Source organism: Balaenoptera borealis, assembly GCF_965194805.1.
Source record: "Balaenoptera borealis genome assembly, chromosome: 21".
In the NCBI taxonomy this organism is placed as follows: domain Eukaryota; kingdom Metazoa; phylum Chordata; class Mammalia; order Artiodactyla; family Balaenopteridae; genus Balaenoptera; species Balaenoptera borealis.
The window spans coordinates 21,704,933-21,777,021 of NC_138880.1; the positions used below are offsets into that span (position 1 = coordinate 21,704,933).

A 72,089-nucleotide genomic window follows, 5' to 3' on the forward strand; every position below is an offset into this window, starting at 1 on the left:
GAGTCATTCTTATAATATTGGCGATTGACCAAAATCTCACTGTAATTTTCACCAATCTATGGAGTTACATTCATTCTAATATTGTTTCCATAGCTGTTATTCAAAGCCAGACACCCCCAAGGCAACATTAGTATTATTTGAGAAGCACAAATAAAGATTTCCCAGCTGAAAAATTTCCTTCCCACTAAGCTGCCACTAGGGAAAGAAAGAAATTAACATTTATTGAGTTTCTTCTAAATGTGAAGCACTCTCATAAAAATTTATCTCATTTAATCCTCACAACATGCTGCAAGATGGGTACTATTATCCAAATTTTGACACTTGGGGAAACTAAAGGCTGCTGGTTTTCTCTGCAGGTAGGGACTCTGCCCTTTATCTGTTATTCCTTCAGGACAGCTCAGTGATGGACTCAAAAGAGGTACTCAATAAAAGGTCAGTTGAATAAACAAAACTTGAAAAGGCTAAAAAAAATTTTCTGAGGTCAAAAACTTTCTAAGAAGTGTCGGAGTCCAGCTCCAACAGGATCCAGGATACCCCAAAAGGATGGACAGCGTCAGCGATGAACAACAGGAAGGAGACTGAGACTCGTGGACTCAGCCAAGTAAAAATAGCACCATCTCGTGCTTTCTTTATTTCATATACTCATATATAGATTACAGTAGAATTACATAAATCATTAACATACATTGTAATACTATTGTTTTGAGTCGAAAGAATGAATCATTTTGAACCCACAAAGATTTCCTTAAAAGATTACGTAAACCATACCTTTTAGTTTCTAGATTTTCTCATAAGATAAATTCCAAGGTTACCATTACGTACAGTACACATGTTCTAAGAATTATTCTTGGTGGTTAACCAACCTTAACACCTAAGTCTAAATATATCCTTATATTCTATATATCCCCAGCCCCCACATAGCTTTTCCTACATGGACATTCCTTTTTTATAATGCCATTAAAATATCTAAAATATATTTTACAATTTCTATTTTGAATATTGCTACTCAAAGGCAATTTAATATAGCAACAAACAATATTAGGATCCCAATAATCATTAAAGAATAACTTTCCAAATCATTTCTATTTGTCCCTAATCTAGAACATATCTGTTCACCAGTTTATTGATCAAATATCATTAAACTACCATTAATATTGAACCACAAATTATTATTATCATCATAAACACCCTCATATGGCCATATCTCTAGGGAGGATGGTGTTTTCCAAAGAAACATTTCCCTATGTCCAGATCTAGTCACTGTTTCCCAATGTCCCTCTTTAGGCACCGGGCCTTGCCATACAGTACTCAAAGGGGGAGTCAGGGTAGTTTTTCTTCATCTAGGAAATCTAAGATTTTTCCTTGGGGCAAATCCTGCCACACTTAAATTTACATATATAGAAATTATAAGTATTGCTTTTATCGGGAGTGTAGTCCACCTTCCACGTGCAGTTCCGCCTTGCAGTTCCGCACTGGAGCGCCCCATGACCTTGTCATGGCGTTGCAGCATCTGGATGGCTTCCAACAAAGAAGCCAAGAAAAGATTCAAACCCTATGCTGACTCCAAATTTCTAACCTTTATTAAGAGCCTAAATTACACCAGGTGCTAAGATTGTGCTGACAATTAAGTTTACATCATGGTATAATTTAAACATCGTTAAGTTGGACTTCCCTGGTGGCGCAGTGGTTAAGAATCCGCCTGCCAATGCAGGAGACATGGGTTCAAGCCCTGGTCCAGGAAGATCCCACATGCCGCGGAGCAACTAAGTCCATGCGCCACAACTACTGAGCCTGCACTGTAGAGCCTGCAAGCCACAACTACTGAAACCTGCGTGCCTAGAGCCCATGCTCCGCAACAAGAGAAGGCACCACAACGAGAAGCCCCGCTCGCCGCAACTAGAGAAAGTCCGTGCACAGCAACAAAGACCCAATGCAGCCAAAAAAAAAAAAAAAAATCATAAGGAAGTGAAATATCTGTAAGTACTCTGCACTTTAATCAGTACCTGGGACATAGCTGGGATACAGTAATATTATTTCCCTTTCCCCATTTGAATAGAGCTACATTAGATTTTTCTGGAGCCAATTCTCTCTTGGATCATCCAGACCACAGACATCACTGATATCTCACATGTGGGACTAATTGATATCCATGTATCTTCTTGGCTTGAACCAATAGCAGAATTTTCTGAGACTCTATTCTGTTCTTCTAATGTGTGCCCATCACTATGATATGTATTATGAAAGAAGAACCAGACAAAAAGCAACATTTGTTTTATAGTCAGTATGTGCCAGACCCTGGACCTAGTCACACAGCTAAAAAGTGAAGGACTTGGAATCCAGTCTAACTCTCCCAGGTTTCCATACTGTGTCTCATAAAAAGTTAAAAAGTAAAGAAAGGTGAAGAGGTAGGGAGTAAAACCGATCAGTGTGCAAAAGAAGATAAACCATATTTGTTAAATCAGTGAAATCTAAATGCAAAGTCAGCTGGGAAAAAGAAAGAAAGAGAGAAGAAAAAGGAGGAGACAGAGGAGAAGACAATCTTTTCTAACTTTTCACTTACTGACTCAGAGCACAGAGATGCAGGAGCCCACTGAGCGCTCCAAGCCCGTCCTTCCACTCCACTTGGACAATTCTAACATCTTTTTACACGCAAATTATTCCTGGCACAATGGGCTGCTTGGAATTCACCTTCGAATCATAGAAGGATCTACCCAATCCATAAAATTGATCCCAATTCTAATGAGCCCTAAGGAGTTTATTGAAAATCTTTTATGCTTTCAACTTTGCTTGTAAACACATCATCTTATTCACAAAAAGAAAGATATTTTGTCAATAGCAACCAGAATATGTCAACAACAGAGTCAGTATGGTGTGCCTGTCTGGACTGAGTCACCTGTGCCATTGGCTGTGGCTCTACCAGACGGTCTTAGCACTTCAAGGTGCCTCTGCCCTGGTCCCGAGCGAGGTCTGCCTCAGTCCCTGGAGATAAATTGGCACTCAGTGGAAAAACATGATTGTAATCCTTACTTTCAGTTAAGAAGTGAAGGTCTTTCCTTCACTTCCTCCTTCCCCGCCTCCTATACCCTTAATGTGTATTTGTTTTCTATCTCTGCTGTAACCAATAACCACAAATTCAGTGGCTTAAAATAACACAAGTTTATTATCTCACAGTTGCAGAGAAACAAAAGTCTGAAATCATTTTTCCTAGGTTAAAATCAAGGTGTAGGCGAGCCTGCATTCCTTCTGGAAGATCTAGGGGAAAATCTGTTTCTTTGTCTTTTCCCACCTCTAGAAGCCATATACAGTCCTTGGCTTGTAGCCCTTTCCTTCATCTTTAAGGCCAAGAGAGTAGTATCATTTCTCCCGTCCGACCTCTGCTTAATCCTTACATCTTGCCCACAATTCCCCTGGCTATCATCTCCATTTCTTCTCATGGCCAGTGACACCCCACTAAATGGTTATTTCAAGCAGCTGTTGCAGGGTATACAAAAGTGAGTGCCGATCAGTGTAGTTCAGGCCACTTCAGCCAGGCCGTAGGCTTTTTTCAGGCATGAGGCTGACACCACCCCATGTGCAATCACAAGCTTTGTAGATGCACAGTCATCTCAGTGCCTGAAATCACTCTTACCAGGCATGAGATGAGGGGAAAGGAAGCTCTATCCTTCTCCCATAAAAGCGGGATCCAGGGTCCCAAGTGCGCAAGTTACTCTCTCCAAAGAAAGCCTCCAGTTTCCCAATAAACATCCAGCTGCATCAACTTTAACACTGGCCCACTTAAAGCAACAGTAAATGAAAAAGCTATTTATTTCCAACTCCTTTTTTTAACATAAGGAAAAATGAGGAGATTGTCACATAGATGATCTTGATCCTCTGTGGAAGCCTGAGGAAAAGGAGTTCCATTTTAACATCCTGTCACATATGGTCAGTTGTGCTAGAATACTACATACATGTTCTTAAAAATCACCACATTATTGTGGTGATAAAAACCACAGGGCTTATGGGTGTATGGGCATAACACTTTAAAACTTTTTCAGTGACACATTAAGAAAACAGGACCCTAATAAATACAGAAGCACAGTTCTACACTTGTTAAATGGTTAGGAAATACATAAATGGGTTGCAATAAATACGACACTTTACCTTGAAAAGACTTGGAGTGTTCTCGTGGACACAGGCATCAGAAAGATGGCAACTTGTGGGTTATTGTGAGGTGGTGAAAAGAGGGTCATCAGGAGGGAGAGGAAAGGAGGGAAATCACATGGATTTAACGCCAAAGGTTAATGGCGCAGCTTGTAACATGCAGTGAATCGAGGTAGCTGGCAGGTGTTTAAGATGGGTGTGTGCGCGCACGTGCACGTGCTTTGTGCTTTCCTGGGTGGCTAGGTTCAGCTGAATGCAGTTTTCTATGTTCGCCTAGTGTTTCTTGTGGATGAAATCATGCATAAGCAAACATGAGATTCCTGTTATGCTTGAATTATTCTGATACACCCATTGTGTTGGAACAAATTTGCATTGTCAAAACAAGCATTATAGCAAAATTGAATGTATTTGTGTATGAGTGTTCTGATCAGATCCTCCTGAGGGAGAGATACCAAAGGACAGTAGCTTATCAAACTATTAAACATAAGTTGTTTCCACTTGTCAGGCATCTTTGGGTATTACTGGACAGATGGTGAGAAGTAAGAATCATTCCCCTACAGTAAAGGCAAAACGGAGAAGAGAGTGTAAAGATGTCTCACAGGGACACAAGAGAAAATGTAGGTAAGGAGGCAGTCTATCATAGCAGGAAGGAAACTTCCACCAAATTCTTGGTCCAAAACATTCTAGCTACATACTGTATGATTCCAACTATATGCCATTCCAGAAAAGGCAAAACTATGGAGACAGTAAAAAGGTTAGTGGTTGCCAGGGTTTAGGAAAGGAGAGATGAGTAATCAGAGCACAGAGAATTCTTAGGGCAGTGAAACTATTCTGTATGACACTACAATGGTAGATACTTGTCATCACACATTTGTCAAAACCCATAGAATGTACAACAACAAGAGTGAGCCCTAACGTAAACTATGAGCTTTGGGTAACAATAATGTGTCAATGTAGGCTCATCAGTCATAGGAAACGTACCACTCTGGTGGAGGATGGGAAATCTTATTTGGAGGCAAACCTGCCCTGTACTACCAGGAGAATAGTTTTAGCCTTTATTTATCTCACTCATTATGAATAATCTTACATTTCACTACTACATTAATAATACTATAATCAAATATTAATTTATCTGCTTAAAAGGTACTGCCTCAAATCCCACTGGGATGTTACACAACATGGAGTACGTATAACACTACTTTTCTACAAACCAAAAATCTTGACTTCCAAAACATATTTAGCCTAAGGGTAATAAGGAATTGAAAACCTGTATGATTTTCAAAGTATTCCTGTCAACCAGGAAACATAAAGCTAGGTTTTAGTACAGCTGCTGAAGAAACTGCTAGGTGACCCCAGATGTGTTCTTTCTGGACACGTGGCTACACATAATTCCCAACACCCCTTGCAGATACGTGTGAGCAGATGACTAGAGGAATCTGAGATGAAGAGATATGTGATGCTGCTGTATCACGTGGTTAAAGGCCACATCTCTTGCTCTGGACTTCAACTTTTCCTAACCCCCCTTGCTCCTACTAGCTTGAAATGGTCATGACTGAAACTGACTTGGAAGCCATATGCTGGGGGGGGCAGACACACTTTGCTAGCCTCGGTTCCTGCATGACTGTGGAGCAGAGACCACTTAATCACCAAGCACTGTTACATGAGAAAAAGGTGTTCTCTATTTAAACCATGGTATTTGGTGGGTATCTTTGTTATAGCACTTTAACTGCTACAACAGCCTAAGCCTATGAGATCACCAACTTGAATGTAGCATGTTGGTTTCATTGTTTCTATTAAAAATGTGTCCATAAATTTTTGAGTAGGTTTCTTAGTTTAAATAAGATGCCCTTTCAGCTCTTGATTTTTTTTTCCTCTTATTGAATCTTAATTAGCATGCAAAACAATTAGCTGGTCAGCATAGGCCCAAATTGACTAAATTGTTTTCCTTTCCTTTGTTTCCAGTCATTTAATAGTAAGTTTCTTAACTACCAACTTTCTCAAACACTTTGTTTTTTCTCTCAGATAAAGTACAGAAGTAGCAGCCCTCAAGGCTGTCCCTGTGTAGAGCTGAGTAGAAAAAGCTCAGTAGAAATGAGTCTCTTTCTAAAAAGACCTTTTTAAAGGGCACTAAAAGGATAAGCATAAACAAAATGCATTCTTATAAACTCTGGGGATTATTCTTTTTATTGACTGATTTTTTATGATGCCTGAATTCCTAATCAGTTTGTCCTTGATCCACCACCTTTTTATTAATAGTCTAAAGATAAAGATTCTAACCAAGATGTTGACACTCTATCCAATCATACCAGATTTTCAGGAACATACTGACGGACCTCTACATCTGCCAGTCAGCAAACCCTCAGCCATACTGAGAAAACTATTGTTTGTTTGAGGATCCAAAGTATTACTACTTGGTTTGAAATACTAGTGGTATCCTCTAGTTACTTAACAACCAAGAACATGAGATTTTATTATAATGATGCTCTATTTTATGACTACATTTTGCTATCATTTTAAGATCTCACATTTTGTGCCCCAAAAAAGTAAAGTTTTTTTCTACTTACTTGGTCAACTAAATGCAGAATGGAGAAAGAGAAGGAGGAAACTCAAACATGGGAAGGAAAAAAAAATTGAGTCTATTATAGTACCTTATTCCTTCCCACCTGTAATTTTTTTTCTCATAGAAATTCTTTATGAATGAATTTGGTGCATTAAAATAGTACAGCAGTTCCCAGTATTTCAATGACCTCTCTCTTAATTCAAATATTGTTTCAACAGACCTTTATTTGATATTCTTCTACCCTCCTGGTCTGCTGCTTCTTTAAGCTGAGGATTTCTTCTAAAGCTCAATACTTGGTCCTATGTTCTTCTTGATCTCCAGTCTTTACTAGAATAAAGCGATGTCATCTTACAACTTCAGTTATTATGTATATGACAATCACTGTAAAAATCCTTCCTGCAGCCCAAACCTGTCAAAAGAACTGATTTTCTATCTCTAAAAGCCAAGGGATTCACTGTTCTTTCCCCATTATGTGCCACAATCTCCCTCAAACTCAAATGCTTTATCAAACAAACTGGATCCTTCACCTAATTTCTATTAAAGAATAATACAGCCCAGTGGTTAAAAAATAGGCCCTGGAGTCAGTAGACCTGGGTGGATATCTAGTTCTTCCACTTGACAAACGTGTGGCATTGGGCAACTTCTTTAACCTGTTCATAGTAGTGTAAATATTATACACAATACTTAACCTACAATAGATGTTTAATAAATGTGAGAAATTATTTTCCACCTGGGATACATTATCCAACAGAATATAATCTTATTAGAGAGAAAATACATACGCATAGAAAATACTTTAAGTCACAAGTGTTCTCTTTGCCTCGATTTCATAAACACACTGAAGAAGTTTACAAAGCAGCTCGATTACCTAAGCTACTAAAGTGCGATGATCAGCCATCGGGGTGGAAAGCCAGGGTACAGTCCCCAGAGGGCCAAGTTTCCAGGGAAAGGATCTGAACCCAAACACAGAGCCAAAATATTGTCCATAATGAAAGATAGAGGTGGTAGAGCTGAGAAGAGGTGAATAAAACAGAATCTGATTTCTAGCTGAGATGACTGAGTAGATCATGTGTCTTCCACAGCTTGCTCTTTTTAAAGACTTATTCTTAGCCTCTTCCCTATCGGAGCTAATAAGAAAAAAATATCAAATTATTTGCTCATCTCCTGAAGAGTTAGTTAATAGAACGTTGTTGTACATTTAGTATGTGAAGGATATATTTTATTCTGCAACTATAATAGTAAAAAATTACAGATTTCGAGCCAGACCACTGGGGTTCAAATTCTACTTCTACTCCTTGTTGGCTCTGTGAACATGGTCAAAGTTAATCAACCTCTCTGTGCTTCATTTTCCCACCTGGAAACTGGACATAATAATGGTAACTATATCTCTGGATTGTTGTGAGAATAAAATGAGTAAATGTATTTAAGTACTTAGAATAGTCCCATGCAAAGAATAAGTGCTATAAGCATTTGCTTTCATCATTATTACTATTATCATTATATTTCAACACGTTTATTTTCTCAAAGGAATTGTCCTGCTAATGACAGCAGAAAACAATTTAAGTATCAATGATGGAGTCAAAAGCAATCCCCTGCTTGTTGGGATTCTTTATCAGAGGGGGAAGCTTGTTCTTTTCAGCTATATGTATATCAGCTGTACATATGCATGTGTGTACAGAAGATGAGGCTGAAGGGCAGCCAAATTTAGGCCATAAAAGGTGACATTCATAACCAAAGTCCACTGCATCTATCTTCGCTCTAAATTAACTTATGAAGCATGTGCTATAAAGCACTTTAAACCACATTAACTAATAATGTGCAGCACCTGAGTCACGGCACTTCTCACTACTGATGTATAGGCAGAAATCCCGTTGCAAAGAGTAGGATGGAATAACCTAAGAGTTCACCATTGTTCCAACAATGCAAAGGTACAAAAATTTCATCGGCTTCGTGTTTTATCACCCTTTCCTTTGTATGTGTAATGCGCGTACTGTTCTACAGACAAAGCCACACGATACCAAAGGAGGTTGTTAATCAGGCCTTAAAACAGAACTCGAAATGGTATTCTTAGCTTGGAACCTGGCATAGAGAGAGTATATATGCATCTGTATCTGTCGTTACTCTCTGACAGAAAATGAATTTTTGTTTGTTGGTCAATAAACTTTTTTTTTTTTTTTAATTGAAGGTATAACACGGCCAGGGCTGCTTTCGCTACATCCTCAGTGCCTACCCCAATGCATGATGGGTAGAAGCTCAATAAATATTCGTTGAACAAATAAACGAATGTAGAAATATCCCTCACGTGGGCAGGGGCGTCATAAAATTCATTTCAGGGAGGCAAAGTCTGGACTTTGGGGTCCACATCCCCAAAATAGCCCAACATATTGGGCTACTACGTATTGGGCAGACTTAGGTGCTAGATCTTATGCCACGTCCTTTACGCGAATTATTGGCTCACTAACTCTTCACCGAAACCGAAAAGGTAGATTAATTTTCCTGCCAGGTGAGGAAACCGAGGCGCAATTAGAAACTGAGATTCCCGAGGTCGGACAGCGAGACCAGCGTCGCCGCCACTCCGGAGCCCAGACGGCGCTGGACCCTCGAGGCTCGGGGGGATCCGGGAAGGAGCTTACAGAGGCGCCAGGCCTCCAGGGATGGAGACCCGCCCGGGCTGCCCCGGGAGGAGGGGACTCGGCGGGGGGCGCGGGGGCGGTTGAGGGAGCAGGACCCTGAGGCCCCGCAGCCGTCGCGGGTTCCTCGCCTCACTTCCTACCTCATCTGGTGGTGCCTGGCGATGCGCTCCCGGTGCTGAAAGTCGTGCCATCTGTGAAGCCGCTCGCGGGCCTGCGCGAGACGCCCGCCATTGTTCCCGCCGAGAGCCCCAGGGGCCCCTCAGAGCGACCAGCTGCCGCGCCTCCCGCGCCCCCCGCGCGGAGCCGTCCGCCCGTCAGCCCGCGCAATTCCCGCCGCCTCCGCTCCGCCCCGCCCCGCCCACCCAGCAGCCCCGCGATTCTGAGAGGACGACTTCCGGCCTCTTTCAGAACCGGAATTCGAATGAGCAGGTAGCCATGTTTGAACATTTTCAGGGGGGCTTATTGAATGTCATAAGAAAAACAGTGCAGGGCCTTCCCTGGCGGTGCAGTGGTTAGAACTCTGCGTTGTCATTGCGGAGGGCCGGGGTTCAATCCCTAGTCGGGGAACCAAGATCCCGCAAGCCCTGGAGCGGCGCCGAAAGAAAAAAAAAAAGAAAGAGAATGCAGGTCCTTTTAATTTATTTTCCAAAAGCTAGAAGGACTTTTTATTCCCTTTTAATTCCCGCGGACGGTGATTTAAGAGTCCGTACCATACGCCCCAAGAAACACAAGTCTGAGAAGGTGCATGGAGATAAGGAAGCCACTGCTGCCTTCGGTTAACAATGTCGTACTGAACACTAAATAATCTGTTAAGACAGTAGATCTCATGTGTTCGTACCACAATAAAATAAAAAGGGAAAGAAAAAAAAGATCGTTTTTACAAGGGATCTTTTTATAAGATAATGCATGGAAACTTTTAACCACTTAGAAAATATAAAGCATGGTTTTACTACAAAAAAAAGGGGGGGGGAAATATAAAAAGAAAGAAGACAGAGAAAGAAAGGAGGGAGTGAAGGAAGGCAGGCAAGAAGGAAGACAGGAAGGGAGGGAGGCAGGCCTTTGTTTCCAGGGCATTCCCTAAAACACAGAGGACCTACTTGCCAAACTCCCACTCAGCATCTGCTCCTGCTCCTGGGAACCCAGCCTGCAATAAGAGGCAGCCACTTTTTCGAAAGTTTTTATTGAAGTACAATTTACATACAGAAATTGAATATATAAATTTCCAGCTCGATGTATTTTCACAACCTGAATATGAGGTGTAATCAGATAGGCACAGAACATTTCCAGCACCACCAAAGAGGCAATACTTCTAACACTTCTAGACAATACTTCTAACTAATACTTTTTTAAATGTCTAATAAAATGTTCACTGAGTGTAACAGTCCTTTAGGTGTATGCCAAGGGAAGAAAGAAAGGAGCGATCTGACATTATTTCCTAAGATGGTGCGCAGAGCTCAAACAAACAACAAAAGATTTAGACTTTAAATACAAAATCTAGAATATTGTATAGCATGGTTTTCAATATGTATATTGCGTAAAACTCATTTTGAAAGATGCTCATTAATACAAAAAGACTAGTTGTAAAATAACTACAATGTATATAAAAGTGGCATGACTCCTTCCAGATTAGCCTTGAGAGGGTCTCCTGGCTTCTTCTGTAGGAAAATGATGTGTGTTGGGACAGTATCACTGCACATTAGTCTGGTCCTGCTTTGTGTGTTTTCCAAGCTCTTCTCTCTCATCCTTTACCTCAGGCCCATTTCCCTCCCTGGCAGAAACAGAGTCCAATAGACCCCCGGTGAGATTCTCTTCTCAAAGCAGGTTTACAGAGCCCGCTTTTCATTTCTGAGAAGCTAGATAATTGGAAGACAAGGAGAATTGAGAGAAGGTAGAGCTACTTGAAAGGGAGGGCACGATGTGAAGGGTCAAGAAGAGACTCTGAAGACAAACTAAGCTCCTTCCAGGGCTCTTCCTATGCCACACCCTCCTCACCACACATCACGCACATACACACACATGCACATTCCACCACACATACCACATGCCACACGCACATCACACAAAACACATACCACGTATCACATGTCACACACACTACCACAACACACCGCATACACACACACACCCCACACACATTCATACTCCTCACCTAGTGGATAATGTGCCTTGGCCCGACACCCTGGACATTTGTTTCCCATCTGGATGGAGGGCAGGAGACCCAGATGCTGTGTGAAGAGAGGCTGTCTCCCACCAAAATGAAATCTGATTAAATTAGTGGAGGAAAAATTTCCTTTTGAACCAAGAAGTTGTGGATCCATGATCACTGTTAAAAACACAGCCCAGAAAAAAAATATCAGTTTTGAATGTTGCTACTTATAATTTATAAGAGTTTACTATTTGAATCATGAACTGGAAGAAAAAGAATCAAGGAGGCTAATAAAAGGCAATATATAAAATACTCAAGACTTAAAAAAAAAAATCTTCCTAACGGATAAAGAATGAGGATTAGAATTAGGAACTCAAAAGGATGAGCATTAATGCTTTGAGGCCATCACAAAACTAGATGTAGAGGTTCCATCACGGATGGAAACCAGGACCGTGAAGGCGGAAATGAGAGTAGGAGAAGGCATATTCTGAACTCAGATATAAGTTCATGGTCAGAACTGTGAGAAACAGAACCACAGGTCGCAGTATTCAAACATGCAAAGAGTCCGGCTAACACAGATGCCAAAGCTTAGTAAGGAACTGTTGGTAATTCACATGGATTGAGTAGTTATACCTTAAAGTAGGTAGTGTTCTAAGTAGGTAGTAAGGCACCAGAATACTGATTATCTTGCCATGAGCAGTGCAGTTAGTAAGTAGTAGAGCCAGGATTTGAACCCAGGAGATCTGGCTTTACTGCCTTTGCACTTCATCTTGCATCTGGCTAACCCAGAGGCAGATGTACTATGAAACTAGTTAAAACTTAGGTTTCAAGATCCTTATTTGTTTGAGACCCTCTAAGATCCTGGACCTAATGTTTTACTTTGTAATTTTTTATTCTTTTTCTTGAAAAGGACTCTCCTCATTTGTATAAGCTTCAGGCCTCACAAAACCTGGTTCCTTCCTGCTGGCTGTCAATAAGAAAGCTATCACAGGACATCCCGGATAAGTAATATGTCTCCTTATATGTATGATCTCCTACGGTGGGGGGAGGGGGGCAGTGCTTTCCTACCTTTCTCACGCCGGGGCACACATCTAACATGTTTTTATAAGGCAGTAGAAGGAGGAAGAGGTTAACGAAAATTTCAGAAGCGGAGACCAATTAAAATAAAGAGGTTTATTTGGGGTATGTTCAAGAAGCACTTGAATTGTGTTCCACCTGACTACAAAATGGCGGGAGCTTATAAAGGCAAAAAACTGCAAGGTTACATATTGTTTGTCAAGAATTAAGATTGGAGCTGGGGGGCTTCCCTGGTGGCGCAGTGGTTGAGAATCTGCCTGCCAGTGCAGGGGACACGGGTTCGAGCCCTGGTTGGGGAAGATCCCACATGCCGCGGAGCAACTAGGCCCGTGAGCCACAACTACTGAGCCTGCGCGTCTGGAGCCTGTGCTCCGCAACAAGAGAGGCCACGATAGTGAGAGGCCCGCGCACCGCGATGAAGAGCGGCCCCCGCTTGCCGCAACTGGAGAAAGCCCTCGCACAGAAACGAAGACCCAACACGGCCAAAACTAAAGAAATAAAGAAATAAATTAAAAAAAAAAAAAAGATTGGAGCTGGCAAGAAGTAAGGGTGCTTGTTTAGCAGTATTGGTTGAGGTTCCAAATGATTAGTTGGGAGCGGGGGACTTTGAAACTACAAGGTTGCAGCTGGCAGCTGCTAGCAGATTTTGTTTTAAAAATGGCTGGTGGTGTTCTTTGATACAGTTGAGAAAATTCAAGTTCTCAGCGATGCAGGAAAGTGTGTGAACCACATCCACGTGGCCACCTGGCTCCATTTTGGATGCCTAAACCGAGGTTGCTACAATTTGATTTTTAAATGATCTTAAATATGTCATCAGGTTCACAGCTGGTGGTGACCACCCTAAGTCCCAGCCAGAGGCTAATAGCATCAAGATTTTAGGGGACCTCTAAGCCCTTGAGTACCACTGAATGAGGCGCCGTGGTTGAATAAGGCTACATTGCTCATTCCTCTAGGTTCAGTACTTCAAGTGCTAGCAGAGCTAATGATAGGAATGTTCATACCATGTCCTAGGAGCCCAGAGCAAAGGTGTGAGATTGTCAGGTTTGGAGGAATGAGAGTGAGATTACCACTTTATAATAGTTTTTATTTTTATTTATCTCCTATTTATTATAGTAATTTTTTAACTGGGTAATGAGATGCTCACAAGTGTGAAGAGCAAAAGGACTTCCATGAATGATAACAAAATGATCCATAGGGGTTTGTTTGTTTTTTCTCCAATTGAATTTTGTGTTAATACGTTTCCCCCGTAAACAGTAACACCTACTTTGGAAGGTATTTCAGAGATTTCGGCGCCAATGTTTTCCATATTGCACACAAGCATGCTATGGCTTTTCTGTCCCCTTTCTGACAAATTGCAAAATGGAGTCTCTAAAGGGACAGGGGTGAGGCTGACAAAAATTCATCATGCACCGTGGATTATTTGTTTCTCGGTGTTCTCACCTAATTATCACAATGAGTGGTATTTCCCAAATTTTTGAGAAGAGGAGAAGTAAGGCTATGAGAGTTAAAACATCTTGCAGAAGTTGAAACATTACTTCGTGGTGAAGTTAAGTGCTCCAGCCCAGGGCTGCCTGATTTCAAAGCCCAAGCACTGTTCCCCAGTTCCTCCCAGGATTGGGTTTTTTTGGCATACATGCAGTGCTTCTAGCAAGACCATAGGGCAGAGGAAAACATGTTCACTTGTCTTAAAGCTGTGTGTCTGCAACTTCAGTGTGGAAATGCCAGTGAGTAAGACATCCCGGACTCCCTGTAGTACACATTAAACTTTTGTGGCGGGATGTATGACCTTCAGATATGTGCCCGCAGGATCCACAGGCAGCTTTCCCACCTGCAGAGAGATACTTGGGGAATAATTAGAAATGTACCCAAAGGTTTATGTACATGTACGTTCATCACAGTGTCGTTTATAATAGCTACAAATGGAAAACAATCTAAAATGTCCCACAGTAGGGGAATGATTAAGTAAATTAGGGACACTCATATGATAAAATATTACTCCCATTAGGAATTATATTTTCCAAAACAATTACTTTTAATACATGATCCTATATTATTTCTGGATGCTGGAAGATGGAAAAACAGCTGTAAAGAACATTACAAGACTAATTGGGAAATTTTTACTTAGACTATTTATTAGATATCATTAAATAATATTTATTGAATGTATATTTTTTATATAATAAATGTAATTTAACAAAATGTACTAATTCTTAGAAGATACCTATATATTTAAAGATAAAAAAGCTGTATTTTCAAGAAATATCTAATGATGAGAAGGAAGCTCACAATATATATAATTTAAGGTAATTAATTTTCATTTTGCTTAAAATATACATAGAAAAAAAATTAGAAAGATATACACCAAAACATAACATTGATTATCTGTGTAGTGAGATTACATCAACTTTTATTTTTTGTGCATTTCCACATTTTTCTTTTTTCCTATTGTGACCTATTTTATTTTGTTCCCACTCCTCCAACGTATAAGCACAGGGAGAAATCCAAGACTAGGGAGAGGATGATTGGGCACATCATTGAGTTAAATTAGTATAGGAGGGCCTTGTAGAGTAATCCAAAGTAAGGTAAGGTACCAATAAGCTCAGAGAATAACAGGTCAAAATTATGTCATGGTGGGGAGGGATAACTAGAGCAGGAGGGTCGTTAAAGACCTGATTTGAAGAATGGAGTTTTATTGGTAAATCAGATTTCAGGGCAAGATATGTATAATATTTTTTTTTAATAAAGATCATTTTTTAAAAATTAATTAATTATTTATTTATTTATTTTTGGCTGTGTTGGGTCTTCGTTTCTGTGCGAGGGCTCTCTCTAGTTGCGGCAAGCAGGGGCCACTCTTCATCGCCGTGCGCGGGCCTCTCACTATCGTGGCCTCTTTTGTTGCAGAGCACAGGCTCCAGACGCGCAGGCTCAGTAGTTGTGGCTCACAGGCCTAGTTGCTCCACGGCATGTGGGATCTTCCCAGACCAGGGCTCGAACCCATGTCCCCTGCACTGGCAGGCAGATTCTCAACCACTGCGCCACCAGGGAAGCCCCAAGATATGTATAATATTTTATTTTTAAGGTACTCTAAGGCAAAGAAAAAATTTTTAAAGGTAGTCAAACTGCAGTCCTGCGTGGAATCCTATGTGATGTCCTCCAACCTCAAGACCAGACTGTCCCCTCTCCTCCAGCCAGTTGTGGAGAGGTTGGGAAGGAAATGGCAATGATTCTGGATTCCATTTGGTAACGTTCACTGCAAGAGGCTACCAGTGACTTGCTATCTCCTGGGGAAATTGTCCATTCAGGAAAGGGTGGAAGAGAGTGATTTGGGAAAGAGAGGGGGAGTTAATGGGGGGATAAAAGGGATAGCTTGAGTGATGGTAGCAGGTTCCTTGTGAGACGCCATTCATGTTGAAGGAAATGTCTTTGTCAAATGTTCTGTCTGAGGCAGTGAGACCCACACCCTTGAACAGTGCAAGGGGATGCATTTGCCAAACAAGGGAGCACTTTTTTAAATTTTTCATTCTGGCCACTCTTGCTCCCATCCTAACCACCACGTCTGCTTGGCTTGGAATTTAAATCTAGGAACCCTGGGTGAAAATTTTCTTGCACCTTTTACATAGTTATTTATGCAAACCCAGAAGAGTAAGAATATTATAGATTTAATCTTCCCCCCACACTCAATAAGTGGCAGTCCCAGTGTAGATAATCATGCAGCCAAGATCCACTCAGGATGACTTTCCCAGAGGGAGAAAAATATGCTGGTTTCCTCGTCCAACCCCTCTGGGACAAAGAGAATAAATAAATAAATAAATATAAGGGCTATCACCAGGATTATACTACAATTAAATGTAATGTACAGGGCTTCCCTGGTGGCGCAGTGGTTGAGAATCTGCATGCCAGTTCAGTGAACACGGGTTCGAGCCCTGGTCTGGGAAGATCCCACATGCCGCGGAGCAACTAGGCCCTTGAGCCAGAATTACTGAGCCCGCGCGTCTGGAGCCTGTGCGCCGCAACAAGAGAGGCCGTGATAGTGAGAGGCCCGCGCACCGCGATGAACAGTGGCCCCTGCTTGCCGCAACTGGAGAAAGGCCTCGCACAGAAATGAAGACCCAACACAGCCAAAAATAAATAAATAAATAAATAAAATTTGAAAAAAAAAAAAAAGCAAGGAACATGACTTTAAAAAAAAAATGTAATGTACACTAAATTAAAATGTATTACTTTTATATTCATTTATCAAAATTTTTAAAAATTCATTTTTTTTATAATTGACGACAGTATATTCAAATATGCTTGGTGTTTGCTATTTATAATTTACTTCTTAGTTTTTTGAGATGATAAATCAAGAAATAAAATTAAAAAAAAAAAAAAAAAAGAAATAAAATTTAGTAAAATGAAAAATGAGAAGCAGCCACAAATTATCTAAAAAGGATGTGATTGGCTCACCTCCTCCACAATTCTCTGAGTATATGTGATGTCAGGGTGAAAATGCAAGTAGGGAGCTCAAAAAACACAAAAGGGCATTATCTGGGATTCAAAGTCTAGTTCATGTCTGCTCCCCACCTTTGAGGGCACAAGATTAAAATGTATAAGGTTGAAAGACAAAGCAGATCTAGATTAATGAGAAGGGTGAACAGAGACCCTAAAGTAAATCCAGTTACTGACCTCCTTCTATGATTTTCTATGCTGATTAAGAGGTTCAGTTATCAACTTTTCCTCACTTATTCTCTAATTTACAAACTGAAACCTGTGATCCATTTTTTCTTAATAATTTTGCAGTCACGCATGGGTTAAATCCATCAGTTTTCTTGTCAGAGACTGAAAATACTGACACTAACTTATCTGAGTAGGAAGAGGAGGGGAAGGGGTGCCCTCTGTGATTGTGACATCCTGAAAATGAGAGCAAGAAGGAAGAAATTTAAAACAAAAAAACAAACAAAAAAAACCCTGTAAGGACAGAGCACTAAGAATGGGGAGCCTGAGTGAGACCAGCCAAAAGAAGCATCCTCACTCCGTCACTACCCCCTTCCTAAACCCTGGCATGCTGGGATAAAGAGTAGGCTTGATTTGGTCTTGCAGAGATGAAAAGCCTTCTGCTCATAGCAAATAGCAAAAGCTCAGAAAACAACCTTATATAAAACTCAAAAAGTCACTCGGCATCCACAGCCTTGATACATTTATTGGCTAGGGACTTTGCTCTGTCATCTTTGAACATATTAACAAACAACAAAAGGTTCCATCCTCTTGTGAATACGGTAACACGAATGCCACGATGATATTCACACATATCTTTGTAGTGTCTGAACACATAAGTCTTCCTGAATACAAATACTCCAGGCCCCGTGGGATGGGAAGAAAATCGACTTTTCAGAGGAGGCTGAGTCATGAGTGAAAAGGAGAACCCATACCTCCAGCCCCCTGGAGGAGTTGGGATTGCCCCGGCACACAGAGCTTTGCACGTAGGACAAAGACACATGCAAATAGTAAAGCTTTTTAGAGTCAAATAAAGAAATACACTTGAAAAAAAAATGACATATATTTATAAAACTGGCCTATGACAATGGGATTCTGGTCAATAGGAACTAGTTCCGTCTCTCCATTTTCAGTGATCCGCACATACAGGGGGCAGTCTAGATAATGAATTTGGTTAAAGACACAGGATATGATCAGCTTTCTCCCGTTGGTATTAGAAGTTGATTGTCCAATTTGGCTGTTCATTGGGGGCTCAAGTTAATGGAAACTCTTGGGGGTTGGGGGTGGGCTTTCCTTTCAGATCACCTGATGTTAATACTGTCAACGCATTAATCATCCTAATTAATAGTCACCTGTTGGTCTTAGACCTCATTCTCAGAGAAGGCTGAGGGAGCCTCCCTCAGACATGCTTATTCAGGGAGCAGATGGAAAGAGGGCCTGTGTTTGTCCCTTCATTTGGGAGACAAGGGGAGAAGATGGGCCTGAGAGCCTCTTGGAAAGAGGTTGGAGGGAAACTGTAGATAAGGGACTCGTCTGTCACATTGTAGAATGCTATGTGTCCGGACTCATAGTCTAAGAAAACACCAACCTTATGCACTGGCACTCTAACATGTTGGCCTTTCAAAGGTGATGAGACCCAAAGACTATAATCATCTCCAATTTTCAAGCCTATAAGTGAGAAGAGGTCCCCCGGAGGTTTGGGGAGATTCCCCTTTCTGCTCACTGAGTCCTTGCAGATGCCCACCTCCCACTCAGTCTTGTTGCCCACTTCCACCTCCCAGTAGTGTCTCCCGCAGGTGAAGATCTGAGCGCCCAGCACCGTTGCAGATTGGTCAAATCTTTCGGGGTTGTCAGGCAACTGCTGCCGGATTCCTCCATGTCTCACACTTTTCAGATCCTCAGACAAGACAAGATAGGCGTTGGCCGTGGCTGGATCTAGAGTTATATCCGCTGCAAGAGGGAAAAAGAATGAATCCTCATTTGCATTCTAGAAAACGCTCTTATGTATGTGGAATTGAAATTAAGGTCTTAGTATCTAGTCCTATTTTTTAAAACTTAATTTAGGTGAATGTGGTGGGCACTATCTCTGAGCCCCTTCTTTTAGTGTTTTGCAAAACACAAGAGAGTGAATCTCTAAAAGGAAACCAAAGAGAGTCATGTCAAGAGTGATATTGGATCTCTGATAATGGAATGGAGGTAGTTCTGTTTATAAGACAGTTTTAGAACAAGGAGCTATTTATCCACACAGGTCATATCTTTTGTCATGTGTATTTGCTTTAGCCAAGGTTGGTTATGGTTCTTCAGTTGGGGTGGGAGAGAAATATAGTTATCACTTACTGAACTCCTACTTAGGTGCCAGGCATTTTCTGTACATTATCCCATTTAATTATGGCAAGTATTATTATTGTTTTTCCATTTTTATAAAAGAAAAAACTGAGGTTCATAAAGGTTAGGAAACTGGGCCAAGATTACAAAGTTACTGAGTGTTTGAATAGCAGCTCCTAATGAGCATTTTTCATTACGTCATGCTTAAGTGCAACCTCGTATGAGTTAGTGCAACCACCAGTGACCACTTGATGAAACACATTTTGAACCACTGAGAGACCTCCTCCTCCCAGACTCCTGGGAGGAACTTTCATTGATTATCCAGACAAGATTAGGCACCCCATCATGCCATTTCATACTTTTATTTATAGATCAAATCCCAATCACTAATTATCTGTTTAATATCATTCTCCTCAATCTCACTGTAAGTTCTACAGAAGCAAAGGCAAGTCTGTCTTATTCATCATTGTAAGTACATTCAGAGACTGATAGCACAGTACCTACTATAGCACATAGTAGGCACTTTTCAAGTATCTGTTGAGTCCAAAGTCCATTAGGCCTTCTTCTGAAGGTCAGATTGTCAACAAGATAAAAGGTGAAAACTAATGCTGACCTCTCTAGATGTTAGCCAGTCTAAATATTTAGAGCATTTTAAAAGAACATTCTTTGAATGTTCCCTCACTGAGATTTAAGAGTTTAAATCAGCTTTTATCCTGACAAGAACAAAGGTAGAAATGCAGAAACCCCTGAGGAGGTATGTGTATGTGTGCATGTGCAAGGCAATGGGATGAACAAAACAACAATGAAAACGAAGGAAGGAGCAGAACTCAGAAAACAAAACCAGATCAAACATCAGTCAAGTCCCAGTGCTTCTGTCTGTTCCAGCAGGGATGGTCTGTGGCCCCCGTTAACTCTGAAAACCCCTGGAGGTTCAAAAAATCAGGCTGACTTACTGCTAAATTTTCTTAGCATATCCCTCATTCCAGTGATGTGGCACAGAGTCAGTTCCGTGGTGATGGCCTCTGGACACTGAAGCAAGAGTGGCTCACTCCTACAGGAGGGCAGAGACAGTCACTCAGTCTCCTCCGCGCAGACCGCATGACCTGCTCCAACTTGAGAATCCAGCTCCTTTTGCCCCAAGAGCATGGACACTCTCATCCCCACTCTGATAACCTATTGCATCAACACCACCCCAGTAACTGAACACAGAATTGAAACCTACCTTTCCAGTATTCCTCTCACGTCCTAAGGGTATAAAAGAAAGAAGGTTAGTATTTGTGCACTTTGATCACTAGCAAAGACTGAATCCGTTTTGGATACAGTCCTTTGCAAATTTCACAGAATCCCCTTCCCGTGGCTCTAGAACACCTTGAGTGGGAGAGCATATGGTAGAAAAAACCCCAAACTTCTTCTAGGGGTGAGTTCTTTTGAACGTGAGATGGTTCTCCCAATGACTAGAGATCTCTTTTTCTCATATTGTCACTTTGTTTAGAGAATCTATTGCTGAGAAAGGAGCCAAACTATTGGCCTCATTATCTAATGCCTCCAGGAGGTAGAGATGAGAAAGGAAAGTAGCCCAGTGAGAGCTGAAACTACGCCTGTGTGCAGTTGGACTGGGTTGTTGGGAAGGCACCAAATTAAATAGCATTCTGGGGAGCCAGTCTGGGAAAGAGACACGAAGCTGGAACATAGCTTATGTTTAAGAAGGTCCCATAGAATGCAGTAGTAGCCTAGGAAGGCAGTAGAGCAAAGTTGGTGAGGATTTGGGGCTCAGTACACAGAATACCTGGGTTCTATCACCTACTAGCTATTTGACAGGCAAACTATCTAACTGCCATAGGTCTGAATTATTAAATAATTGCTACTATTAACCCATTTTGTAGATAACAATCACCTGTTGTAAATATCATACTAGTATTTAACTTCATCAGGTCTCTTTGAGGATGTAATTTAATGTGCCCAACACCTAGTAAATGTTCATTAAACTTAAATTTTTTATTTGGCAAAGCTGAGGTTGCAGCAAGGCAGGCACAAAAAAAAATTGGAGTCATCATTTGACTTGGTTCGGATGTATATTCCTTTGTGTTTTTCCTCCTCTTCAAGACTTTATTTATACTATATAGAACACTCATTCTTTAGGAAAACTTTTTTGGGGGCCAGAACTTAATTTTTCAGGTAAATAAGGAAAAGTTTATTTTGTATGACTTGAAATATGATAGGGGACTACATGTGTTTTTTTCCATGAATTTCTCCAATATTCTTACCTCAAATGACTCTATGATCGAGTTCTGACACATAGGCTCTATCTGTCCAATCGTTTTGCTCAGGCTTCGTATTTGCTGGGTCAGCTTGATCTCATTGTCCCTCAGTTTCTTCAGGTTCTCTCTTTCCTCCATTTCCAGTAACTGGAGCTGCAGCTGCTCCTCCTCCTTCAGGAACTGGTGCATTTTTGCATATTCTGACACAACAACCTGTTTACAGGTCTTTGTCTCTTCCTGCCATCACGCGTGTGTGTACACACACACACACACACAAACAATATAATAAAGTTAGTAACAGAAACACTTATGTAGATTTTTAATCCTTACAAAGTTCAAGAGTTCCATTGTGACAATTCTTGAAACCTGACACATAACACATACAGTCTATTGACTAGCTGGGTGGATAGTTTGATATTTTAGAAGATGTGTGTACTGTAGCTATAGTAGCAAAGAAAACCAAAATTTCTACTCCTAGGAGGCTGTCATTCTATTGGGAACAATGAAAAGTAAACAGTCAAGTAAAAATATGATAGATGGTGATCAGTACCATTATTTTTAAAAAGTAAAGCAAAATAAAGTAAGGTAAAAAATTAGGGGAGGGACTTCCCTGGTGGCACAGCAGTTAAGACTTCGTGCTCCCAATGCAGGGGGCCCAGGTTCGATCCCTCATCAGGGAACTAGATCTCACATGCATGCCGCAGCTAAAAGTTTGCATGCCACAACTAAGGAGCCTGAGAGCTGCAACTAAGGAGCCTGCTGGCTGCAACTAAGGAGCACACGTGCCTCAATTAAGACCCAGTGCAACCAAAGAAATAAAACTTTTTAAAATAAATAAATAAAAAATAAATAAATAGATAAATAAATAGGGTAACTGCTTAGTTCTTTAAAAAAAAATTAGGGGAAAAACATGCATTCATTTATTCAACAAACATTTATTCAATGAAGTAGGCAATGGATCACATACTAGGACTAGAAATGATCATCACAAATACTCCCATGTAAGAACTCAAGGATTATTGGAATAATCAGATACACGCTTATTTTTTAAATATTTAATAAAACATTTAATTCTGTGCTTTACTAGACAGCTCATTCTGATCTGTGACTGACCTCAAGCTTTTGTTCAGATGTACTAATCCACACTACTATTTTGCTTTAATTACCCTTTCTGTTTATTTCTTTTTTATCTGCCCTTTTTCCCCCAAAGGATTTGAGATGTTCCTTTTTCTGTCAACTTCCATTCTATGTTATATGTCTATAACTTGTATATTTAATAATTATAATCCGAGCAGAAATAAAGGTAGCCACCATGTGGTATAGGTACACCAAGAAGGGAGAAATAAGCCAGCCTGGGGATGGGAGAATTGAGATGAGTCTTGAGATTCCCAGATGGACAAGCAGAGGTGGGCAGCCCAAAGCAAGGATACTGCATGTTATAGGACTGGGACTGGAAAATTTTGCCATTTTCCCCTTGGTATTTCACAACATGTCCCTTTAGTCCTCCTCATAGAATCACATACAAGATGCAAAAGTGAACCAGATACTGACCTTACACAATATCACTCTCTCCTTCTCATGGGTTAATATAACCTGAGTTTCGTTTTTCTTTTTACGCAAAATATTTAGGATTTCCTGGAGTTTCTCCTGCAATAGAAACAAACTCTGTGACAAATGAGCAGAGCACCAGGTCATGAAGGGGTCTTGAGGACCAGTAACAAGATGACTGAGACTCTAGATCAAAGGGTGAAGCAGAACTCACACCAAATTTGTGGTCTGGTGCCTGGAGATTAGCACCCATGAATGTCACCCATAGAAAATATTATGGGAATTAAGTGATGGAACCTGATTTGTGTTCTAAAATTTATATCAAGCAGCCAATCTTACTTTATGATGCTCCTCAGCCTCATTCGAGAGATTCATTCTGTTTATTCCATGACCTTGGGTTGAGAAATCGTTTACACCCTGCACATCATCAGACAACAACTTAGTGGCAGCTAGCATTCTCTCATAGCTGCCTTGGTTGCCCTCACTCTGCAGCACCTGGGATCTGAGCTGCTTGCCGATGCCAGCCAGCCTCCCCAGACGCTCATTGGGCTGGAAATGTGGGATCTCCAAGGTCCTCCAGCACTCAGGACAAGATAAAGGAGTGTTATGTTCCTCCCAGCTTCTCAGGAGACACGCCAGACAAAAGCTGTGCCCACACTCGGTGGTCACTGGGCTGGTGAAATAGTCCAAGCAGATGAAACAGGTCAGTTCCTCCCTGAGATTCTCCATCAAATCTGCTGTAGACATTTTCTCAAAGGACATCAGAGGAAGGTCACGCCTTTATTCTGGGATTAGAAAATCCTCCCTGAGAGTCTATTGTTTTGAGTAACAAGTGGGTAATCAGTTGCTATGTTGTTGTTACATGAAATTCTTATTCTCCTCTGTGACTGATTTCACCAGTTGACACAAAGCCAATTATGACTTAATGTGGAACCTCTGTACACTGGGTTCATCATCAACCCCCAACTTTTAAGGAATCTCATCGTACAAGCAAGCCACATGCTGGATACTGAGGATACTTGCTGCTAACAGTTGTCACTTCAAGAATCGGTTACTCTATATGAATAACACCATGAAACCGTTGAAACACATTGGTTTTATGCTGGAGGTTTGGGTAATTTGGTGTAAGCCAGTACAGAGATTTAAATTATGATGATCTCTGATAATATCTGAATTGGAATCTCCTCCAAATCTTTTAGAAAACTCCACTAATGGAATCTAGTTGAGAAACTGAAGGAAGAAAACTATAATATATATTTCTTCACTCATTAGGCCCTTTTCTTTCTTTGACCAAAGCCTACAAATTTTTTGCTCCTTTATCAGGTACTGTGTCCTTTGATTTAATTTTATTCATCCCCCAAAATGAGAATAATTCCAATGAAGTATTGCCTGACTTTCAATGTACAATGGATTACTAGAGTTATATTTATTGCTCTGCCCTGCAGACCGTGATACTCACCTCTCTGCCACCATAGAAAGCATCAAAAACATCATTGTTGTTGGAAGTTGCCTCAAGGAGCCATTACACTATGGAGTGGATGGAAAAATTGTATTTATCCTATTTTAGGATAAATACAATTTTTAAAAAAATTTTATTTATTTATTTCATTTTTGGCTGCGTTGGGTCTTAATTGACAGTGGCTTCTCTTGTTGCCGAGCACGGGCTCTAGGCACACGGGCTTCAGTAGTTGTGGCTCGCGGGCTCTAGAGCACAGGCTCAGTAGCTGTGGCGCACGGGCTTAGTTTCTCCATGGCATGTGGGATCTTCCCAGACCAGGGCTGGAACCAGTGTCCCCTGCATTGGCAGGCGGATTCTTAACCACTGTGCCACCAGGGAAGCCTAGGATAAATATAATTTTGCTCACTTATTTTCATTCTTTGAAAATGTTTAAACTAGGCCTTCTTAAACCTCTTATCACTTCTTACTGGACAGAAATTAAATGTGTAAACATTATTTTTAGACTGACGAAAAAATAAATATATAGTATGCAAACTGTGTGCAATGACCTCTGAGATTAGTGCCAAATCCTATAAATTTGCTGTCTTATGCTCATGAGTCCTTTCTTGCCATGGCCCATCCTCCACTCACTGCATGCCAGGAAGTGGAATCTTAAAAACTTCCTCAGAGTCTAACCAGTTCTGTCCTCCCATTAAGTTCATACCTTATTTCTATTTTTCTCCTGTCACTCTCCAGCTTGGCAACCTTCCACGGTTCTCCATTACCTGTGTTATTCCATTAATTCCTTTCTGACTTTCATGGTTCCAACTGATTCTTCTTTCCCACTCATCTCCAGCAGGATGTTGAGTGTTTCTTTATCTTGAACTTTTGTCAAAAGGAGTTTTCTAGCCCGAAATAGTTCTTCCTCCACCTTCCTTCCTCCTAGTCAAAACTCATTTTTCTGAAGTCATTAATGTTTTAATCATACATCCTTTGTGAATGAGTGGGATGAGAATTTTTGCTAGGAAAAGGAAGAACTAGAGCAAAGAGTTATACTAGCTTAAATAGGAAGAGTGGTAGCATCAGTTTGGGGTCATGAAATCTCTACTGTTCAGATTGCTTCTACGCTAGTAACTGGGGGCTTCAAAATATAGTTAGGAGTTAGTCTCAAGTAAGGGTCTTGCAAAACACACACAGCACACACACACACACACACACACACACACAACCAAAAAACTACACTAACATGAATTGCCATCTCTGGAAAAAGCATTTATGAATTACCACCTACATTCAGTGTGTTATTCCCACACAAACTCAGGAATCTTTAACATTGATCAGAATCATTAGAATAAGCCCTACCATAGAGTTATGGTACATCACAGAGCCTGTATTCCAATTTGGAATGGGGAGACTGGCATGTTCTAAGTTCAAGTCACACTGATCTCTTCCATCCCACTTCCCTCTTCCAAATGAACTCCTTTCATAAACTCAACACAATAACCATATCTTATTCCTTGCTGACTAGAAGAATTCTTTTGCACATAGCAAGGGCTCAATTTGTCTGTAAATAAGTTTTAAATGAACAACTAGGAGAACCATATTGTTGTAGAATCACAGTCTTTTACCTAACTGGAAGCTAAGAGATCATATAATCCAACTACCTTCTAAAGATGATGAAGAAACTAAGACAAATAAATTGAGTTGGTTCCCTGAATACTTACTCTATGAGTCAGGCCAGGGCTAGGAAACTGGGTCTCCTACCTCCTGTCATTCTCTTCTGTCAACAGTACACTGCATCTCACTTGTTGTCTTGTGAGTGGGTGAAAATTTCCAGTTATGTCAATGAAATGAATATGGCTCAAGTGCTTTCAGAAGGAAATTAGAGAGCTATCATTATGGCGTAATCATGTGACAAGCATCTGAAATCACTGACTACACTCGCTATTGGGAATGCAGACTTTTTCTTTACCTTCTCTCTGAACACATTGATTAGGCTTAATTCACAGATGAGGACATTTATAGAGTGGGCCAGCCTTCCCAGAATACATTACACCAACCCTCGGGTACTGTACTGCCAGACGTGATTTCTGAGATCAGCAACTCAAATAGCTTTTTCTCTGGCCTGTGTCCTCCTACGGAGGTGACAGTAAGGATACCCCAAGAGGTCCACAGTCACAACTGTCACCAACATGCAATTAGGGTTGGAACACACAGAAGAGAGGAACCTTAAAGATACAGTGAGGCTGGGAGTTCCCTGGCGGTCCAATGGTTAGGACTCAGTGCTTTCATTCTGGTGGCCCAGGTTAATCCCTGGTCGGGGAAGAACCCACAAGCCGTGTGGTGCAGGCAAAAAATATATATATATATAAAAATATATATAGTGAGTGCTTATTCATTGATATACATATACATATATATATATAGATACATATATATATATATATGTATATATATATATAGTGAGGGCTTATTCATTGGTGAAGGCAGTGGATTAGATAGGGACATAATTTGAAAAATATCTTGCTTGAAAGCCTGGTTTTAAAAAATATGTCTGTCATTTCATATCAGTGTGGAAAAGATAGATTATCCATCCAACAAACGGTTTAGGACTAGTAGGGGTAGCCATCTGGGAGAAAAAAAAAAAAAGTTGGATCTCTACCTAACAGTTTACACCAATGTGTATTCCAGATGTGTGTGTGTGTGTGTGTGTGTGTGTGTGTGTGTGTGTGTGTATTTTCCCCATTCTAGTCATGAATTTCTACTCATATTACTTCCCTTTGTATTGCTTTTTTCACCTTATTTACTTATTTTATTTTTGTATGTGTTTTTGTTCTAGATTACCCCACATCTATTTAACAAGTGAGAAGCATATTTGTTAAACATATGGCCAATTATTGCATCCAAAGGATGAAGCACATTGTAAAAGGAGATAATTGGTAACTTAGTAGAAATGTAAAACGGAAGACCTAGAGAAGGCTTTTTAAAGCATGCTTTGGAGTTTAGCCACCACTAAGGAAAAAATGAAGCTAAAATAACTAAAAATTAAATATTTCTATACAGCAAAGTAATAAAATAACCAAATAAATGTTTGAAAATTACAATCTAGGAAAGAGAGTTTGGAACACATGTGTCAAATACCTTAAATTATGAAGAGGTCATCAAAAAAGTATACTTAAAAATAGTAGCTCTTCTTATTACTATAAGAATACTATAAGAATATATTACTATATTACTATTACTATAAAAATAACAGATCTATTTATATACACTGACATGACATGACATCCATTGAATGATATTAAGGGGGAAATACATTTTTACTCCCCCAAATAGTTTAAGTATAAACAATAAAAATTAGGTTATATATGTATTTTTTCCTACAAAAATGAGGCCATGCTATAGAGGTTGATAGTGTATCTGTATACACAAAGGCATAGAAAAAATATGGAATTTCATGGATATGACACCAAAAGCACAGACAACAAAAGCAAAAATAGACAAGTGGGACTACATTAAACTGAAAAGCTTCTATACTACAAAGGGAACAATTAACAGAGTAAAAAGGCAACCAACAGAATATGAGAAAATATTTGCAAACCATGTATCAGATAAGAGGTTAATTTCCAAAATATATAAGGAAATCTTACAACTCAACAGCAGAGAAACAACAACAAAATACCACAAAACTAATAACCCAATTAAAATATGGGCTAAAGACTTGAATAGACATTTCTCTAAAAAAGACACACCAAAGACTAACAGGTATGTGTATAAAAAGATGCTCAATGTCACTAATTACCAGGGAAATACACAACAAAACCACAATGAGATATCACTTCACAGTTGTCAGGAAGACCATTATATATAAAAAAAAAATGTTGGTGATGATGTGGAAACATTGGAACCCTTGTACACTGTCAGTGGGAACACAAAACTTTCCATACTATGCAGGAAAATAGTATGGAGGTTCCTCAAAATACTAAAAATAGAACTACCATATGATCCAGCAAACCCACTTCTGGGTATTTATCTAAAAGAATTGAACTCAGGATCTTGAAGAGGTATTAGCACTCCAGTGTTCATTGCAGCACTATTCACAAAAGCTTAGATGTGGAAACAACCTAAATGTCCATTGATGGATGAAAAGGAAAAGAAAATGTGGTATATACACACAATGGAATTATTCAGCCTTTAAAAAGAAGGAAATCCTGCCATGCATGACAAAATGGGTGGGCCTTGAGGACATTATACTAAATGAAATAAGCCAGTCACAAAAAGACAAATACTGGATATTCTACTTATATGAAGTATCCAAAATGGTCAAGTGCACAGAATCTGAAAGAAGGGTGGTTGTTAGGAGCTGGGGCAGGTAGGATGGGAAGTTGCTAATCAAGAGTCATAAAATCTCAGTTATGCAAGATAAATAAAATTGAAAAAGAAAGAACGAAAAAGTATGAAAAGATACACACCAAACTGGTAGACTTTGGTATGGTGAAATTGGAGCATTGGAAGGAATCACGTTTACTTCTTTGTATATGAAAATAGACTTTATTTTTTTTAATCATTTAATGTATTTTCAGCATTTTTCCAGTAGAGAAATATTGGGGAATGGGGTAGGGTGTGGCTTCGAGTAAGCCAATTAATGAGGCAGTTTCCTTCATGTTGAAGGATAAAATCATCTCAGAGGATTGGTTTTGTAATAGGGAAGAACCTTTGTATTCTATTACAAGTTAATCACTAAATGGATGTTGCCTATTAGCTTCAATTATACGTAATGGCACATCTCTGGGAGCTCTGCCTCCCAGGTAAAGAGCATTAAGCTAAAATACCTTTGTTTGGCTCACAGGAAACATCCTGACAGGCCCACCTGTGAATGACTGCAGGGGGGAAGAAATTAACACATCCCCTCAGGAGGCTGACCGGAAACAGGAAATGTTTGACTTTACTTTCTCCTCTTTTAGTATAAAAGAAGCCTGAATTCTAACTCAGGCAGGACGGTTCTTTGGGACAGGAGTCTACCATCTTCTTGGTCTTCCGGCTTTCTGAATAAGGTTGTTATTCCTTGCCCTGACAACTCATCTCTCAATTTATTGGCCTGTTGTGCAGCGAGCAGTACGAACTTGGACTTGGTAACAGTTTCACCCATGATATAATAGAACTTTTTTAATGGTTTGTGATTTCAATGCAACTTTTATTTATTTAACTAACAGGTATTGAACCCCTATTATACTAAGATCCTGCAAGCCACGTGGCACTGCCAAAAAGAAAAAGAGTGGTAGAATTTAAATTCATTGGCTGCTGTGGCATTTTCATAGAGGAAATATTTCATTCTGGCTGGAAAATAAGGGAAAAATTCATTTGATCTGTACCTTTAAACTAAAGGCCTAAGTACATTTCAAACAAAGGAATAAGCTACTATTTAGAAGTGAGGAAACTCTGAGGATATTTGAAGAATAAAATACAGGATCTGACAGTGGGTCAAAATATTACAATAACAAAAAATCTAGATTGTAACATTCTTTTTATCCAAGAAATATTAAAAGACCCAATTCAGCTTAGAATAACCTTTGTTATTCTTTCTAGGTAGCACGGACAACACCTGGAGGGCAGATCAGAGGGGAGGGTCCTGGCGTTATAAATTCATACTCAGTTAAAAGTTGTAACCCAGCGGCTCCTGCTGAGTTGCCAAGGTCAGTGGTTGAGAGTTGCCTTCCAGAGCTCTGACAATTTACACATCTTATATGAGAATTTAAGGTGAGGTGTTTTGTTTGTTTTTCTGGAGAGTAAACCCTTTATTTGTTCATCCCTTTGAATTAAGAAAAGTTAATTGCTGAAAATGTATTTCCATGCTTCATGCTGGATGCTTTATGTACTTTATCTTCTAAAGAGATAAAAAGGGAAGCCGAGGAAAAGAAAAAAAATGTATGAGCTGGGAAGCCTGACCAGGAAACTTTTTTAAAGCAGTTCAAACAAATAGTGAAAAATAAGAATAAAAAGACATGGTCTAAATTTAGGATGGACTATTAAGAAAAAGGAGTTATAGTGTAACTTTCCCCTTTTTAATAGGGAGTATGGGACTTGAGATTATTACAAATAATTTTGAGTTACTACCCATGTAAACAGTATTTAATATCAGTAAAGGATAATGCTAGATTAAAAAAAAAAACAAACCTTGAGTACAAGGGTCACTTGTGTCTTGCTTCTATCATATGACACCCTTTATGAGATGCCTATCACTTAATTCTGCAGGAATTATTAAATATCTTCATGTTCCAGGTGGTGTACTATACCCAGTAAATTAGAAAAGTAATTATCCCACAGTATACAAATATTTTATAGGTAAGGAAACAGATGCTTATGTGTATACATGTTGCTTCCTCCTCTTTAATGGGAAAGTCTGCTTTTTGCTTTTCTCAAGGAAATCTTAACATTTATTCCTAAGATTCTCTCACCATAAAACAGTATCTTAGAGGAACAAGAGCACGAGACTAGCTAGCACAAAAAGAGAACTCTGGCACTGTACCAAGCACCATTCTCAACACTTTTATATATTTACTTACTTAATCCTCTCAACGGCCCTAGAAGATAGATATGAGTTCTATCCTCACTTACAGGTGAGAAAACAAACCTTAGTTATGAACCTTGCCCTAGATCCACAGAGGTGGCCTAACTTCAGTGTCCATGCTATTACCCACAGAGCTATACTGCCATTTCCACAGGACTGAATGAGGCACAAACATTAAACTCAAGGGGTTTACAACTGTGACCAAAAACAGGTTTGCTGGTTATGCAAGGGTCCAGTCAAGTCAAGCCCTGAAGGTCGATGGGGTAAGTGTCTCCCCCTCCAACTATCCAGTGGTAACTGGTGCCAGATACTGCAGGTGGCGCTCCTCCCGTGTTTATGTATTGTTTGCAGCCAACGATGTCAAGGTCTTAAGAGAGCACTTCTAGGTAAGTTTGTGACACAGCTTCTTAAGAGAGCCCATGGAATCTCTTGAGAAAAAACAAATTGTCACTTTCTTCACCACCCTTGCCCTTTCTTGGACATTGAGGTACAAAAGGTCTAAGAAAATACCTGTTGGGCTAGGGTGCCAATTATAGTTGGAGAGAACCCTAGAGAAGAACGGGGGTCTTGGGCATAGCTGGGAATTCATGAATTGTAGCAATTCATGCCAATAATCAGGTACTGTGTGAGTGTGCTTGGGGAAAATTGCTGCAAGTATAAGAACTAAATGCTAAATGCCTTTAAGGAGCTGTGACACGAGGGACCAGGCAGTATTGTTCTGATCATGATTGAAACTAAGGGAAGTTTAAACAAACAAGCAAACAAAAAGGACTTTTAGGAATACTTGGGGAAGAGCACCCCCAAAAGGTTGAACTCTGCTGGCAGAGCAACTGGGGATGAAAAGCACGTTTTATGGTCACAAGTTAGGCTAGGACATTGAGGTTTCATATATGCCACCTTCTAGATGCCCCAAAATGCCTCTTTTTTAAACCCTTTCAGTCTTTAGAGTTGTAGTTCTCAAACTTAGTTGTATGTGTTCACCTGATAAGTTAAATAATACCTGAAGCCTATGGCCTACCTCCAGAGGTTCTGATTAGATTGGTTTAGTGCCCTACTTGGAAGAGTATGTCTCAGCATCACCTGGAACTTTTTGGAAGTGTAAACTCTTGAGCCCCACCCCAGACCTACTGAATCAAAACCTCTGGGGTGGGGCCCAGCAATCTGTGCTTTAACCAGATCTCCTGGTGACTCTGCTGTACTCTAAAGCTTGGAGGCCACTGATTTAGGCATCACGATTGTTAGAGCTCTTCAGAAGACTCTAATATGCAATGAAATTTGAGGACCAGGAATTCAACGAACAAAACTACTTTGTAAGACTAGGTTCCGCCGCAGTGCAGGCTGGTCCCTTGGTCATGTTTTCATCCTGTCTTTACCAAAACCATCTGTCTCCCTCCTCCTCTTAGAAACAAGAGTTTCCAGCAGGAAAGTGGATGGATAATAACATTCTGAGAGAGGTCTAAGGTAGAGGAATTAAAGTCCCACACAACTTCTTAATGGGGTAAGAATGGCAAGTAAAGCCAATTTTTTTTTTTTAAATAAATTTATTTATTTATTTTTGGCTGAGTTGGGTCTTCGTTGCTGCACGCGGGCTTTCTCTAGTTGCGGCGAGCAGGGGCTACTCTTTGTTGTGGTGCGCAGGCTTCTCATTGCGGTGGCTTCTCTTGTTGTGGAGCTCAGGCTCTAGGCGTGCGGGCTTCGGTAGTTGGGGCTCATGGGCTCAGTAGTTGTGGCTCGCGGGCTCTAGAGCACAGGCTCAGTAGTTGTGGTGCACGGGCTTAGTTGCTCCATGACATGTGGGATCTTCCCGGACCAGGGCTCGAACCTGTGTCCCCTGCATTGGCAGGCAGACTCTCAACCACTGCGCCACCAGGGAAGCCCTAAAGCCAATATTTTATAATAACTATAAATGGAGTATAACCTTTAAAAGTTGTGAATCATTATATTGTACACCTATAACTTATATAATATTGTACCTCAACTATACTTCAATTTTTAAAAGTGAAAAAAAGTGGGGAAAAAAGGTAGCGTTACGTGACTGAGAAGATGAAGAATGTGATTGTGAGCTGATTCTGAAGCCAAATCTCTGATCTTTCAAAAGACCAGGTTAAAATGAAATTCTTTTTCTTCTTGATCCTTCTCTGCCTGCCTGAAAAGGACAATGGCTGCTTCAGATGTACCAGATCTCATGGAAGAGCTTACTTGTTCTATCTGTTTATACTATTTGAACAAACCACTTGCAGTTGAACGTGGACACAAGTCTTGCTGTGATTGCCTCTTAAGAAATTGGAAGGGAAGCCCTGGTAACAGCACCTGCCTTAAGTGTAAAGAAATTTACAAGGTGAGAGATCCAAGGTGTAACCTGCAGCTGGGGATGATGGCTGAGATAGCAAAGTCTTCACATGATGGACTGAAAGACTAGCATATGTGAGATATACCAAGAAAAACTGAAGAGGTTCTGTGAGATAGATCAGATGCCCTTTTGTGAGATTGTAATAACAAAGAACCTTTGTATTCTATTAGAAGTTAATCACTAACGGGATGTTGCCTATAAGCTTAAATTATACATAATGGCCCATCTCTGGGAACCCTGCTTCCCAGGTAATAATGAGTATTAAGCTAAGATACCTTTGTTTAGCTCACGGGAAACATCCTGAGCAGACCCACCTGTGAATGACTTCAGGGAGGAAGAAATTAACACACCCCCTCTGAAGGCTGATGGGAACCAGGAAGTGTTTGACGTTACTCCCTCCCCTTTTAGTATAAAAGGAACCTGAATTCTAACTCAGGCAGGATGGTTCTCTGGGGCATGAGCCCACCATCTTCTCGGTCTGCTGGCCTTCCAAATAAGGTTGTTATTCCTTGCCCCAACAGCTCATCTCTCAATTACTGGCCTGTCGTGCAGCGAGCAGTACGAGCTTAGGCTCGGTAACAAGATCTGTTTTCTGTCTTGAGAAAACAAGCCTCACAGTGTTTACCATTAAGAAGGCAAAAATTTTCAAGGCAAAATTGTCTTCCAGATTTTAGGGATTCATTCTCAATCATTCTTTCCTCTTTAAATACCTTGGATCTTCAAAGTGATACATATTTAAATCATTTTTCCATCCCTGACCTGTCAACTATGGAGATTTGGGAGCCCCAAAGACACCATTTTGAATGGGAATAATTAATTTTCACTTTATAACTCATGCCTAAGTTTGTGTTATAACTTCTATCTTATAGATCTAGCATAGCAACCTCCAAGAGGAGTTAATAGTGATCTTTCCTTTTCAGAATGAGGTCCAAGAAATCCTGGATTTTCTACGCAAGGCATTAGAGTCTCATGAGAGGGACCTTCCTTAGAAGAGAAAAATGAACACGTACGTATACCTGGCAGTCTGCTGAATAAGGATGACCACAAGATCAAGGAGTCTTCAGTGAGTCCAGGCTCGTAGGTTGTAGCTCCACATTTTACCACAGCATACAAACACCAGTTTGTTCAAATGTGAGGACCTAGAGTGTACCACAAGACTGAAAAATAAGTTATCCCCGCAAAGAAGCTAGCACATGAAGAAACCAGAAAAGTATCAATAATTGGACAGTCATGATCTAGAACCTATTGTGCAGCGGCTGTAGTGGATGTATAAAGAAAACAAACTGGGACGCAGTTTCTAGGAAATATATAAGGATTGTGCCCTTCAACTCTAATAGGGCGTGGGGAGCACAGGGAGGTCCAGAAGACACAACTATTATGTACAAAGACCTGGAAATAGGAACAAGTCAAACTCATCAGTAAACTAAAGTTACTTGGGAGAAGATAGGCAGGGTCTTATAAATCTAAAGAAATCTTAGTTGACTCCAAAGATTCATATCAACTTCATGTCAACTAAAGTGTTAAGAGACTGGCATAGTCAGATTTTTTTTTTTTCTATGACTGGCTGTAAGCTGGGTTCAAAATAGCTAAAACTGTCACAGATCTTGATAGTTGGTTGCAGTGCTAAGCTGAACCAGGGGAATGGCAATGGGGATGGATAGAAGTCAACCTACTAATGATGTGTAAAGGAGACTAGTGTCTTAGTCTGTTTGGGCTCCTATAACAAAATACCACAGATTGGGTGGCTTATAAACATTTACCGCCCACAGTTCTGGAGGCTGGAAGTCCAAGATCAAGGTGCCAGCCTGGTCACAGTCTAATAAGGACCTTCTTCTGGTTCTCACTGTGTCTTCACACAGAAGGGATTCGGGAGCTCTGTGGGATCTCTTTTAGCACTAATCCCATTCATCAGAGCTTCACCCTCATGACCTCATCACCTCCCAAGGGCCCCCACCTCCTAATACCATCACACTGGGGGGTTAGGATTTTAACATAAATTTGGGGAGGATACAAATATTTAGACCATAGCAATAGCTGAGACTTAACTATAGAAGTATGGAGAAAATAGACACTGATAATACAGATATCTTTGAACAACTGAGTGGATGTTATTGCCTTTTTCATAGGAAGAGAATGGGGCTAGAAGGGTATGTGCGTATGAGACTAATAAACTTCATTCTGGATTTGTTGACTCTGAGGTACCTGCATGATCTCTGAATAGAGATTTCCAACAATCAACATACTCAAACCTATGAGTCTGAAGATCAGCAGAAAGATCTAAACTAGAGATGAATATTTAGCATACAGATGGTAACTGAAGACTAAGGAACAGATAACTGCCCAGGAAGAATATGTAAAATGAGTCATATAGGTTGGAATGATCCTAGAAAATAGGGGAAGTTCAAGGTTTTATTAGATATCAGACATCCTTGGGAATTGTCTTATTAGGATTAGAAATTGACTGTAGGACTAGAAATAGCATGTTCTATGATACAAATAAAAGGAGTTGTGACAAGAAAATCACATTGATTCAAACGTGACTTTTTCCCATCATGTTGAAGTTTTGCACCAGGTAAGAACAGTTGAAGGTGAAGTACACTGATATCGCCAAATGCAGCAAGCCATCAGTGTGGTAACTTCTCCACTACCATGATGACCATTCACCCTAGAGTCTTCTTGGCTCAGTTGAACCAGATACCATCTTTGAGATGCTTATTTTGTTGTTCCTCTGTGCATTTTGCCCTTGCTGCCCTAACTCCACACCCTCAATCCTTCGCTAAACTTCTACCAAATAACTTTGACTCTTTAAAAAAGCTGGTTCAACAGGTCTGTTTTTGTGTTGCTGTCTTTGACTCTTTAAAAAAGCTGGTTCAACAGGTCTGTTTTTGTGTTGTTGTCTTTGACTGTACTACATTTTTTTTTAATGGCTGTTGATATTGTTATAAACATCTGGTTCAAGTTGTATACTGATAGGGGACTTCCCTGGCAGTCCTGTGGTTAAGACTTCATGCTTCCATTGCAGGGGGCACAGGTTCAACCCCTGGCCGGGGAACTAAGATCCTGCATGCCGCTTGGCCAAAAAAAAAAAAATTGTATAGTGATTGAGCATTTTATTTTGCTCCAACGCTTATACAAACACTATTAGTGCATGATTTGGCAGAATGTAAGGTGTCTTGAATTTTTAAGAAAACGTACTACATAGCAGAAATGCCTAATTAAAAAATGCAGCATTCCATCAAGATCAAGCTAGATTTAAATGAAAGACAGATAACCCTATTGAATCGAGGAAAAAACTCATGCAAAAACCTATCAAATAAAGTGTATATGTTGTTGAGAAGGGAGGCATGTTTTCAGTTTCAGGAACAGAAAGATGGGGCCGTTAAAACAGTGACTAACGTTTAGAGTCCCACCAGGGTCTCTGACAAGATCCTAGTGAGCACCCTGGCAGACCTATCTGGTCACTGTACCACACTATGCAGGGTGAAAAGGAACTGCAAAATAATCACTTAGGAAGGTATTTAGAATCAAGATAAGATGTCAGTTTGCTTGATGGGTACCCTGGATACCTGCAGCCTCAGTGCTCATGCCCAACGGAAGTTTCCAGCCAAATGTAACCTCACTTAACCTAGAAGCTAATTATTTCCTAGTAGGTTAGTACAGTACCTTTTAACCAATCACAACCAGACTCAATAGTTTGGTATTGAACATGTAAAAATCTACTTAGTGTCATTCCTAATGTTTAGGAGTACATAGCTTATGGTAATAGCCATGTAACTCCAATCTGAAATATACAATTGAGTCACTGATTTAAGATTTGTGATTTTAAGTGGGGACCCAAATATATACAAAGCACTGTAATATTTTAAAATTCCAGGTTTACTATTTTTTTAATTTATTTATTTATTTTATTTATTTTTATTTTTGGCTGTGTTGGGTCTTTGTTTCTGTGAGAGGGCTTTCTCTAGTTGCGGCAAGCGGGGGCCACTCTTCATCGCAGTGCGCGGGCCTCTCACTAACGTGGCCTCTCTTGTTGCAGAGCACAGGCTCCAGATGCGCAGCCTCAGTAGTTGTGGCTCATGGGCCTAGTTGCTCCGCGGCATGTGGGATTTTCCCAGACCAGGGCTCGAACCCGTGTCCCCTGCATTATCAGGCAGATTCTCAACAACTGCGCCACCAGGGAAGCCCCAGGTTTACTATTTTTATAAGCTTAATTTATCACAAGAATTTAATGCTTAGGGGAGATTTTTAAGTCAAACAATTGACGTACTCAAAGATATTGACTATACCATTGTTACTGGAGGCCTATGAAAGTATCTTGTGGTAAACTGTAATTTAAATTTGAGGCATTTTCTTTTATAAATTGGCAAAATTTTTAGTTAACATTTAATAGAGGTAAGGAAGTATTATGAAATTTGGCTGTAATTCACATTTTCTGTACTGAGTGCTCTGGATCAACTACTTAACCTCAAAATCATGAGCTTTATCAGCAGTAAAATGTATTGATACCACATACCTCACAGGATTGTGGGAAATATAGAGATATAAAAAGAGCCTAGCACACTGTGTCACATAGTGCTATTTATAGAATTATCTTAGTTAAAACATAGTCTACAGTCTTCCAGAATAATTTACTATTTACTTAGAGTCTAAGATGGACCTTACAAGACTCCAAGATATGGGAATTTTGCTTGATGTTTAACCCTTTGATTCAAAGGTTACAATGTTTTCCTACCAGAATGAAATCATATAAATTATGAAAGCTCAGAATGATAAGAATAAACGACCAGGTAATTGATAAAATCTTCACAGAAGTTGGCTGCACCCAAGCTTAAAAGAAAAAAGGTAGACTGAGTAGAAAAAGAGTAGAGAAGGAGGCTGAGGAGGGAGGGACACAGAAAAGAATGTGATTTACTTGAAGGAGAAGAGGGTGTGTGTGGGGAGTGTTGTCTGAGATAAAGGGAAAGGAGGTACTTAAGATTCCACAGGGTGGAACCAGGTTTTGGAAGGTCAGATAGCAAGCAGAAGAATTCTTTCATCGTCCCGTCAGCAGTTTGAAAACCACAACAACGAAAAACCAGGCACTGATGTTTGATCAGCAGGGAATTGACTGAGGCAAAAAAAAATAAAAAATAAAACCTACCAGAGACAGAATTATAAAACTTGGGAAGCTGTGCAGATTTTCCTTCCACTGAGGTCAACCGTGAACTATCTGAGATTGTCCCCTGACCTCCCATCTGTGACACATTCCTCAATCAGGCAGTTATTTCTACTCTTTTCTATCTACAAATAATGCAGTGATCACTTCTTTCAGCAAACATTCTGTAAACAATGAAATCAGGCATCATCTTCTAATGAAACTATTGTATTTAACAGCTTAAGATAAAATGGTATGGCTAAGGAAGGCATGCTATGAGATTCTAGGGTAATGGCTTAGAGAAGAATTTCTTCCTGTGAAATTGTTACTGTATCCATGATGTTCATGAAAAACGAAAAACAAACAAAAACTTACATAGTGAGTGCCTACCAGATAGTAGCCCCTTAAAAAGACCTTGGAGATATAGCAAAGAACAAAATATTCACCCATCCACAGAGACTGAAACTCCTGAACAAAGTCCCTGGCTATTCAGTATTTTCTAGGAACGCATTAAAATGTAAATTAAGACTCCACCTAAGATCTGTCCTAACAGAGACTCTAAGGGTGGGGCGCAGAACTCTGTTTGAATAAAGCTGAGATGATTCTACTGCTCCCTGAAGTTTGACGACCACTGTCCTAGATATATTATATGGATAGGATTTGAAACTTCCCAGGTTTTCTACCTGATGGGGAGAGCGAGGGATTGAGGGAGTAGCTGAACAGACGAAAGCTCTTCAGTCTCCATTTTTCTAGCTGTTTTCCCTGAAGGAAATACTCAGGATTACAAAGAAAGGTAAGCTTTTCTCTGAAGATCATTTCCTTAATCATGGTTTTCTTTAAATACCTAAACTTGATTTTAATATTTATGGAAGCTTTAAAAATATATATACCATGCAATGGTATAAAAGGGTAAGTGAGAAAGCCAGGGCAAAAAATAAATAAAATTGGGAAAAACAAGGATAGGTATGAATTTAGCACATAGATAAAATTATACTCATGAGACAAATTATTCTCCTACTTTGCTTTCTCTTGGTTTCTGTAAAAATATTTAATCTCTATTCTCTGCTACTGATTTCCCTTTGTGCTGGTTTGATTTAAAATATGTCTAAAAATATTATTAGGTAAAATAGATACAAAGAAAATGATTATGAATGGTAGGAAGGTATTTCAAGTTGGGCAGTTATAGAAAGGCCTCTCTGAGGAAGTGATGTTTGAGCTGAGAACTATAGGGAGGAAAGAAGGAGCTGGAATGGCAGAATCTTGAGAGAAAAGCATGGCCAGCTGAGGAAGCGGAAAGAGCACAGATAAATTTGTCATAGTTGGAATGGACAATGGTTGGAGGAAAGCTATAGGTGAGATTAAATGCGGACAGGAGGCCAGACCATCTAGGTCTGTTAGCCATTTGGATTTTATCCTAAATGCCATGGAAAGTTGTTAGAAATGATTAGAAACCTGATTTAGGTTTTAACATAATATTCTGGTTGTTAAGCTGAGGAGTTGGAGGCAGGAGTGGGACAGGGTTGAATATGAACTAGTTGAGATGATGAAATGATGGTGGCTTAAACTTAATGATGAAATTTTAAAGTGAGTTGGGGGAAGGGAAGGCTTCCGAATATTGAAATCGGAAGAGTGTTACAGATATGTTAAGGTGGGATGCTTATTAGACATTTAACTGCAAATGAGTTGGGAGTTCTGGGTCTGGGTAGAAGCTTAAATTGGAGAGTGGAACTTAAACTTTTGGAAGTAAATGTGATTACCTAGGGAGACATTGGAACTAGAATAAAGTAAGGGACCAGAACTGACCCTGGAAGCACACCCAAACTTAGAGGTTCAAGAGGATTCCAAGCCAAAAAAGAATGCTGGGAAACAGACGAGTAACGTAGGAGGGATGTCATTTACATGATCTTGATTGCAAAGAGAAGAAACCATTCCAAGAGGAGGGTCCTGGCCAACTATGTTGACGGCTGAGAGCTCAAGTAAGATAAAGCCAGGAGTGACCACTGACTTTCTAAACTTCTTCATTTTTGTAACTGATCAGTTTGGTTTTTTTTTTCAGTCTAGGACATGTTCAGGGAGGCAAGACAAGAGAAGCCACAAGGGTTTGAAGGACCCGGCAAGAAAAAATTGAAGTAAATTCAAATCCAAATCATACATAGAGAGAAAATATTTGTAATTTGTATAATAAGGGGATAATCTTTTCAGTGTATATCTTAAAATTAAGAAAAAAGACCAAAAACCTGGTAGGAAAAAACAGCTGAAAGGCTTAAACATGATTCATAGAAAAAGAAATGAAAATGGCTCTTAAGCATATGAAAATAATAGCTTTATTAATAATAAAATAAATGCAAGCTAAAAATAAGGATACAATTTCTCACCGACCAAGTGAAGTTTGACACCTTCTCATGTTGTTTGAAATGCAAAATTACATGATCTTTGTGGTTGGGAATCTGGAAAAATGTACCAAAATTACAGGTGCATTTATATTAATAGTTACTGTATTCATAATTAGAACTTTTAAGAAATATTAAAAATAAATATAACATTTTTATGAAGAACCTTTTTTGAATAATTCTCGAGACAAGTGGCATGGTTTTACAATTTTGCAAATCTCTTTAGTTTCTGGTTTATATCTACTCCAGCATTCCATCTATTGCAGTGGGTTTTTTTAATAAATATTTTTTATTTTATTTATTTATTTTTAAATTTATTTATTTTATTATTTTATTTTTGGCTGTGTTGTGTCTTTGTTGCTGTGTACGGGCTTTTCTCTAGTGGAGGCGAGCAGGGGCTACTCTTCGTTGCGGTGCACGCGCTTCTCATTGCAGTGGCTTCTCATTGCAAAGCACAGGCTCTAGGCATGCAGGCTTCAGTAGTTGCAGCACGCAGGCTCAGTAGTTGTGGCGCACGGGCTTAGTTGCTCCGCGGCATGTGGGATCTTCCTGGACCAGGGCTCGAACCCACGTCCCCTGCATTGGCAGGTGGATTCTTAACCACTGTGCCACCAGGGAAGCCCTATTGCAATGTTATTTTAGTTGAAGTATATGAAGAAAATCTGTCCTCACACTAATACATAGTTGGAAAAGGGGAGATCATTCTAATACCTTTTTCAGATAATTGTTTTTTCTTTTTTTTGAAATCATATTAACGAACATTTTGTCCTCTGTAACATTAAAATCCATTGATCTGTCTTATACTTTGAGTTCACTTTACCCTTGCATAATCTTGTAACATCATGCATTGGTCTTTTGGAAAACAATTGGTTCACCGAATTTGCAGATTTTTCAAATGTTGACACATTTCATTATGCAATAGCAAAAAAATCCCAGTTGTTAATACTCCTACCAATTTTATCAGAAAAGACTAAGTATTGGGAAACTGTCAAGCTCAGAATAGTAGATACAAGTTTTCCAAAACTCAGTTTTGCTTAAAAGCTCCAGTTTTATCATTGGGAACTAATATACTCACTTGGTTTCCTTGAAATGACAGGGTTTCTGTCAGTGTTTGAGAAAATGTCTTTTCCAAATCACTACATCTGAATGACCCCAGTTTGTCTCATTTGTTCTTTCTACTAAAAATGACCTATGAAAAAACGCCGCTAGTATGGCTTGCAACTCAATCATAGAAAATGCTTTTTTGCGAGACAACCATTGTTTTTCCATATGCAGCATAAATGCTTTACACATATTTTCCATCTTGTCACCCAGAATGCTAAATCCTGTACTCAGTGTTGAGATTTAATACTTTACTATTGCATCAAGAAATAAGAATGTTTTTAAGTAAAATGGGCTTTTTTTTTCTTTCTTTTTTTTTCTTTTAAACTGGCAGCATGCAAATAGGTAGAGATTTTAAAAACACAATAAATGACTATGGTACTGTTTGGTGCTACTTCCTTGATTAATGGTGAGACACCAGCAGTTTTATCTACTATCAGTGCAAATGTCAACACAGTGAAAAGGCAAATCAAGTCTGCTGCTTTAATATGTACCCTAAAAAAAGTCATCACGTATATAAGAGTAACAACTTCAGACTTTTTTTTTTGAAGTTTTGCATATCTTAAAAATTAAAAGAGAGTGAAGAGATTGATTGGTTGATGGTCAAGTTTGGGTGGAATTGAGAGCGTGAGAGGCAGAAGAAGCTAATAAATCCAGAAATGGAAGTTTGGGAGTTCTGCGCTCTGGCAGGTCAATTCCTTTCAAGAGCTATTGTCAAAAGAACGGGCTAATGAGATGGAATGGGCAGGTGTAAATTAGAGAATTTTGATAAATTAATACTTGCTGTTATGGTGTCACCCAACAATGGCTAGAGATGGGATTAAACAAGGAAGCTAAGGCAATTCTTTATTGGGAAAGAGTTTCCCAAATTCAGTAGGTAATACATTTTAAGAATGTAATTAAAATGTTTCTAGTGAAAAGGTAGAATTGTTGCTCAAAGGTAATCAGAATTATCTGGAATTGTCTGGATGTAGGAGATACAGATCCCTTGTTCTGTTTTCTCAAAATCTGTATGTACATATGTATATCTGTGCATATGTACATATGTATATACATGTATATATGAAAATCTATATGTATATGTACATATAAATGTGTGCAATTTCCCTTTACTATTTTTGAAAAGGTTTTATTTATTTGGGGGGGTCGTTTTTATTTATTTTTAAATATTTATTTATGGCTACGTTGGGTCTTCCTTGCTTGCGTGCGTGCTTTCTCTAGTTGCGGCGAGCGGGGGCTACTCTTCGTTGCAGTGTGTGGGATTCTCATTCCCTTGGTTTCTCTTGCTGAGGACCACGGGCTCTAGGCACGCGGGCTTCAGTAGTTGTGGCTCACGGGCTCTAGAGCGCAGGCTCAGTAGTTGTGGCGCATGGGCTTCGTTGCTCCGCGGCATGTGGGAACTTCCCAGACCGGGGATTGAACCCTTGTCCCCTGCATTGGTAGGCGGATTCTTAACCACTGTGCCACCAGGGGCCCTATTTTTTTTTTTTAACGAACACCTTTTAATGGCCAAGTCTCTAGTGAGACATGCCTTGGGCTTCGGGCGCAAAACTTGCGTTACCTCACTCAGGCGCATGCGCACTTAGGGAGTCTGAAGGGGAGCGCTTCTCATGTATGCGCACCTTGAAATCTGAAAGTAAGCCCGTCCTTAAACTTGGTAACCCGGCGCCTCACCTGTCTATGGTTTAAGGAGGCATACAAGGAGGCCCTCTCTTTTTGGCTTGTGCAAGCACTGGGTGAGTGATTCCTTTAATCTGCGACCTGAGTGCCTGAGGCTAGGCTCTGCCTCTGCCTCCCCTTAGTCCCGGAAGCTCCTAAGTTCCTCTCATGTTCTTTGCAGCAGTGTGCCGCCTTTGAGCACCATTTTTTTCTTTTCTTTTAGGCCATGCCGCATGGCAGGTGGGATCTTAGTTCCCTGATCCGCGCCCCCTGCAGTGTAAGCGCGGAGTCTTAACCACTGGACCACCAGGGAAGTCCCTGTTTGTTTGTTTTTTTTAATGACTTGCAGGGAGGTGGCTTGCTGTGTTGTCACTTGTAAATAATTTTCAACCAATTGCTTGAAATTCTTAGGAAACTTGATCGTTCGTGTAACTCCTTGTCTCCTTTCCCAAGCACGTGGCTGCCACAGATCTGCTGGATTTGAGGAGTCCAGGATGCACTGACCTGCTGACGCTTGACTGCGGACTGAGGTTAACGAGTGTGTCTGCGCCAGAACACCGCCACTCTTTTCCTTTTCAGAGCACGGGGAGGTGTATTCCACATCAGAAACAGCCCAATCTTCAACTAGGGCCACCTGCCGCCATGTCCAAAAGGCTCTGCTCCCAGTTAGAGCAAGAAATCCCGGAAGATGCCCGCTGTCAGATACATCTGGAGCCACCACAGCTGTTCTGCCATGATGACCAAATCACGCTTTGTGACAAGTACTTCACGTCCCAGGAGCAGAAGAATCCCGTGGTATATGAAGTACAAGAGGCTGCTGAGAATTATAGGGTAAGCTTCATGCAGATCCCAGCCCACTCTGTCATTCTGGCTGCCTCCTCTTATTTATTACCTTATTTATTTGGGGGACAGATATTCTGATCCTCCAAGACCATTCCCTTAGTTGATGTTTATCAAAGAATACTAGATAAGTACCATATTTAGACCTTCAACTTCAAGGCTAGGGAAACATTGTAGTCAGGGCTATTGGCCTTTCAGTTGTCTAAGGTTAGGAATCTATCTGTTGTAAAGCAATTACTTTACCTGGAATTCTGTGATATATTTCTCTGCAGAAGTTATTCCAGGAGATATTGAACACATTGAAGGAGAAACTTGAAGTAGCTAAAAGCATATTGGCTGATGAGCAAGAAAGAATGGTGATGATGCAGGTCAGTGCTTATCTTGATTCTTAGGGGGAAATTACCCATAATGTTGGATAGCAAATAACATAAACACAATCAAAAGACAAAGGACAAAGCAGGAAAAACTACTTGAAATCCATAGGTAGGAAAAGTGTTAATTTCTTCACGTGTAAAAAGCTCTTAAAAGTCAATAAGCAGGGGACTTCCCTGGTGGTACAGTGGTTAACACTCCAGGCTCCCACTGCAGGGGACATGGGTTCTATCCCTGATTGGGGAACTAAGATCCCACATGCTGTGCAGCCAAAAAAAAAGTCAATAAGCAAAAGACTAGGAACTCCACAGAAAAATGATCAAAGACATGAGAGTTCACAGAAAAGAAAATGCAGATATCTTTTGAACATACTGAATTGGTTCATAAGCTCATGGTAAGAGAAATACAAATTAATTATATTAAATTTGCTAGTGAGATGGCATTTGCATCCCTTACTGGCAAAGATTGATAGCACAGTTTATAACAATGCCATAGGAGAATGAGCATCTTATGTACTTTTGGTGGCCATGTAAATCCTGAAGCCATTTAAAGGGCAATTTAAAAATTACTATTCTGGGGTGCGGGGGTATAAATTAGGAGCTTGGGATTAACATATAAAGTACTATATATAAAATAGATATATATATTTAGATCTATAAATATATCTATTTTACATATAGGGAAAAGAATCTGAGAAATATATATGTGTAACTGAGTCACTTTGCTGTACACCTGAAACTAACACAACATTGTGTCAACTATACTTCAATAAAAAGTAAATAAATAAATAAAGAATTACTATTCAAATTGAGGAATCACGGTCCATTATGCACGTTTCACTTCTAATTTCAGACCCTCCCTTCATATGTAACTGTTCTGCCAGTTATACTAGATTCTCATCCAGTTGAGGATGGTAGGCATTTTTTTCAGCTCCAAGCACCATATATTAACAAATATTGGGGTCCCACTGTTTGCCAGGAGCTTTGCTAGGTGCTGGGGATTCAGTAGTGAAAAGAAAAAAAAAAACAAAACAAACAATCCTGGCCTTGTGCAATTGACATTCTAGTGGAGGTAAACAAGTAAAATGTGTAGTATGTTACATTGTAAGTGCTGTACATTTTATTTAAAAAGCAGGAAAGAGTGATGGGATGTACTTTTAAACAAAGTGATCAGGACCTTGTCATTCCAAAATTGGTTTTGAGAAGACTCGAGGAGGTGAGGAAGTGAGCTGTGCAGTCGTGGGAAGAATATTCTAGGCAGAGGGAAGGGCAAGTACAACGATCTCAAGACTGGTGTATACTTGGTTGGGGTTATGAAGGAAGTGGAGGCTAATAGGTGATGAGATCAGAAGACCACATCTGACAGGGAAGTTGATTTTCTTTTTTTTTTCTTCTCTTTTTAAAAATTTATTATTTTTTAATGAAAAAAGGAAGCCAGTGGAAACTTTTGAACAGAGCAGTAATGTGATCTAACTTCCATTTTCATAGGAATAGTCTAGCTGCTGAATGAGAATAAGACTGTAGGAGGGTGAGAGCGCAGGTCGGAGGACCTGAAGGGGACTGTTTGCAATAGTCAGGGACAGGTAATGGTGAACTGCGGGGGAGGGGTGGTAGAAGTGGTGAGAATAGTCAGGCTCTTGATAAATCTTGACTCTATAGAGTGTCATGAGGTTAAATATGGTCATTAAGCTGACTACTCCCAATGGATGTCTTTAGCTCAGACTTCCCAGTGGTGGGTTTTCACGTCTGACTTCCTGCCTAGCATCTCTCCTTGGATGGCTAACCGACTAATCAAAATCGACATATCCCACACTGAGCTGCCGATACACTCCCCACTTCTGGAGTCTATCCCTTCCAAACTTTTCCTTTCTATGTTTTGGCAACTCTATTCTTTGTCTAAAAACCTTAGAGTCACCCTTTGATTCCTCTTTTCTCACACCCCCTATCCAAAGCATCAGCAAAAGCCATTGGTGCTGCCTTCCAGTTTTCCTGGTCTCCTTTTTGGTCACTGAAGTTGTATAGATTCCTCAGTTTTCTAAGTCAATTAACATTTCTTCATCTGCATTTTATGTTCTAAGATTGTGTTGATGTCTTGGCTGATGTTGACTCTGAAATTCTCTCTGTCCTTTGTATTATATATCTGTTACTTCTTCCCCTGTACTTTTATATTTCCTTGTCTTTATATTAAAATTATGGATGGAAAGTAACCATAGGTATTTATCTGTGGTGTTTAACCTGAATTCTGTCATCTATGGTGAAGGAAGAAGAGCAGAATTTTAAAGCGATGATTGAGTCTGAATATAGGATAAGGTTCGGGTTGCTGATTGAAGAAAACAAAGTGAACTTCCAGAGCCCGCAAGGGTGCGGATTCAACCTGAACTTGAGAGAAGCCAGTCAGAACCAACTGATGGAGTTTGCCACAAAGCTAAAGGAGAAGTTCCAGGAAATACTACAGGTGAGATGTGAAACATGGCATCCTAACAATATTTGGGAAATGAGAGAAAGAAGAGCTGAACAGTATGTCAATTCCAGAATAAGACATCCACTGACAACCATGGATCTATTAAAAGAAGGAATATAGTCATCCAGCAATTCTATTTCTGATAATTTATCTCGCAAATATACTTACATGCATATAAAAAGACACGTGGGTAAGGAAGTGCGGTAAAATTATTTCAGTATAGAGCCGTGGCTTTGAGGTAGTCTTTGAAGCCAGATTGATGAGATTCGTATCTGGGTTCTGCAATTTACTAGCCTCTAGGTGACCTTAAACATGTTGCTTAACCTCTGACTTGGTTTCCTTAGCTGTAAAATGAGGATAATGGCCCTTAGTTCATAATATTGTTGTGAAGCTTGAGTATGATAATCTACATAAAGCTCTTTAAATAGTGTTTGTATGTGTGTACATTATTGTGTAATGTAAGTATTAGGTGTTATTATTACTATAATATTTGTTGATAGGAAGAGAGTAGATACAACCTGTATCCATCAATGTTGGACTCATGAACTACATTGTACAGGACATAAAATGGAATGCTCTTCAGCATTTAGAAAAGATAACATGGCTCTATATGTATAGATAAGGAATGCTCTCCAAGAGCATATTATTTATTAAGAAAAAAGCAAGCTGTCAGATCAGCAGTGGAGTATAATATGGTATCACTTGAGTTAAGAAAAAAATAACATGGAACATTTGTGTATTTAACTAGGTGGAGCTTCTTTGCAAGGATAGAAGGGAAACTGGTATCCCTTCTGGTTTGATTATTTTATTCTCATCAGTGAATTTAATTTTTAATTAAATTATAATAAGTCATAGTTTGAATTTAATGAAGGAAATAGGAAACTTCCTGAACAAAACTGCACAGCAACAAAAAGTGGTCTGTTTTAGGTCCAGGCTGTGAACTGATTAAGTAGACTATGTGGATACTGTCCACATCAACATAAATATATTGTGTCAAAGAATCAAGTTTCTATTGAGGTGTCTTGATTGACACAGAGGAATATCCTGGCCTTATCTAATTATGTCTGTTTCTGGGGTGGCAGGCAGTAAAGCAGGTTTTTAAAGAGATGGTTGAATTAGCGAATAAGAGAAATTGTCAGTTGTTGAATAGTAATAAGGATGCTTCTGCAGAGACTGAACTGTTTGGGGAGAGAGAACATGAGTAAACTGAGGGAGAGTGAAGTCAGGCTCTCTGAACAGATCTGCAGTCTCCAGAAGATCACCACAGAGCTGGAGAAGAAGTGTGGGCAATCTGCCTCAGCGTTGCTCCAGGTAAGATTCTGGGAATAACCTTCACTACAGTATTTGAGAAATGAGAAGTGGACAGTACTCATTAGGGGCCAGTTCTAGAACACAGTGCCCAGTGATCTTCAGTCATACATGAAGGCTACCAAAAGCATTATGACTCATTATAAAATCATGGTATGTATAGAGCTGCTTCACTGATCAGTAGTAAATATGAATTGAGATGTCCTTTAATAAGGTAAATAATTGGTTAGTCAGATTATGATGTATCCATACAATAGAATATTCTGCAACCATAAAAAAACAAGTAAAGCAGTTCTAAACGCACTAAAAGATTATCTTCAAGATATCAAGTGAAAAAAAATGCAGAAAACTTTTTGTTATTTAGAGAATATGTATAGACGTATATGCTCATTAACATTCAGACAACCTCTGGCAAAATAAACACAAACATTGTAATCAGCAGTAACCTTGGGAAACAAGGGTGAGACTTACTTGTATAGTATTGTGTGTTTTTTAAACTGTTTTGATTCTTTGTAGTTTTTATTTTTTATTTTTGGCCATGCTGCGCAGCTTGTGGGATCTTAGTTCCCCAACCAGGGACTGAACCCCGGCCCTTGGCAGTGAGAGTGCAGAGTCCTAACCACTGGACCACCAGGGAATTTCCAGTATTGTGTATTTTAAATTTTGTTCAGTAACATGCATTACTCTTTTCAGTAAGTAAATGTTTATCTTTTAAAGACTGTTTATATCCTTCTGACAGGCCCACATTTGCAATGTGAGTACTCTGAGAAGCCCCTGCACGTAAACCCTTAGGTTCTGTTCTAGAGCCACGCCTAGTTCCGGACAGTGCAGATAGGTGTGACCCAATTATGTTCAGTTCCTGACCTGGTTCCAGCCACCATCCCCAGCTTAGCAGGCTCAATTCTTTTCTTGTTTGTTTGTTTGTTTTTAATAACTAATGAGTTTATTATTGTTTTAAATGAATGACTAAAGAGCAATTTCTAAATCTCTTCAACTTTAAATTCCAACAAGATAAACAGCAAGACCGAGCCCCATCGCAGAAACGCCCCGGGGGCCTCAGTCAATCACAAGGCCCTGGAGTCCGGGAACCTCTGTTTCAGGGGCTGAAGAACAGGGCAGCCGGCACACCCCAGGGTCTAGGTGCCCCACCATGCCCGTGGCTCCCACCCTCTGAAGGATGTCCCCTCCCCACCCCTGCCACCTGCCAGGCCCCCCAGCCCCTCCCCACAGGGGGCTTCCTACTGGGCCTGCCACCCCCAGGTCCTGAACCCGCTGCCTCTCAGGAGTCCCCGAGGGCGCCCTGCCCCTCCACCGGCCGCCCCTGGGTTCCCACCCGCCCAGGAACACCCACGCCCCAACACCCACAGGGGACAGAAGCACTTGCGGCCACACGAAGGCCCATTCCCACACCCAGCGCGGGTCAGGGGCCCCGCCCCGTGCGCCCCCGGGTCCCCCCCTTCCTGCATCTGCCCAAGGCCTGAGTGGGTCACCACAGGGCTGGCTGGGGCCCAGGGTGTCCCAGATATACCCCCGCCCTGCCACCCAGGGCTCAGCAGGCCCCTCTTCGGGGAACAAAGCCCACACTTCCCACAGGTGGACCCTCCCGGGGCAGGGACCCCCAGAGCCCGCCCCGCCCCCCGCCCCCCGCCCCACGAGGCTACGCCTGTCTCCGTGGCTGCAGGAAGCCCGGGCGGAGGACGCGGGGCAGCAGGCTCAATTCCTGCCAGCCCCAGGATAGAAAGCAAATGGGCAGAATTTGAATGTGGAGCATTGTGAATTTGAGGTATAGAAGATTATTTCCCTTGGGAATATAACAGTGATTTCAAGCATTTTTCTGACTTTTCCTATTCAGTGTCGAAATTTGGTATCTGAGAATTAGCACCATGAGGCTGAAGAAATTACATGGAAATCGAGTTTCATTATTATAAGAGAAAATACTTTTCATGAGCACAATTCACAAAGGGCTTGGCTCAAATACCCGCTAGTAATTTTGTCTCTTTTCACCCCATAGAATGCAAGATATTCTTTGGAAAGGTAAGTGATTCATTTTGGAAACACTTAGGTCAGATTCACAGTCTGATTTGTGAGCACACAGGGGTTAGAGATGTTGGGGTGCGGATAGCAAGGCCATGTAATGAGATCCATCCTCTGGATGGAGGGGCCTGGGGTCTGCACAGGTAACTGAGATTGTCCTTTCTTTAACAGGAGTGAGTCACTACTGCTTCAGTGTCTAGAGCCCGCCCGAATCACAGACCTGAGTTTATGCCAAATAACAGGAATGAGCAAAATGCTAGAAGTGCTGCAAAGTGAGTTGACACACATCCATGATCACAGGACACTTTATATTTGTATTTGAGGATAAAATGAACATCCTACCATAAGTAGGTAGCTCCAGATAGCTTAAGGATTTAAAATGACTCTATTTGCAAATATTTCTCCTGTGGTTTATATTTTCATTTGCCTAATAGTGTCTTTTGAAGAGCAGAAGTTTTAGATTTTGAAGTTACCTTTTTCTTTTTTAAATGGTGTATGCTTTTTGTGTCCTAAGAAATCTTTTTTTACCCCAACAAAGATTTCCTTCTAGAATTTTTACAGTTTTAGTTTTTGCATTTAGGTCTATTGTTCATTTAAAGTTGTGTGTGTTTGTTTTTTGGCTGCACTGTGTGGCATGCGGAATCTTAGTTCCCTGACCAGGGATCGAGCCAGTGGAAGCGCAGGGTCTTAACCACTGGACTGCCAGTGGGACCCCTAAAGTTAATATTTATGTACGATCCGAGATATGGTACAACTCCCCTCCTCTTTTAGTACATGTATGTATCCAATTGTTCCAACATCATTTGTTGAAAATCCATGGGCACATACGAGCAGATCTATGTCAAGTCTAATAGGTCCATTGATCATTGTATCTATCCTTTTGCTAATACCACGTTGGCTTGATTGGTTACAAAAAGTCTTAAAATTGGGCACTGTGAGTTCTCCAGATTTGTTCCTTCAAAAATAATTTTGGCTACTCTAAATCCTTCTCCACATAAATTTTAAAATGAGCTTGTTGGCATCTACAAAAAACCTGCTGGGGTTTTGATTGGTATTACACTGAATCTATAGAACAATTTAGGGATATGGTGGTATATCTCCATTTATTTAGGTCGTCTTTGATTTCTCTCAACAGTGTTTTGTAGTTTTCAGCTAATATTGTACATATTTAATTAGACAGATACCTAAGTATTTTTTAGTTCTATTCATGGAATTAAATATCAACTTCTAATTGAAATTTTATTTATTTCTAGTCTATTGATGGTATACAGAAGTATTCATTTGTGTATATTGATTGACATTGTATCTTACAACTGTGCTAAACTGATTTATTAGATCTAGTGACTTTTATAGATTTTCAGGGGATTCTCTACAAAGATATTCAAGTAATCTATAAATACAGACAATTTTTTTCTTCCTTTCTGTAAGCCTTTTCTGTTTTCTTCTTACCTATTGCACTTACTAGGGCCTTCAATATGATGGTGAATAGGAATGGTGAGAATCATCTACCTTCTTCCTGATCTTAGGAAGAAAGAAAGAAAGCATTGTTTTTCACCTTTAAGTTTAATGTTAGCTGTAGGTTTTTCATAGTTGCCTTTTGTCAAGTTGAGGAAGTTCCCCGTCTACTCCTGATTCACTAAAACTTTGTATCATGAACAGATGTTGAATTTATTAGATGCTTTTTTCTATATCTACCAAAATATTTTTTTCCTTCATATATTGATATGGTGAATTATATTTGCTTCATATGTTGAACCACCCTTGCATTCCCAAGATAAACTCTTGGTAATAATGTTTTAGCCATTTTACATATTGCCAGATTCAGTGTAGTAATGGGTTTTAAAGAATTTTTGCATTTATGCTAATGAGACATATTTTTCTGTAGCTTTCTTGTAATCATCCATTGGCACTTTATTTAATACATTTTATTTCTATTTCTAGATAATCAGTTCTTTGTCAAATCCACTTAGTCTTGCTTTCTTTAGATTCCTATATTCTATAGATACTTTTAAGTTTTTCTTTTTTTTTTAAACATAGTAAGCAAAAATTATTGTAGAGTTTGTGCCTAGCAATTCCAGTATGTAAAGTTCTTCAGATTTTTTTTAAATAAATTTATTTATTTATTTATTTATTTATTATTTTTGGTTGCATTGGGTCTTCACTGCTGCAAGCGGGGGCTACTATTCGTTGTAACGCACTGGCTTCTCATTGCAGTGGCTTCTTTTGTTGCAGAGCACAGGCTCTAGGCGTGCAGGCTTCAGTAGTTGTGGCATGTGGGCTCAGTAGTTGTGGCTCACGGGCTCTAGAGCGCAGGCTCAGTCGTTGTGGCACACGGGCTTAGTTGCTCCGTGGTGTGTGGGATCTTCCCAGACTAGGGATCAAACCCCTGTCCCCTGCATTGGCAGGCGGATTCTTAACCACTGCGCCACCAGGGAAGTCCTTCAGATTTATTTCTGCTAGTCTCACTCAGTAGTACTTTTTTACTTTGAGTGTGTGGTTAATGATTTTTTTAACAGTAAGCTTTCCTTTTTTCCTTAAATATTATTTTTAGAAGTTCTTTGAAGACAGGAATGAAGGTGTACACACTTCTAGAGAAAAATCTGCATTTATTTCTGCCAGTCTTCTGGAAATACTAGGAGCCTAGGACAAGTTGAAATTTAAAATTCAAGGCTTGTGGCTTTTAAGACCACTTTAATAATGATATGAATTAAGTGCAGAGATTTAAGTTCATTTGCCCATGAAACTTACTGCTGGATTAGATGTTAAAGAAAGAAATCAAGGACTACTACAGGTTTATGGTTTGACCAACTATAAAGCAGTAAGTGTTCTACTGAAAAGTAGAAACTGGGAAGGGATAGGTTTGGAGTTCCATTTTGGATGGAGTATGTTTGAAATTTCTGCGTTTTGTCCAACTGGTATTTGTCAACTTTTTTATGGAGTAAGTCATGAACATATAGAAGATATTTAAAACTGAGGCTAGATGAAGGCACTTAGGGGAAAAGAATACAAGTAGTGAAAAGGAAGACCCAGGACCAATCCCTGAGAAATCAGAATATTTAAAAGTTGAACAGAAAGAAATGAGAAGGAACAGTTAGCGATATGAAGACACGTACCACTTTCATTCACGTATAAGAAATCACAGTGAGCGTTCTTGATCTCAGCTTGATTTTTCTGGAGGATTCTCACAGGATTTCTGGCCTCTGATATGTTCTCTTCTGATTTACTCAATATTAAGGGCCTGCTGGCAGCAGTTTCTAAGTATCTGTCACATCTTGGTGATATTTAAGATGAAGAAAGCAGTTCAGTCACAGGATAGAGCCATGAATCAACTGCTCTATTAGGAGACTTCATGTTTCTGGCTGTTCAGGCTTGGAGAAGATCTTTAGGGACTAGAGTTGGGTCTCAGGTGATACTGGGCTAGGACTGAGTATCAGGTCATTTTTACAGCCTGGCAGAATTCCTTTCTGTTTTGAGAGGTATTTCTAAACCTCTCCGTAGTTCATTATTCATTGTTTTGTTCTTCTTCCTCAGATAGATTTCATTTTCATCTCCTTCCATTATCTTATTGACTCTGTTCCTCTGTGATGGCCATTTCTTTTTTTTTTTCTTTTTTGGCTGCGCTGCACGGCATGTGGGATCTTAGTTCCCTGCCCAGGGATCGAACCCACGTCCCCTGCATTGGAAGCACGGGAGTCATAACCACTAGGCCACCAGGGAATTCCCCCATTTCTTGAAGCAGAGCTTAGGGGTCCCTTTATCTGTACTCTCCTAGATTGCCTCTCCCATATCTGTGCCTGAGACTCGTGCCCACTCACGAGGAAGCCCCTGCATGTTAGACATCATGCGTCTCTGGCACTGACAAACCCCTAGGTTACCTAACTTTCTTTCTCCCTGCAGGACCTGTAACTTTGGACCCTGAAACAGCTCATCCCTGTCTGGTCTTATCTGAGGATCTGAGAAGTGTGAGGCTCAGAAATGTGCAGCAGGAGGTACCCAGTCGCCCAGAGAGATTTGACTTCAGCGCCACTGTGTTGGGTGTGGAGCGCTTCACCTCAGGGCGGCACTACTGGGAGGTGGATGTGGAAAAGGCAACACAGTGGCAGCTGGGCGTACACAGAAGCTCTGCCAGCAGAAGTGCTTCCGGAGATAAGGTCTTATTCACAGGATCCATGATGGGAACTGATTATACTTTCTGGGCCTTCCCCCCTTTAAAAAGGGTTTCCTTGAGAGAGCAGATGCACAGAGTTGGCGTTTTCCTGGACTATGAGTATGGGCAGATATCCTTCTATGATGTGACAAAGAGATCCCTCATCTACAATTTCTCTTATCTCGCCTTCCAAGGAGCTCTCAGGCCTGTATTTTCTCTTTGTATTTCAAATGGAGGCATGAATTCAGACTCTCTGAGCATCTGCCTCCCTCATGTTTCTTCTTGTAATGGTACTCTTAGCCCTCAATCTTCTTTGGTGTGAAATCTAAGACCACAAGAGGCCAGAATGTTACAAGCATGACTTTATATAAATTATTTTACAAAGTAATCCAATAAAAGATTTTTAGCACTTGAGTTGGAACCCAGGTTAACACCCCAGAGCCTTTGCATTCATATGGCTTTCAACACCCATTTCATGGAAGAGGTTACATTTAACCTGAATCATGGATGATAATAACTGAAGGACTCCACGTTAATTAGAACAGCAAATGCCTATGCAGCATAAGATTGGGAAATTAGAGACGGAAATAGTCTGGGATCCTTAAGACTAGGTTAAGGACTCTAGAGATTTCTGAAAACAGAATTGGGTATAATCAAGACTTTAGATTTGAGGCTATCATCAGAGTGACATGTAGAATGGAGACATCCTATTCCTGACATTGTCAGGACTTCTAACATCATTCCAAATAGAGGACAACTTAATTTCCCTGGGTACCTTATCTCAGTGGGGAGGAGATGTTGCAGAAAATGTATTTTAAAAATATTTCAAGTATCCAACTTCTCTCTTACAAGGAAAATTAGATTTCTTAAAAGAAGACTGATAGTTCACTGCTTTGAAAAACTATTACATTAAGTCATGTTGTAGTGGTGTCTTGTATTTGCCTTCATCTTTCTCTATTTGATAATCCACTGAAAATTTTTTCCTAGAGCCTTGTTCAGGGGTGGTCATACAATGCTGAAAAGACAACAAAATTATTTATTAGAGGAACTTTTAATGAAAGGTTTATCATAGTGTATCTCCCTTTATGTTTTTAACAACCTGTAAGTGTGTATTGATCTTTATTATTCAAATGTAGAAGCTGAGGCCCAGAGGCGATTTAATTTTCCTAAAGTCACATAGCTGTTAAGTATCTAATAAGGTACAAGGGTAAGGAATTAAACCTGGATCATCATTTTAAAAGCAACCTCTGTCTCAAATTTGAAAAAAATGTAAGCCTGTAAAAAGTCATTGCATATCTTCACATCAAATCACAAGACTTAAGGGGAAAGTAGCCCTGATCTGAGAAGTGGGGGCTAGCTCAGGTGAGTGAGCTGGAAGTTAGATAATCATTTGAAACACTGAGATTTAAAACTCAGAGCAATGGTTCTCAAACCCCTTCCCAATTTCCTGTGGGAAAGATGACAATTGACTATATAGGGAAATGTGAGAATTTAATAATAATTGTATGTATGAGTCTAAATCTTCACCTTCATCTTACCTCAAATTTCTCCTGCCTCTACAACTTGACTCTTAAGAACTAACTACTTTCCCAAACTTAGAAACCAAAAGAGAATGCAGCATGTCCTACCAATGTCAGTCTGAGACATTGTCTAACCAACACACAAAGATTATTTAAATTATTTAGGAAAATGCATCTGCGATTGACTTTGGTAGTTACCAGCTGATGAGAACCCAGACACTGAAGTTACATGTTAACTCAAATTATCTGGTAGAAAAGAAATCCTTAAAGGTTTTTGTTTTATTACCATGTAGAGTATTAACCAGTTTTGGATCTACCCTAAGCAATTTTATTTAAACTGCTTCTCATTTCTCTTGCAACAAACTTAACTCTCTAACTGGTTCCCTAACTAATTACTGAGTTGAGCAAAATCTCTGACATATCACTGTCAATATTTGTATGAGGATCATGAATTTTAGCCTTTGAAAATAATACTTTAGCACAGCCTACTGACCCTCTGAATAAATGGATGCCTAGTGTATCCTTCCGCCAGTCACAGAGACTTTGCACATACACTTCCCTGACTTCAGTCACCACTCTCCCCTTTTTCGCTAATTTAGATCTTAGCTTAAGTGTTGCTCCTCGAAGCAGTCTTCCTTGACAAACTTAACAAGGGAGAATCCTGGGACATCATTGCACCAGTTACAGCTTCTTTTATGCAAAGCACAGTTGCAATTTTATATTTATTTGGACGATTCTTTGACTGCCTTTCCCACTAGACTAAATTCCATGAGAGTAAGGACTGTACTTGTTTCTGTTCATTCTTTTATCTTGTGTTAAACAGTCCTTAGCACATAAATTCTCAAATACATATTGAAAGTGAGGAAAAAGCAGTAAGTAGTGTTGTATATTATGGAGCTGGATGGGTGATGGTTATTGGTTAAAGTCTTGGAAGGGAGGTGCACCCATGTCAAAATGAAAAGGTCAGTAAATAAATTCAGGTGAACTGGTGGTTTAGTTTGTTAGGGCAGCCATAATGAAATACCACAAACTGGGTGGCTTAAGCAACAGAAATGCCTTTTTTCATAGTTCTGAAGGGTACAAATGAAGGTGTTGGCAGGGCTGTTTCCTTCTGAAGATGGTCGCATGCCTCTCTCCTAGCTTCTGGTGGTTTGCTGGAAATCTTTGTTCTTTGTCTAATTGATATATCACTCCCTTCTCTGCTTCTGTCTTCACTTGGTGTCCTCCCTGTGTCTCTGTCTCTACACATGGCCTTTTTAAAATAAATAAGGGCATCAGTTACATTGGGTTTGGGGCCCACCCTACAGTATGGGTTCATTGTAACTTAATAGTGACCCTATTTCCAGATGAGGTTACATCTGAGGTACGGGGAGTTAGGACTCTTGGGGGGACATGGGGGGTGGTGGGGGACGACACAATTTAACCCATAGCAGACGGGTTAGTATGAAAAGAGTTTTTCACATACAGCAGCAGGTCTGCAGATTCTGTGTATCCTGTAAGCACCTGAGGATTTTTTAAAAAATCATCACCCCTTACCCCCATCACCCTTTACCCCCCCCCCCCCCCACTAATTACATCAAGATCTCTGGGACTGGAATCCAGGAATCACTTTTCCAAAACTCCGTGGGTGATTTACAACATGGAGCCAAGATTAAGAAGAAAGTCAGTAAACGCAAACAGAGAACAACTGGTTTGGTCAGTGACTCCAGCCTTTTGTGTGGCTTGTAATTTTAAGTCTTAAAAGGTTAAGATGTGTGGTGATAGTGCTGGGGAGGTGGGCTTTTAGGTCAGAGATTAAGGTGAACCTTGGATGCCTTCTTTAGTAATGAGTAAGCATGTGTGGTTCGTATGACTGGGGCCGCCAGTCAGCCTGCTGTCTTAGAAGATTGTTGATTGGGTAAGGTATAATTGGAAGTCACTTTAAGAAACTGTATGGGGCTTCCCTGGTGGCACAGTGGTTGAGAATCTGCCTGCCAATGCAGGGGACACGGGTTCGAGCCCTGGTCTGGGAAGATCCCACATGCCGCGGAGCAACTAGGCCCGTGAGCCACAATTGCTGAGCCTGTGCGTCTGGAGCCTATGCTCCGCAACAAGAGAGGCCACGATAGTGAGAGGCCCGCGCACCGCGATGAAGAGTGGCCCCCACTTGCCGCAACTAGAGAAAGCCCTAGCACAGAAACGAAGACCCAACACAGCCATAAATAAATAAATAAAATTAAAAAAAAAAAAAAAGAAACTGTATGTCTTGGATAACTGTGCTAGGTAAGACCTAGGAATTCTCAGGCCATTGGAGGAGCCTCCAGTGTTTTAGAACATGTAGGATTGTCCCACCACACTGGGGACACATCTCTACCCTTAGAACACTTTGCATATGATAAATGTACCTTGGGCAAAACACTTAAGTAAAAAAATCCAGTTCCATTCTGTAGTTGTAACTCGAAATGACTTCTTTACACCTTTGTAGAACACTTCAGAGATTCTTATAGCTGAACTACTAACACGTTTCTGGGTTAAGAATTAAGCCCATACCAATCTAGACCGGCTACCTTCCCCTGAGAGTCAGGACAGTCTGCCTGAGATAATCTGGGGGCTAAAAGAAGAAAAGGTAAGTGGCCTCACTGCCATTAGTTTTTTTGATTTTGGATAAAGAAAAGGAATTCGGATAGAAGAGATAATTAATTCATGGAGAATGGGCAAGTGATTTGAAACTTTGATTTCTTGAAGTCCCTGATTAGAATGTGATAAATGCCATCAGTGGTAAACAAGTTAAAAAGCACATGGATGGGGGCTTCCCTGGTGGCGCAGTGGTTGAGAATCTGCCTGCTAATGCAGGGGACACGGGTTCGAGCCCTGGTCTGGGAAGATCCCACATGCCGCGGAGCAACTGGGCCCGTGAGCCACAGCTACTGAGCCTGCGCGTCTGGAGCCTGTGCTCTGCAACAAGAGAGGCCACGATAGTGAGAGGCCCGCGCACCGTGATGAAGAGTGGCCCCCGCTTGCCGCAACTAGAGAAAGCCCTCGCACAGAAACGAAGACCCAACATAGCCAAAAATAATTAGTTAATTAATTAATTAATTTTAAAAAAAAGCACATGGATGGGGAATGGAAAAAATTGGAGAAGCTTGCATTTTAGCTGTCCTGACAAATTGGAAAGTATACAACAGAATGGGACATTTGCCTTGAAGAGAGACAAGTGTGAGATTAGAAACTTACCCCCAAGTGAGAGGAATTATCTGCAGCAGTAAATGAACGTGGTAGGGTGAAAAAGCGTTGTTGAATTTAAATATTACATATTAAAATTTAAGTTTGTACATATACTATCTTCAAAATAAGCTTCCAAATGCTTTATATGTATTACCTCATTTGATTCTTCTAAGAGATAGATGTTTTTTATTTTACTGAATCAAAAATACACTAAAAAACCACCAAATAGTGATACAAACTCTTGAAAAATGAAGCTATTCATTTCTTTACACCCAGATTGTATATCCCTAAAGTTATTCAGTGAGATCTGAGGTTGACTGGAGGGGAATGTGAGGGAAGTTGAGGCCTAGTAAAGATGAAAGTGAAATTCACATTTCTCAAAAGAAGCAGTCAATGGAGACAATAAAATTATTTTCATGAAATGTATTTATGTATTTGTATACTATTTTGAAACCTTATGTGAGTAAGCTTTTTTTTCCCTAAATGAGTACTTCTAATGAGCTTTGTGTTCATCGTAATGAAATCAGCTAAAGATTACCCTGTATTTGTGTTTCTTATTTCAGATAGGAGAACTATGTGGTGATTCCAGATGCTGGTGGGTTTTCTATTTGAAAAAGGGAGTGGTCTAAGGGTACTGGCTGCAGTCTCCCTAACTCTTTGTGTGGCCTGTGACATTTCTAAAGCTAAAAGCTATTCCTATGTTTGATGTTGAGATTCAGAACTTCAAACATGAGTGAATTTTAGTCCAGGGACTATAAATGTGAATTTCCTCTGAGAATATACTATCCTTATCTTCATCATGGAGTTACATGGCTTGTTATGGAGGGAAAGGCAGGGATACTAGTTTCCTGGGTCTAGAGTGATTTGAGGAACTGGAGGAGGTGTGTGACATACCAGCCTCTTTTCAAAAACTTACGAAAAATACATGTGACTATCCATCACATGTCTTCCCCAGGACTTCCCTGGTGGTGCAGTGGTTAATTAAGTGGTTAATCCATCTGCCAATGCAGGGGACAAGGGTTCGAGTCCTGGTCCGGGAGGAGCCCACATGCCGCGGAGCAACTAAGCCCGTGTGCCACAACTACTGAGCCTGCGCTCTAGAGCCTGTGAGCCAGGGCTACTGAAGCCCACACGCCTAGAGCCCGTGCTCCGCAACAAGAGAAGCCACTGCCGCGAGAAGCCCGCGCACCGCAAGGAAGAGTAGCCCCCTCTTGATGCAACTAGAGAAAGCCCGTGCACAGCAACGATAGATCCAACGCAGCCAAGAAAAATTTTTTTAATTAATTAATTAAAAAAAATACCATTACAGGTTAAGATTGTGTACTAATTAAAAATCCCAAGAGCCATTTCCCCATAAGCCTATGAAGGTTACTCTGGGAAATTTCCCCTGGCTTTCCCATAAGTATCAAAATCCAAATTCTTGAGAGCCCTGTTTTAGTTAATGGTTTCTCAGCCTTGAAGCATTTGCAGTTCCTCTCTTTGGGACATTTCTCTAAATGAGAGTTCTTACACGAGGATCGAAAGTCTATCATTTTAAAAACTAGGTCCAAGAGAAGATGCTACCTAATATCACTGTGTCAAAAAATATATATTGGCTAGTTGAGAACGTGATGGGTTTTGTTCCCCCAGTGGAAGGTTAGTGGCTTATTCTTTTTGTTTGACAATGCAGGCATACTTTCATAGAGTATACTTAAAGAATGCATTTTTCCTTTGGAAACGGTATCTTTATTTACCAGTGTATCTCTCCTTAAATACTGTGAATGTCCCACAGTAGCCACTCATTAAATATTTGGTAAATGGACTTCTTGTTAAAAATAAATTGCATAAATAAATAAATAAAAACGGCCTTTTTCTTAATGTTTGGTTGATGGTGAGATAACCATAATGGAAAGAGAAAATAAGTTAGGTCCTGCATATTGAAGAGTGAGACCCAGGTCCCTACCCACCTGGCTTCTCGAATATTGGCAATCAGGTTTATCTATTGCCCCAAGACAGAACATTGAACCAAGAGCAAAGTTGCTTAAGGGAAAAGACCTGGTATTCGGCATCCCACATAGTTTCCCAATCACCTTTAAATGGACAACAAGTGATATTTAAGACATATCTGGAAAACGAAAGACAAAGACCAACAGTAAGAAGTGGAATTTAAAGGAAAACCTCAAAACTATCATTAAATATCCTCAGAGAGACGAAAAGATTCTAGAAATACTGTGTATGTATTAAAAAAAAAAAAAAGAAAGAACTTAGCAATATAAAAAACAGCAGTAGTGAAATTCAGTTAAAAAGCTGGAAGAAGAAAAAATCCCAGAGAAGAGAGCAAGAAGATGAAAAATAGCTGAAAAAGCAAAGGTAAATCAACCTATTTATATCTATCTAATCCAGGAACTTTGCCATCTAACCAATGGGATTTCCAGAGAGAACAGAAAGTGAGGGGGGAGGGGAGGAAAATTTCAAACAAATTTTAAATTGATGGATTTTGCATTAAAAGGGTCCCTTATATTCGCCAGAGTGGTGAATGAAAACATCCACACCAATACAGAATATCAGGGATAAAGAGAAGATGCTAACAACTTCCAAAAGGAGAAAAAATAGGGCACAGATGTATAATCCATTATCAGAATGGCTTTGCACTCATCAATATTGATATTAGAAAATGGAATTCAAGAGGCTCTAAGTAGGGTCTCAAATGGGGAAGCTAGTGAAGAATATTGCATGGTTTTAGGACCTGAGCCATGTAATTTCCAAGGTGTGTTTTGCAAGGCAGAGAACTGATAGAGGTTGGGCCATGGTTATGACATCATAGCATGCGCTGGTCATCCCAGCAGGCAAGGTACCTAACGAGTATTGGTGGGCATGCTGCAGTTCTTGCTAATCAAGCTGTGTTAGGTGGTTCATAGTCTTATCTTTCAGGAGTAAACTGCCTAAAACCAATTGCTAAATTATATTTGTTTGGTCTTAGTAGGCCACTATGTTGGTTTTAGTTCTCATTTCTCATTTCTTAGACAAGAAAATTTTTCCTAGTAGTCTCCAAGAGACTTCCCCTTACCTTAACTGGTACATTTCTGTACATTTCATGTCCAGAAATAAAGCAACTTAGTGTGAGTATTTCTCTGTATCTGCGGGTGGGTAGAGAGATACAGTGTCATAAAAAAAAAATGGGATCACTTTAGAGATGCTACTTTTTTTTTCCTGTGTCACTCAGATAGTTAGTTAAATTTGTCTGAAAGCCATTATCCAGTCTCCTGTTTCTCACCACTTCAAGTCAGTGGGCATCTCCTTTGATCTGAACCTCTGATGACTCTTGTGTTAGTTCCTCCAACTCATTGATCTGCTAGAGCCTGTGAGCCAATTATTAAATTTTCAGGAATTATGACAGCCAGTTGACATCATATTCATACCCTGAGATCAGTCATGATGGATGTATTTACACCACAGAAATCAGTGAGTGCTCAAATTAGGGCTCCACACTTCCGGCTGGCTGCTAAACACTGACCAGCACACCACTGCCTATGTGTGCTACTCTTAAGAAAGTATTTCATTTTATAATTAATTTTTCAGGAAAAAAAATCAAAGAATTGTTGAACTTAGATATTCATTTGCTATAAGGAATACCATTTCCTATAAGCCCTCTAAGGTTATGAGACCAAAAAAAAGTTATGAGAAACATAAAGGCTTTTAAGTTTCCATGTGTTTGGAAACTGTGCTCAATTAGGTTTTGGTATTCTTTAACTCTTATACTCTGACCCATCTGCCCTCTACTTGTTCCTCTTTTTCCTTAGCTATATTATTGTCTTCAGAATTTCTTGAGCCCTTGCAAACTGGCTGGCTGGTGGAAAAAGCTGATGAACTCCCACGGGTGGATCATCTTGCTCATCTGATTATTAAAACCTTCATTTGTAGTCAAATCATTTAAATGAGAATTCAGGTGATAAGATTCTCATCCTCTCAGCTCATTCGTTGTATATCTGCTTATGCTTTTCCCAAACCACCTTTCCCCTCATCCTCCAGTTTAACTTTCAAAACATCTGACAGGACTTCCCTGGTGGAGAATCTTACCTGGTTAATAATCCACCTGCCAATGCAGGGGACACGGGTTCGATCCCTGGTCTGGGAAGATCCCACATGCCGCGGAGCAACTAAGCCCGTGCGTCACAACTACTGAGCCCATGTGCTGCAACTACGGAAGCCCACATGCCTAAAGCCCATGCTCCACAACAAGAGAAGCCACCGCAATGAGAAGCTCGTGCACCACAATGAAGAGTAGCCCCCGCTTGCCGCCAACTAGAGAAAGCCCTCACGCAGCAACAAAGACCCAAAGCAGCCAAAAAAATAAATAAAATTAAAATAAATAAATAAATAAATAAATAAATAAAAACTTGGGGGGAAAAAACATTTGACAAATACTCAAAAAAATGCTGGTAGCTAGTAGGTGCTCAGTATTGGCAACTGTTGTTAGCAATTAGACACCTGCCAAATTATATATTAGGCACTTTCTTAGTTTCCTAGGACTACCTGCTATGATAGATTATTGCAAACTGACTGACTTAAAACAACAAAGTTCTTCACTCACAGTTCTGGAGGCCAGAAGTCTGAAATTTACATTTTGGTAGGGATGTATTTCCTCTGAAGGCTCTAGGGAAAAATCTGTCCCTGCCTCTTCCAGCTTCTGATAGATCCAGGTGTTCCTTGCCTTATGGCTGCATCACTCCAGTCCCTGCCTCCATCTTCAAATGGCCTTTTTCTCCTCCTCATTCTCTGTGTGTCTCAGATAAGGACACTTGCCATCGGATTTACTGCCCACAGAATTGCCTAGATTAATCTCACCCCAAGATTCTTAAGCTAATTACATCTGCAAGGACTCTTTTACCAAATGGTCACAGTCACAGGTTCTGGGAATTAAAGCATCAGCATACCTTTTTGAGGGCCATCACTCAACCCAGTTATAGGCTTTAGTGCTAGAAAAATGAATAAAACACTCACTGAGCTCACAAGAAGTTCACAGTCTAGACAGCCACATAACTAGAAAGCTAAAATCTTGAAGAGTCATAAACCAAGCATTAGCAGAACACAGAGGAGGAATGCTTTACCTCATTATAGTTGGAGTGAGGCGCGTTGCTGAAAAATCTTAGAGGGGGCCAAGTGGCCTCTAAGCAGAAATTTAAAGATGAGTTTGAGTTATCTAGGGCATATGGGCGACTTAGAGAAGGTCATCTAGGCAAAAAGAATAGCACCATAAAGTCAAGGAGAAGAAAAGTAGCTGTTTTGAGTAGGAAAATTACAAGGAGTTCAGTATTGCTGGAATGTAAAATTGCTCATTAGTAGGTGGTGAGTAAAGGTAAGACAGGAAGTGATTAGGGCCTCTTGAATGTTAATGAGCTATGAAATCATCTAGGGCTCTCGTTAAAATGCAGACTCCGATTAAGCAGAGAGGAATATGGGCCTGAAATTCTGCATTTCTGAATGCAGACGCTGTTGGTGCATATCTACAGATCTTACAGAGTAGCACAGATTTAGACCAGTGGATTGAAATCCTGCAGGTGTAAGAAGGAAAGGAATGAAGCAGGGCAGATCTAACGAGGGTGATACAGAGAGCCTTTCCACTCCAAGAAAATGTTGCTAGATGGAAACATCTGTTTCTGCCAGATCTTCCCACTATTTTCCAAGAGAAATAGGAATCAGTATATGAAGTCATTCAAATAAAATTCTAACAACCGAGAAAAAAAAAAGTTGGTCTGGTAGTTCTGCTAGCTTTTGACCCCTATGAGGAGCTTCGAGATTCTTTTAGGAAGAGTGTCCTAGTGGCAGAGTGCAACCAAAGAATAGTCTTGAGAAATAACCTTACTGCAGGAAGCTGAGATCAGGATGGCCTGAGGCACTGAGACCTTCCATTTACTCTTGGAACACCTGAGGTTATCCCACCAAAAAGGCAGAAATAGCAAGTGTTGTGAAGCAAATTCCAAATGGTGGAAATGATGACTTCATTCTGAGGAGTTGAGATGACCTTATGGACATTACCTAGTATCAAAAAAAAAAAAGAACCCTCCTGATTTTCTCACGTGACTGTAGAAAAATGAAACTGTGGGGTTTCAGTATGGCCAGTGTTTTGTAAAAGGCGGTTTTCTCAAGGCTTCCCCAAGGCATAATTTGTCTTTGGGAGGTTCTTGACCCTAGTTTTCCTTCTGGATGATAAGCAGTAGGGAAACCACCAGGGAAGGGCTTGAGTGTAAATCTTTTAAAATCAGGCTCTGATTTTGATTTGGCAAAATCAAGTAACTCTGTGTCATCCTTGAAGGGCCACATTAATGGTATTCTCAGAAGGCGGGGTTACGAACTAGTCTAGGTCCCAGTGTCAACTAAAAGAACAGTTCTAACACCTTCTCCGTCCAAGGAAGAAAGCAATTTACTGGAGAAGTTTGCATCTATTCTGTTCTCCCAAAGAGGGTTTGGGACAGAATTGTATGGTTCCAGTAAGCTGATTTGTTGATACACTAATATGCTATGAACTAGGACTCTGGTCTTTGTTGAATGGCCTGAGACAGTAACTGAATGTTTTCCTTATACAGAAGGAAGGAACTAATATACTATCTTCCTTCAAATTTTGTCAGGAGCAACTCCTTATGACAGCTCATGGAAAACACTGAAAGTTTGTGTTGTTACGTTTCTGAGCTGTCATAAAAATAGAGAAATATGAACGACCCCCTCCAGCTCCATCACACAAATACAACTGTAATTAATTTGATATAGAGTATTTCTTGCAATTCCCCTTCCTCTATTAAGGTTTTAATTTGTGTAACTGGAATCATACTATGTATAATTATAAATGCACTTTATTTGCTTTGATGACTAAATTATAAGGCAACTCATTTTTAAAATTTATTTTTTGAGTAGATAATACATTTCCCTACATCTACTCATCATCCAACCAAGTATCCCTCTCCGGAGAGTCTGTTAATATACAAACATGTATATATTTCTTTTTAACAAACTAATTACAGTACTTTTCCACATGTTTTTTCACAAAATAATACATCATGGAATTCTCTTTATCTGTTTGCAAAATTTTACTGTAACACATGTTACAACAAATAGCCTTGTATAACGTCATTTCATATAATACATGTTTAATTATATTTTAGAGGGAAATTCATAGTAGAATCAAGAATAAGTGTCTTATAATTTTTATATATGTCATAATTCTCCACAGGAATACCAACATACATTTTCACTCACAATTGTCTCTTTCCCTTTGACTCAGTCTAATCAAACCTTCTTAATGCATTTATTTTTTTAGAAATGTACAAATGTATGTGTATATAGATATGCATAAGTGTGCTGTGTGTGTATATATATATATTTTCTACAAATCGATAAACCTTTATTACAAATAGAGTCTACAACCATGTGTCCTTTTAAACATGTAAATGATAACTGAGTTTTCTGATGTACTCCACAAACGGGGGCACCTGACTGCTGGGCTCAGGAGCTGAAGGACCCACAGAAGAGGCTGGGGGTCTGCTGGCCTCCTGGGGAACACTGGAGGCCAGGGATGTGCGTGTGTGTGTTGGGTGGATGCCATCACTAGCAGAGGACATCCTCACAGTTGCCAACAGGATCTCTGTGGGTCTTGCTTCATACATACACATACACACACATATACATATATGTATGTATATACACACACATATATCTACACAGAGTGACTAAAGAATAATAAAACACCCGTGAACCCATCATCTAGTTTAAAGCAAGAATGTATACATTACATTATATATTATTACAAAGTATCTTAGAAGCTTTCTAGTATCTTAGAAGCTACTTCTCCCTAATTGTTTCTCTCTTCCTCCCTCTCCAAAATAACGAATATTTTTAATTTTGCATTTATATCTTGTGTATATTTTTGTTGTCTGTTTTTTGGTTTTTGGTTTTTTTTCTTCGGCCACGCTATGCGACTTGAGATCTTAGTTCCCTGACCAGGGATTGAACCTAGGCCCTCAGCAGTGAAAGCGTAGAGTTCTAATCACTGGACTGCCAGGGTATTCCCCCGGTTTTTTGTGTTTTTCTGGGGTTTTTTTGATTTATAAAAGTTACCTATGTATTAAGGAAGTTACTCTTTTGTGATATTAGTTGCAGATGTCTCCCAGTTTTGTTTGTTTTTATGTTGCTTTTTGTAGTTTTTGCCATGTAGCTGAATCTTCTATATTTTCTCTGTTTTGTACTATGTTTAGGACAACCCTCTCCACTGTGAACATTAATTTTTTTAATCCCCTTTTTATGATTAGTTTTCTTTTCCTCTTTTCAACTGGTATCTCTGCATAGACCCTTTTCTGAATTTTAGAATTGGTAATCATTCCTTAGAATACCATTCTCAACATAGATTTACACTTGATATTGTTTAGGGCCATATTTGAAATCTTACATTTTCCCTTTTTCAGAAAATGGATATCAGTAGAGGCCTTTGTTGAATAATTAAAAATCTAACCTTGGGATTTTCAGTTTACCTGATGCTGTAGCTATGGATTTTGCAGAAAACAGTTACTAACGCAGAACATCTAGAAGAATCCTGCTGGATCTGAATGTGCTGTTTTCATTTTTAAAGAGTGTTAACGCCAGTTAATATAGACAATTTGGATTGACTACATCAAATTCTACCACCTGGAGATAAACCAATGTTGTTAACATTTTAACGTATTTCCTTTCAATTTATTCCTTTATAAATGTATACATATTTTTATCTTAAAAATAAATTAGGGTTAGGATATTTAATATTTTATACCTGGCTGATTTCATATTATAATGTCTAAATATCTTTCTGTGTCAATATAAATCTAAATCACTTTAATAGCTGTATAGCTCCATTCTATCAGTTTACCATAAATGAATTACCCAAGTTTTGACTGGATGTTAAGTTGTTTATAATTTTTCTTATCTGTACATATGATAGGCAATACAACCTGGTTTCAGTCACACATAGTTCTGTTATTTGGGATGAAGACTCTGGCAAAGTGCTTTTCAAGTGGAAGTGATAAGGAAATAGAGATTGCAAACTTTTCGAATACCTGCAGAACAGAGTCAGACCACTTAAAAATAATCTAGCATTTATGGTCAGTGATGAGAAAAGATCTTGCATTTAAAAAGCATTTCTAATCAAGTATCTTGATTCATGTTAAAAGAACAAATCTAGCTAGGAAAAGTCAATTTTGCAAAACAACTTGTTTAGGTTTGATGAGGAGGAACCACTGAACGAATATGGGTTTAGGACCTGCCCAGGCCCCCAGTCAGTGATGTGTGAAGTCTAGACCCATCTGTAGAGAGACACAGCTTAGAGCTGTGCTTCTAGAACTACACTGTTCAACACACTAGCTATAGTCATATGTGGCTATATAGATTAAAATAAATTAAAATGAAATGAAACCAAAAATTCAGTTCTTCAGCCAAACTGGCCACATTTCAAGTACCTAATACTCGCGGCCAGTGGACCCCCCCATTGGACAGCTGTGCAGCTACAGAATATTTCCATCATCGCAGAAAGCACTGTTTTAAAAAATTAAACTGAGAGTATTTCGCAAAATACCAATACACTGGGGCCAGAGAATGGGTGGGAAGAATCAGAAGGCTATTTTTGTAGTCCATTTGAAGATGGCGTTAGTAAGCAGGGAAAAGGAGATTGATGTGAGATGATGTTCAGTTATTATAGGGTGTAAAACATGATGCTCGGGCTTCCCTGGTGGCGCAGTGGTTGAGAATCTGCCTGCCGGTGCAGGGGACACGGGTTCGAGCCCTGGTCTGGGAAGATCCCACATGCCGGGGAGCAACTAGGCCCGTGAGCCACGACTACTGAGCCTGCGCGTCTAGAGCCTGTGCTCCGCAACAAGAGAGGCCGCGATAGTGAGAGGCCCGCGCACCGCAATGAAGAGTGGCCCCCGCTTGCCACAACTGGAGAAAGCCCTCACACAGAAACGAATACCCAACACAGTCAAAAATAAATAAATAAATAAATAAATAAAATTAAAACAAAACAAAAAACCATGATGCTCTAAGTTTTAACTTGCGGGACTGGGAGATAGAAATGTCATGAAGAGAAATATAGGATACATAAGGAACAGCAGGTGTAGGAGGCAAGATCCTCTGGGAATATGCTGCCTTGGATACTGGGGGCTATCCAGATAAAGCAGATCAAAGCATGGGCTCATAGAATGAATCTTATAGTCAAGAGTCGGTTTTTGAGACAGTTCAGACAATTACTTTCTCTTCTTTGTCTGTTTTTGTTTATTCGGCTATTTATTTGGGGGATTTGTTTGTTTTCATTTTGACTTTTTTTTAACATTTATTTTAATGACTGGATATGCACAAGCCAATTAGGATGCTATTTTCTTTTTTAATTAGTTAAAATTTATGTTGAGTAACCCAAACTTAAGTGTAGAGCTCCATTAACTTTTACACATTTATGTACCAGTGATACTACCACTTAAGGTTCAGATTCAGGTTTCTGACATACCCCAAGATCAGCTAGTGCAGCGTCCTAGACAACACCTAACCTCCCCCAAAGTAATGACTCTGCTAACTTCTATTACACAATTAGTTTTTCCTGTTCCTGAATGTAGTATGAATGAAATGATAAAATACTGGTCATGAGATTTTCCATGCTGTTTCTTGTATTGGTAGTTGTTTTATTATTGTTGGCATTTCTCTGTAGCACCCCATGGTAAAAACAAATCACATTTTTTATCTATTCTCCCGTTGGCGGACATTTGGATTATTGCCAGTTTTTAGCTATTGTGAACAAAACTGCTATAAATGTTCTTGTGCACATTTTTTTGTAGACACATGCATTGATCTCACTTGGGTAGATGTTTAGAAGTGCAGTTGCTGGACCATAGAGTTCTGAAACATGTGCAAATAAAATAATGCATCTAAAATTTTATGTACATCTCACATCTCTGAGTTTTATTATTTGTTACATGATGTGTGTGTGTACATATGCGTGCATACAAAGATCCATAGCATTTTGTAGATGTAACATTAGCAATAACTAAGGAAAATAATGGAAAGGAAAAAATAATCTCATTCATTGAGAGAAAAAACCCTCAGAATTATAAAATACCTAGGCATTAACAAGAAATGGGAAAGACTTATTTATGGAAAAGTTAATAATGAAGTTTACTTAAAGAGCTTAAAAGTGGGAAGATACACTATGCTTCTCAATGGAACATTTTGTATCATACAAATGCCAATTCTCACCTAATTTCTAAAGTGATTCCAAATATAGTCCCTTTAGGATTTTCATGGAACACAACAAATGGTTCTAAAGTGTATATGGAATAATAAATGTGTGAAAAGAGCCAATAAAAAGTATCCAAAAGAAAAAATAATGAGGTGGGGACTTCCAACCAGATATAGACAATAAATTATTCAGGAAACAGTTTGGGACAGTTGGCTCTGCTTTTAGGAATAAAACATATAACTTTACATCAAACTCAGTAATAAATTCCAAATGGATTAAGGGCAAGTGCAAACAAATTAATCCAACACTGTAAAAGAGACTACAGAAAAAAATAGCTTTATAATTTTGGACTAAGAAAGGCTTTCTTAAGCAAGACATAAATCCTAGATACCATAAAATAAAGGTTGATATATTCAAAACGACATAAAGTTAAAGACAAATGGCAAACTAGGGAAAATGTTCTGCAACATATATGGCAAAGTATTAATAGTCTTAATATAAAGAGCTCCAACAAATCAATAAATAAAAGACAAAGAGTCCAAAAGAAAAATAAGAACATGAAAAGGTATTTCACAATGGCAGAGATAAAGTAGACAGAAAATATGCTTTTACCTTCACTAATAATGCATGAAATACAAATTCAGGCATTAAGGAAAGAATTTTTTTTTACATGTGCAAATATTTATAGCACCTTTTTGCCAAGGTTATGGGGAAACAGACACTCTCATAATTGCTTGGAGATGGTGTATGTGAGTACAACCTCTTTATGGGGAACCCTGGGAAAAAAATCGATTGAAATGCATTGGTTTTGATCCAGCAAGTCCACTTCTAGGACTTAACCCATGGAAGTAATTGGACAGGTGTACAAATATGGATTACAAGGCATTCATTTTAACATTGTTGTAAGAAGGGAAAATGTCAGTAGGGGAATGTCTAAATAAATTATGAAACTTTATGTGATTGTTAAATAGGAGATGGATGGATGGATGGAAGTAAGGAAAAGATTTCTGAAATATATTTTGAGCAAAGCGATGAAAGCAACTTCCAGAAAAACTTTTAAGTTTATACGTATTGAGAATTCTGGGCTAAACAATTTACATAGAATGGATCCTCTTATTTAATCTTTAGAACACTGATTGTCTAGTATATCAAAACATGTATTACAAATATGTCTTCTTAATAA

The 72,089-nt window shown here is 39.7% G+C and overlaps 2 protein-coding genes across 2 annotated transcripts; one reads left to right on the top strand and one right to left on the bottom strand.

The window, feature by feature from the left end:
• Positions 1 to 16,121: 16,121 nt before the first annotated feature.
• TRIML1 (tripartite motif family like 1) lies at positions 16,122 to 31,584 on the bottom strand. Its single transcript, XM_082375442.1, has 7 exons — positions 27,841 to 31,584; positions 23,500 to 27,809; positions 23,164 to 23,259; positions 21,619 to 21,849; positions 20,577 to 20,599; positions 20,308 to 20,405; positions 16,122 to 18,979 (listed from the first exon to the last, which is right to left on the bottom strand). The coding sequence occupies exons 2-7, from the start codon at positions 23,920 to 23,922 to the stop codon at positions 18,429 to 18,431; spliced, it is 1,422 nt and encodes a 473-aa protein (XP_082231568.1). The 5' UTR covers positions 23,923 to 27,809; positions 27,841 to 31,584; the 3' UTR covers positions 16,122 to 18,428.
• TRIML2 (tripartite motif family like 2) lies at positions 31,582 to 58,410 on the top strand. The gene is given in 10 exon segments (XM_082375443.1): positions 31,582 to 36,342; positions 36,394 to 39,443; positions 44,254 to 44,631; positions 44,913 to 45,008; positions 47,272 to 47,466; positions 48,555 to 48,628; positions 48,630 to 48,783; positions 50,792 to 50,814; positions 50,986 to 51,086; positions 54,712 to 58,410. Coding segments are annotated over 8 exon segments (1,404 nt in total). The 5' UTR covers positions 31,582 to 36,342; positions 36,394 to 39,443; positions 44,254 to 44,442; the 3' UTR covers positions 55,284 to 58,410.
• Positions 58,411 to 72,089: the final 13,679 nt, after the last annotated feature.

Coding starts and splice junctions, on each gene's coding strand:
- TRIML1 (XM_082375442.1), bottom strand. CDS start 23,922: ATGTCCTTTGAGAAAATGTCTACAGCAGATTTGATGGAGAATCTCAGG. Junction 21,850..23,163: donor AGAGAGTGATATTGTGTAAG/GTCAGTATCTGG, acceptor GCGTGATGGCAG/GAAGAGACAAAGACCTGTAA. Junction 20,600..21,618: donor CGATCATAGAGTCATTTGAG/GTAAGAATATTG, acceptor TTATACCCTTAG/GACGTGAGAGGAATACTGGA.